The 72,089-nt window shown below is 44.3% G+C and overlaps 1 protein-coding gene across 1 annotated transcript; it reads right to left on the bottom strand.

The window, feature by feature from the left end:
• Positions 1–12,784: 12,784 nt before the first annotated feature.
• Positions 12,785–39,504, bottom strand: znf408 (zinc finger protein 408; the record flags this gene model as incomplete). The annotated part of the gene is made up of 9 exons (XM_084308265.1): positions 39,418–39,504; positions 37,677–37,983; positions 35,090–35,148; positions 34,659–34,861; positions 32,095–33,029; positions 25,761–25,970; positions 21,879–22,002; positions 16,594–16,827; positions 12,785–13,503 (listed from the first exon to the last, which is right to left on the bottom strand). The coding sequence occupies exons 2-9, from the start codon at positions 37,980–37,982 to the stop codon at positions 12,785–12,787; spliced, it is 2,790 nt and encodes a 929-aa protein (XP_084164391.1). The 5' UTR covers position 37,983; positions 39,418–39,504.
• Positions 39,505–72,089: the final 32,585 nt, after the last annotated feature.

Genomic DNA, 72,089 nt, shown 5'->3' with positions numbered 1-72,089 from the left:
TTGTGTGTTCCTTTCACCTTTGGTTCTCTGGGGAACATAATCATTAAGTTCCACACAACCTATCAATTCTAACAAATGGTAAACTTGGTTAGCCATCTGTTCCAATTTCTTTTTGCCTTGATGAAATTGTCACAATTTATACTTTAAATGACTGCTCCGCGTATTAACTATGTATAAATGTAATATTAACTTCCCTACTTGCTTTCTACTATGAAAATCAAAAACTATACTTCTTCCTACATTTCTCACCACATTTACATCTCACGCCTTCATCACATTCTTCATACAACACCATTCTACATTATTTTTCCACACATACCCCCTCACACCACCAAAAAAACCTTTTGGTGGCGTCACTGCTTCCAACCACTATCACGGGAAAAAATTTACCTTTAGCAACTTAGGTCACTAAACCCCTGACCGTTACACAGCCCAGTTGTCCACGTTATTAAATCCATGAACCCCAGTACTATACCCACCGCAACATTTCCCATGATCCCTGAATCCACAGAGACCCGTCATTTCACAGCCCAAAGCATCTTCCCTCAGTTTCGAACCTGAATGAAAACACCCCAAGCCCCCTTCCAAGGAATATCACAACTCGTCCAACCATCACCTGTACCGGCACCTATTTCACATACATAACAGCTACGTAGTTTAAAACAACCACCCAACCAATAACACACAACAAGACGCAAAGCCAACCCTGCCTCCAAGGACCCCAACCGAAGGGGGAAACTAGGGGACTGGCACCTTCCCTAAAATGAAAAACAAAAAAAAAAAACACGCCACAACCGTCTCTAACCAAAACCAACCTAATGTAAAACCCATCTCCCTTATAACAAATACCCCAACTCCTTGCCCCCAGCCCAAACACACACACCACACTCAAGAGGGCCAGTCTGGGGGTTGGAGGGACCCCAACTAGAAACGGTCCGTAACGTACCCACAATCCATTTGAAGGCAAGGCATCGAGGGGGGGCGCACGTGGAGAAATGAAGGGAGGGAGAGAAGGAGAGACACAGGGAGAAATACAAGGAGAGACAGAGGGGGGGAGAGACATACATACGGAAGAGGAGTTCCCAAACGACCATGAATATGACCTTATCCTTCCGTAAAGTAAACACTATTTTAATACAACCACTGCCTCAAGCCCACCATAAGGGCAACCTAACTCGAATACTCTAACTAACAGCATGTCACGTATGTCCTGATGAACCGAAAATGGGGGACCCTGATGTAAACAAGACGAAAGTCTTTCTCTGGTCTGCATCCCCCTAACAATCGTGTGTATTGAGCCGTACTGTATTGCACCCATTCTGATAAAGTTTTCAATCAACCAATCAATCAACAGAGTCCATCTGGGAGAGAGGGATAGACAGAGGGAAGGGGAGATACCGGGAGGGAGGGAGGGAGAGCGGGAGGAAGACAGGGAGGGAGAGAGGGAAGACAGATGGAGGGAGGGGGGGCACAGACAGATGAAGGGAGGGGGGGAGCTATGACGGGAGGGGGGGCACAGAGAGGGAAGGAGGGGGGGATGCTATGAAGGGAGATTTATTTATTTTCTTTCTATTCCCAGAATCAACCAGCAGACTTCACCGTACAGCCTGGTCCAGTTAACCCACAGCTTAATACAACTAATGGTCTTTGCATGGAGTTCCTAAAAGCCACCACTATACCCCAAGGGACGGAGGGAGGGAGAAGGGAATGGGGGAGGGAGGGATGCAGGGAGAGAGGGAGGGAGGGAGGGAGAGGGGGAAAGAGGGAAAGAAAAAGAGAGATGGCGAGACGAAGGGAGGAGGGGGGGACGGGGGGAGGGAGAAAGCAGGCCGAAACCCCACCTGTTCAAAAAGGCCTTCGACTGTCAGCCTCCTATTTTAACTTTATCGCCCCCGTTTTTTAAATCCTCCGTTTATTCTATGTTTCTAATTAACCATGTTCTATTTCTTCCCTATAACTGTTTCAAACCTGTAGCGTAGCACTCTGGGATCCCATCGAACAAAAAGCACATCACAAATCCAATCCATTATTATCACTATCATGTGTGGCTGCCGTCCTGGCGGTCATCTGTGCTCTACTGAGTGCACCCTTCTAGCCCAGCGAGAGCGCTGACGCTCCGTATTTGAGCAGGGTTGTCTGCCAACACAAGTTGGAACCCTGGAGGAAGCGATATAAGGAAACAAATCGCCAATAACTGTGAAGTTATCTTCGAACCCGTATCAGGAAATAAGCCTCCACACATCTGGTTAAATTAAATGCGAAACAAGACCTCCTGTGCGTCTCATTTTACAAACTTGTCCTCGTGAGCAGAGCGCATCACAACCACATCTAAAGGTGCATTGTTTGCAAACATTAGAACAGACACGTGACTCATACGCACACAGGAACGGGAGAGAGGGAGGGAGGGAGAGAGGGAGGGAGAGAGGGTGGCAGGGAGGGAGGGAGGGAGGGAGAGAGAGGAGAGGGAGGGAGGGAGGGAGGGAGGGAGGGAGGGAGGGAGGGAGGGAGGGAGGGAGGGAGTGGGAGGGAGGGAGGGAGGGAGGGAGGGAGGGACAAGAGTACTATATCTGCATGGGGGGGCACACACTATGGTATAGAGGGAGATGATATCTCATCTCTACAGTGGGGCGGGGGGGGGGGGGGGGGCACACACCATAGAAACTATGAAGGGAGAAAGGAAGCATTCCAGGGAAGGAGCTGTACCATAGGGAGCTCACACCATATAATAAATGGAAGGATGGAATGGACCCACTATGATAGTGCAGGATTGATGGAAGGGGGGAGGGGAAGGGGGCACACACTATGATAATGCAGGATGGCACCCATTATAATAGTGCAGGATGGCCCATTATAATAGTGCAGGATGGCACCCATTATAATAGTGCAGGATGGCACCCATTATAATAGTGCAGGATGGCACCCATTATAATAGTGCAGGAGGGGGCACACCCTATAGGGAAGGCTACAGTGGGGAGGGGGGGCCCTGATGAAACTCCTAGTATCCTCTCATATACTGTACCATTTTAGCCATAAAAGGGGGAAAAAGGAGGGAGGGAGTGGAAATGGGAGGGAGGGATGGAGGAAGAAAAGGAGGTGAGGGAGGGAGAGAGAGAGAGGAGAGGAGAGGAGAAGGAGGGAGGGAGAGAGAGAGAGAGAGGGAGAGAGGGAGGGAGGGAGGGAGGGAGGGAGGGATGGAGGAAGGGAGGGGGGCAACCTAGGGAGAGAGGGCGAAGCAACAGCAGAGGTGTATCCATTTCAAAGACAACACCGCCCCCTGCTGTCTCTATTCGACAAGTGCGTCATCACGCAGCCACTCCTCCCATGACGCCAGCCGACGTGCTCACACAACATGAACCCCAATTCCCAGAATTCCCTGTACCGAATCGTAGTCCGGCATTAAGGATGGCTTCCCGCGAGACGTCGCCACAGGCTTACGTCACGTTTACACACACAAGGTCCCGCTGTCAGCCAAAATAGCATCACGCGATATTCCCCGAGACTCCCAGCATGCAACATTGTTAGCACAGGTAGCTTTAGCATGTTAGCATAGTTAGCTTAGCATTTTTAGCATAGTTAGCTGTCCACTGCTAACACCATTAGCTTAATACTGTTAGCCCAATTAGCTTAGCTCAATGTTGCTATCGCTCGATTAGCCTAGCACGGCTAGTTAGCTTAGCCTAGCCCCTTACAATAGCGTTTCCTACACGGCCCATTATCCTGTTGATTTGAGCGGCACAACACATCGCGACGTTTACACAACCCCAGCTACACCCCGTAACATAACTTTAATCCTATTAAGCCCCCGTTTACAGAACCTATATTACTATCCTCATTCTAGCATGCTCGCCCGCTTGGCCCCGGCCGGCTCCGTATTTTAAATCTAACGCTCCCGATCTAGCCCCGCTATTCCAAATCTAACGCACCCCAAGCTCCGACGCTCCCTATGACGTCACCAGCTCTAAAATCCCCGTTTTCTTTGATCTTTACTACCTTACTTTTAAACTTCTACAGCCCCGATTTGAAAAATTTCAACGCACATTACACATCTCCTAGGTTCCATCTCACATGTCATTCATTCAATTCACTCGAAAACGCAACACAGCGTCCACACGCTATTCCCGTCGCGCCAGCTAATGCTGGCAGGACAGGGGTGTGGTTTCTCCGTTGCAGCCTTGGCCACCAGCTGGTTCATAATAATACAAAAAATACCGGCATCCACTCCATAACCTCTAGCAGACTCATTCACACACATCCTCTCTCATCCACACAGTTACACTCATACTTCCATTCAGCAACATAATCATTCTTAGCCCTGGTCAACCTTGCACATCATGTAGCATCATTTGGTAGCCTCTTTCAGCCACCATGGATGAAGCTATAAGTTCCGTCATCTCAACACAACAGTCGTACTAAACATTATTAGCCCCAAGCATTCCCCGTTAGCTTGCAACGTAGCTTAGAATGTATTAGCCCTGCTTTGTATAGCAGTAGTTTCCCGGGTATAAAACGGCTTTATTCCGTATTGGTTGTAATATAGTAATCCGCGACGTTTAGCGTTATGATGACGTACGTTTGATTATAGCCATGATACCATGCATGTGTCATCCTATTTCATCTAAACAACATATATACATTGTTACATACCAAAGTCCTTATATAATGCCTCATCGCTTCTAAGTGCAGTTTTTTAGTTCGAACATAAGCGCAGATCTTTATAACCCCCCAGTGCACAAGTGCTAATTTTTCCGAGGTTTAAGAGGACTACCTTACGCGCTCCAGATCTCTTGTTCCGTAAGAACTAAACGGATTCGTACGACGTCGATTTGTCTTTAGCAACGTACAAACCAGACGTCTCCAGTTATTGTCATTGCATTTGAACCTACGATTCTAAACAAGAGTATCTGTCGCCTAACCTGGCGCAATCCTCCCGCCCCTCAGCAGTGCGCGACCTGAACTATATTATTGTCCAACCCGATCGCGCCAATCCCCTTCATTTCATTAGTGCCGATACGGCTGTGCGCTCAATCGTTTAACTCGATCGCGCCATTAGTGCCGATACGGCTGTGCGCTCAATCGTTTAACTCGATCGCGCCATTAGTGCCGATACGGCTGTGCGCTCAATCGTTTAACTCGATCGCGCCAATGCAACCATTCCCTACCCCTGTTCGAAATCTGCCCAAACAAACCCCGACAACACAGACACATCTTCAACTCACCGTTTGGCCTCTGCTGGTTGTTGTTGCTCGAGGATGGTGTAGTCAGGCGTCGTTGCTCTGCTCTGAGAGTTTTTGAAGTTCTGTTGTGTCCTTGTCCTGGGTTCCGTTCGGATGTACAGACCGGCAGTCACGGCGCCAGATTAATGTATCTTCTCAATGATTCTATGTTATAGCTATATGATCGTTCTCTAATGTATAGTGGAATAGCTTACTCTGCTCGTTGTATTTCCCGTTTAAGTAACAGTTCATTCAAATGTGGTCCTTTGGAAATCACGTGGAGGCGGAGACAGCGCTGCGGGTGAAAACGGTTCTGACCGTTGTTTTATTGGAATATCCAACAGCTTAAATTATCTGGTTCACAGCATCAATTATTTTCTATCTCTAATCAGCTTTTCCCGGAGGGCTTCTTAGTGGCGTCTCTTATTCTCGAACTGGTGGGGTGGATTCTCCGTCTCTGCTTCTCCGTTCTCTCTGCGTCTCGGTGTCTCCCTGTCTCTGTCTCACCTCCATCATTCAACCTGTAGGTTTTATAGAGAAGAGAGAACCCCCCCCCGCCCTTGCGCCATCCAGTGCCGTCACCCCAGAGAGCCTGCTTTCCTATTGGCTAGAAGGTCTCCCCTCTCAGTGATTTGGGTCTTGCGAAACAGCGTTACAAGGTGACCTTACAGAGGGGACAGGAACTAGTCTTCTCTTAGAATGATCTACCCATGTGTCCCTGAATGCGACCCTCATACCGATTGAAATTATGGGCTGTTTGGACTGCTTAGCTAAAGTAAACAGAACTCGGGGGCTGGCCTTCAGGCCTGACTTAAAAGTTAGTTATTGGGCGCACCATCCCTGTTCATTGTGGAGGAAGATGTGTCATCTGTTTGCCATTTGATCTGTTCTTTTATCTTTATGGCACTCTGGGCTTTTCCTATAACTGCTAAGTGAAGGCTGAAGGGGTGCACTGTTAGCTTTTTGACTGAGTTCTCCTGTGGCTTTTTCCATCAACCGCTAGATGATTTTAATCCTTCCCGTAATGCTTATATGGGTCATTTTGATCCATTTCGACTGAGGCCAGTTAACAGCCTTCTTGTTGACTCAAATGTATGGTTAACCTAACAGGTGATTTGGCATGGCTGTGAGTCTCTATTTTTCTAAGAGAAAATAACCTAGTTCTTTGCTATTTCATATATGTGCATAATTTCTATTGTTTAATTTACAGGTTTTATTTAGATAAATATACGACATCAGCTTTAATTGCCTCACCCGTTCTCGTCTCTGCGTTGTGTTTTGTTTGTTTCCATGAGGAAATCGTCTTATGTGGGGGGAATTCCTTCATTCCACCCTAAGTCTGAAACACACTATCTCTCCCGGTGCATTGATGAACGGCGTACATGGAATTCATCCATTTTATATCAAAAGGACGTTTATTTACATAACATAGGTTTCTTCTAACAGAATGAAACATGAATTGAAAGTCTTAAAAGGTCTAGGAAAAGAAACAAAGATTAATAATACTCTTATTATCTGTCGCTGTTTGTTCTCTCTCTCTATCGGCTTGGGCCTTGCCTTTCCCCCTCTCTCTGCCTCGGGGGACTCAGCCCTCTCCCTCTGTGCGTCTGCTCCTGTATCATGAAACAACTGCCCCCCCCCCCCCCCCCAGCAAAATCACCCTGAGTATCGGGTCCCCTCAGGGCTGCGTTCTGAGCTCCCTGTGTACATAGGAACCAGTTTCTCAGGATCTTAGCATGTCTTTTTTTTTTATCATGCACACCTTGTGTCTTACCTATTTTCTTTTTTTTTCCTATGCCTATTTTTATTATTGTATTTTGCACAATCGATGCGGGCATGACCACCCTCATTTCACTGTATGCCCTGGTATGTATGTGACAAATAAACCTCTTGATTCTTGATTCTTCTCTCTGCTCCTAGCCTTTCTGGCATTTGTTATCTTAAGGAATGTTCTCCTCGTCCTTGGAGCGGGCAGCCGTTCTAACTCATATCTCTGGTTACCTAGCGACCTCACCCCTGGCCTAGGTAACAGGGCTCTAACCTTGTTTATACGTCACCAGGCCTGGTTGCTTATAGCAAAGCCTCAAAACCCAAACACGCACACACCTCAACCCCACCCCCCCCCCCCAACTAAACACTACTTTAAAGGCCATAATTAAAGGTGTTTACATACTTAATTATCCTGTTTATAATCACAATGAAAGCCAGCCATATCCTTCAATGGCTTCTAAGAGAGAATTTCAATGTTTCCTATGCTGGCTTTTCAAAACTTTGGGGTCAGCAATTTTGGAGAAATGTCTGTGAGCTTATTATGTCCAGATGAAATAGAGCTCTGCATCACTTTTAAAGCCAGGTGCCCAACAAATGTTTTCTACAGACTCCCGAAGGCACCAGCAGCTTCAAGCTGGACTTTTCAAAACATGATAACAGATATTTCCCAGCCCGATTGCACACCTTGTACCTTTCAATGATGAACACAGTGTTACTGCGATCCCCGGGAACACCACTTGGCAGGCCAACCAAATTGGATTGGTTCTTAAGATTCAGGCTACCCTGCGATTTTGGTATGTGATTACCCAAGAGCCTAAGACACTACACAGAGACTATTATTGGTAGTTGTTGGGAAGTAAAGAGAATTTCAATAAATAATACCAAAATTATAATATTTAGAGATGGCCTACTGCAGTAACCCATGACCTTTAAAGGAACACGGCAACTTTTGGGGAAATTAGCTTATTTGCCATCTACCCTGGAGTTAGACACGCAGATACATACCTCTTTCGTCTCTGTGCATGCATTAGGCTTAGGGAACAGCCACACCGTTAGCCTAGCTTAGCGTCATTCACTGGAAGTAGGTGTGCAGGTGTAGCCTAGTTCCCAACAGTCACGAAATACACTCCAAATACAACTCCAAAACTTTCCTGTAAACATGTTGTGACCTGTGAATTTACCACGTGGAGAAATACAAAAACATTTTCGTTTTATAAGCAGATATATACTCTGGGGCGGCTACGTGGTGCAGTGGGCAAGGCGCTCACCACGAATACTGGAGATGCTGGGTTCGCCTGTTCGAGCCCAGCGCTCCACATTGCTTTCAGTTTAGCTGGTCGTCCGTACTAATACACATTGGCAGTATTAGGGGGTGGGAAACTGATGGGTGGGGATCGGGCGTTGTGGACAGCGACTCCTACAGGTCGGTTGGTGCGCCTGCGCAGTAGAATCAGGAAGCGATGGGGGCGGCGCCCCTCCAAAGCGCAGACCCCTGACGCTGAAAGATCGTGCCGCGCAGGTGAAAAGATGCGACTGCTGTTACCTCGAGTATCGGAGGGGACTCGTGCTATGTATGACTTAGTCCACATTGCAGCCGGCTTGTGGGAGGCAAGAAACAGCGTTCGAGACAGGGGAGGGTTGAATTGGATGATACGAAATTGGGATGGGAGAAAAATCGAAAAATGGGAGAAAAAGTGGATAAAAAAAAAAAGCAGATATATACTCTGAACTATTTTTTGCCGAACCACTGCTGCCTGGGCGCAGTGATTTCATCACCTCAAAAGCCCTGTTGATTTTTGAAAAATAAGCTCAAATAAGCTAATTTCCCAAAAAGTTGGCGTGTTCCTTTAAGAGTGAAACATGCACAGCTTCATGGGGCTACCTTTACCTCTGAGCTCCACAGGTTAGTTTGCATATTCTACATAGAGGTCCTGATGTACACGTTTCACCTGGAAGTAGAAGGCACTATGTGACAGCAGGTCATGCCCACAGTCACCAGTTAGAAGGCAAGGCACTATGTGACAGCAGGTCACACGACTCACGCCCACAGTCACCGGTTAGAAGCCACTATGTGACAGCAGGTCACGCCCACAGTCACCGGTTAGAAGCCACTATGTGACAGCAGGTCACGCCCACAGTCACCGGTTAGAAGCCACTATGTGACAGCAGGTCACGCCCACAGTCACCGGTTAGAAGCCACTATGTGACAGCAGGTCACACCCACAGTCACCGGTTAGAAGGCACTATGTGACAGCAGGTCACGCCCACAGTCACCAATTAGAAGCCACTATGAAACAGGTCAGGCCCACAGTCACCAATTAGAAGCCACTATGGAACAGGTCACGCCCACAGTCACCGGTTAGAAGGCACTATGTGACAGCAGGTCACGCCCACAGTCACCAGTTAGAAGCCACTATGGAACAAGCCAAGCTTCCCCTCTTGCGTAATGGCACAGCACTGTTCTGAAAGCTTCTCTTTCCCATCATCAGGAGGTCAGGAAACGAAACACAGGTAGATTATGTCTGGTACGTTTGGTGCATTTGCCAAAGTGATAGATTGAAAGAGTTTGGTGAGGCTGACATGTGGCACACCACTCTACTGCATTTACAACTATTACCAGTAAATGCTGGCTGGCAATATGTAAGAATGCCCTCCATAACACCACAACGGAGAGATATAGCAGTCTATGTTTTTATTTGTCATGCATACAAGTACAATGGCAGTGAAATGTAAGATTCAAAAAGCTAGGTGGCTTTTTATACAGAAACAGGGAGAAAGGGGATTGTCAAAGCAGTCTTTCTTTTTTTAAAGATTTATTTTTTTGCATTTATTGCTTTTCATGGTCAGACATGACCGACAGATGAGGAGAGGATGAACGGGAGAAGAGGCGGGGAAGACATGCGACAAATGTCACCGGGAGCGGGAAGCGAACCCGGGACGGCCGCGTAGGTGTGAAATGCACTAACGTGGTACGCCACGAGGGCACCCCCCAAAGCAGTCTTTCTGTTTGTTTTGGACTATGGTGATGTCATTTATAGGCACGCTGCGACTTTTAATTCCAAAGTCTTTGGATTCAGTATATCATAGTTTATAGTTGCACCTCCCTCCTTCCTGATGCACTATTACATGCTGCACTTCTCATAGGTTTTGCTGGAGCATGGATTTCCCTTCTACTACTACCATGGTAAAAAAAACTATCTGTGAATGGGTGATATTGAGTGAATTTAAGGACATTTCAGTTATAACATTTAGTAGATGTTCAACCTTCCAGTTAACACTTTGAGTGCCAGGGACGTAATTTCTCGTTTTATTAGCCCCCCCATTGAGTGCCGACGACGACAATTATCGTTTAATTTTTTTATTAGCGATCTGAATTCATATTTCATCAACCGAGTCTCCAGTACAGCAGCTCCTCCAGGAGCTCAGATGGGAAAAAAGCGCCCCCTATCGTCTATCCCTGTGTAACTGCAGGTCAGTCGATTAGACTGACCTGGGATCTGTAGATCTGTAGAGGTCGAGCCAACTGGCTCCATTGTGCTGGCGAGACGTCTGATCAAGAGGGATCTGATCGCGAGACGGAAATCAGCCTGGAATATATATTTACAGCAGCCAATAATCAATCAATAAGCGTGATCGATATTTGGAATGGCGATCAGGAATTGAGAATAGATTTTTCAGATTGTCTCTATAGCGTGCATACGTACACATATACTATCGATAATCTAGTGTTTATTTGAAAACATAAATAGGCAGAAAAATTACCACGTTTTTGTGTATTCTAGAATATTCCAGTAAATGTCTTTTATCACGGAATCTTTATATTTTCCTTGAAAACGAGGGCTTTTCAAAATGCTATAAAACGAAAATGAACCGATAAAAAAACAATCCGTTTCGACAATGTTGACTGCAAACAAGTCATTGATAAGCGACGGGCAGATTAGACACATATCCATAATTTAAAACATAGATTAGGCGTTTTTAACGCTAACATTGAAGTGGATGATGGCATTCAACAGGGTAAAAAGGTAAACAAGGTAGGCACTGATAGTGTTAATGGAATAAAATATTGTAATAATTATTACATTATCTGGAATTTTTTTTATTCCCGTAATGGTAGGTTAATTTCATTATGTTAGTGGAAAATGTTTTACTTTGTGTCAGGATTATTACATTATAAACTGCCAAATGTTATTACTAAGGCTGTCAATCGATTAAAATATTTAATCTGATTAATCGCATGATTGTCCAGTTAACTCACAATTAATCGCATATTTTTTATGTTTTAAATCTATCTTAACACATCCTGCGCCAAAAACGTCGTACAACGTGTTTCAAGTTCATGCTAATTCTGCCAATCCACGGCGTACGACGTTATTGAGATCATATTTCATTTTTTCGCCATGTTATTCATATTTCCCTCACGGAGCCTGGTCTGATGCAGTGTGAGCCGGCACAACTCTGCAACGCTTCAATACTGCCCCCTGGTGGATGATCGGCGAGTTGCCAAACCGGAAATGGACGAGTCGATCTCCGTTCATCCGCGCATGATCAGTCATAACGTTTAGGATCATGTACAGTTGAAATTTTTAATATAGCGTGGATCGGCAACAAACGGCATTTGATAATCTATATATGCGTTTATGCCTATAACTCACGTACTAGGAATTACTGCAGAAAACGATAAAAACATATTTATATTCTAGACGGTATTTTCGTATAAATGAAAAAGTTAAACGTTCCTACATCCTGAACGATAGATAATCGACGTTGAATGGGCCATAGTAATGTCAATTTAGCAATACAATTAAAAAAGTTATAGCCCTGCAAAGAAGGTGAACATCTCCATAGGCAAACAGTGCTGGCAGAGAATGGTATAAGATGCTCAAATTGCGTGGCAGGGAATGTGTTAAACAGATATTTTTCAAGTTTTAATACTCTTATCAACATGAGTCAACAAATGCTTGCTTAATGCAGCCATTTAACACAAAAGGATGACCCTCATGCATTGCAAATGTGCATCAAATTCAAAACAGTGACGCACAAAATTACTTCAAAGAAAATAATAATTTAAAACAATGAATAAAGTGTGCATGAAATAATAGGGGAAAGAAAATGTTAACTTGTTACATTCACCCACACAAGGGCTGAGGACTCACCCCCCTCTCTCTCTCACACACACACTCTCCCAGCTTTCTCTCTTGCCCCCTCATCTCTCCCCCCCCCCCTCTCTCTCTCTCTCACACACACACACACACACACACACACACACACACACACACACACACACACACACACACACTTTGAGTCAGAAACAAACATAGTATTTGTGTGTTAACGCGTTACTATTGTTAACTTTGACAGCCTTAGTTATTACATGAATTGCTTTATTATGTTAATGTTTGCTTTTATTGTGTGCAAATAAGACAAATAATGCCAAATAATATCAACCCATACCAAGTCACATATAATATTGTGTAAGTAGGTTTTATTTCTAAAGCACATTTAAAACAATTGTAGTTGCACAAAAGTGCTGTACATATAAATGGCACTAGTATAATAAAACACAGTAGAAACATGGTAAAGAAAGCAATACAAATACGACAAATATAACGACAAGTAAAATAAATAAAAATTCAAAACACAACCTAAAACTGTTGTGAGATCAGACTATCCAGGTCCAGTTTAAAAGCTGAAAGGCCTGGGTAAACAGGTAGGTAAACAGGTGGATTAGAAGGCAGGCCGGGAGGGAGCGTACCTTATGTTGGGTGTGTGTGTGTGTGTGATTTCATGGTTGGGGAAACCTACCCAGTCTCTATCTCAACTGTCTGAGCTACAGAACAGAGAGCACCATCACTCTGTAAGATCACCACCTCTGAGCCGATGAGCAGAGGGGCGGAGGTGGCCATGGTCAGGTTGTTGGTTAGATTCCCTACAGTTTGGATGTAGATCACGGTGTGTTGTTCAGGTTGATCCGGGACCATGCCTACTTCCACCTCCTCCTCCTCCGCTCCTCCTCCTCTCCCCTCCACCCTAGTGCCAGCAACTCCTCCTCCCACTCTACTGTCCAGCTCCTCTCGTTCCACTAGAGGCCTCCTCTCTATCCTGACCCACCCCATCTCTCCTGCTTTCCTCTCCTCCACCCTAAACCCACCGCCATCTATATCCCTTCCCCTCTCCATTTCTCCTCCTCTTCGCCCTCTCCTCTTCACTCCGACTTCCTCTTTCTCTCCTCCTCCCTCCTCCTGCCCTCCTGACACCCGGGGCAGTGGATTTTTCCTGGGTCTGCCTCGAATCGGCCTGGGGTGGCTGGACTCTGAAGCTGCCGCCGCCAACGCCTCCTCGCTCCCACTATCCGCTCGCTCTCTGCTCTCCTTGCTCCCTTCTTCTCTCCGGTGTTGAGCTTGGTGCCTCAGCAGGCTCTGTCTCAGAGTGTACGAGGCTCCACAGTGGCAGCTGAAGGGTTTCTCCACCAGGTGAGTTGACTTCATGTGCCTCCTCAGCTTGGTGGCCAGGATGTAGCCTGAAAGGGGGGGGGGCAAGATGAGTTTCATAGGTATGAAGCACTACTGGTCTTACTTGAACTGGTCTCACCGGTACACAGAGTGCTGTGCCTGTGAGCTGTTACTAGGGCCAGATTGGCTACCTGACAGTGACTGAGTGAATATATTGTGAGAGTGACAAGATTTAGTGACACTGTCAGTCTATAGCTGTGTTTCCATTCAAGTATTTTTATGCACATTTTGAAGTATCGCATGACTGATCAGCTACCGGTATGAGATTTATTTCACGTCATGAATAGATAATTACAGTCCGTATTAATTAATGTTGCGTTTCTTTTTCAAATGTAGCCAAGAGGAAAGACCCTAACCCTATCAAAACAGCAGTTAAAGTGTATATTTTCAGCACTATGTTTGTTTACTAATGATTTTAAGTGTTATTAGCTAAATATGAGCTTATACAAATCTCTGCGCATTGCACCGGAAAACAGACATTTAGATGTGAGAAGAAGAAGCACTCGTGAAATCGTTGTAGTCCTTAGAAAGAGGAGACCCAGGGCGATGGATGTCTAAATTTCATAAAACTATACTACCCAGCTCACACCAGCCGCCGGCAACGGAATTCCAACCATATTTCACGTCATCTTTCTGACGTGATTTTTGTGTATCTCACAGGTTGAACAAATCTCAACGTTATTGCCATGAAATACAACGTATATTGTTTCTTTACCTTTCTGTGAATGTCTAGAATAAAAATAAAAAAAATGGCGGAGCTATGGACATTATACAAAAGTAACTGTACTTACAGTAGATTTCATTCACAGTATTTGCTGCCCTGTAACGGGCGCTTGGTGGTAATAAATCCAGATTTAACTCTGCCATTAGAAAGAGGAGATTTGGCCATCTATTTTGATTTAGATGTATGACTTGGCCATAATAAGTCATTTATAGGCCTGATATTCTATATTCATATTTCAAATTGCATGTGTCCGGATGGCAAGATTCTGTACTGTATCTACAAAACCCCCTGTAAATCATCTGCCCTTTATTAATCTGCTTAGATTTTTAGTACACTTGATCTCAAGAAGGCGCTGAATGGGGCGGCTACGTGGTGCAGTGGGCAAGACGCTCACCACGAATACTGGAGACGCTGGGTTCGCCTGTTCGAGCCCAGCGCTCCACATTGGTTTCAGTTTAGCTGGTCGTCCGTACTAATACACATTGGCAGTATTAGGGGGTGGGAAACTGATGGGTGGGGATCGGGCGGCCTGTAGCTGTTCCGCAACCGTTCCTACTTCCGGGGTAGGCCTGATTGGCCCCGACAGGCACGTGACCCGCCGCGGCCACGCCCCGCGGCAGCCCCAGGAGCAAGCACGCTACTGCTGGAGTTCGCTTCGCCTTTCACATCGCTGCCGTTGGCTGAGGCGAGAGCGTAGATTTCGCTGTGTATCATTTAATCATTTAACATTTGAAAGGCATACATTGTTGTCAATGTCATACAGAAGTACAGAATACTTTTATCCAAAATGCTTCTTACTGTTACACTGTTAGAGACTGTGCAGTGCACGGCTTTAGTCTCACTCGAGTGAGGAAGACCGCTGGTTCTCCAACATACAGCGGTGTGCTCTTCAGAATGTACCGGGAGAAACGTTTACTGTACCCCGCAGACATAAGCGTCTCACAGGGCTGAGCTGTGCACGGCTTTAGTCTCACTCGAGTGAGGAAGACCGCTGGTTCTCCAACATACAGCGGTGTGCTCTTCAGAATGTACCGGGAGAAACGCTTACTGTACCCCGCAGACATAATAAGCATATAAGCAGTGCTTACTAACGTTATTAGTTACGTTATTTCTGACCGAATTAGTCATTAATTTGTCTGCTTTCCGCAACGGCAGCGATGTGAAAGGCGAAGCGAACTCCAGCAGTAGCGCGCTTGCTCCTGGGGCTGCCGCGGGGCGTGGCCGCGGCGGGTCACGTGCCTGTCGGGGCCAATCAGGCCTACCCCGGAAGTAGGAACGGTTGCGGAACAGCTACAGGCGATCGGGCGTTGTGGACAGCGACTCCTGCAGGTCGGTTGGTGCGCCTGCGCAGTAGAATCAGGAAGCGATGGGGGCGGCGCCCCTCCAAAGCGCAGACCCCTGACGCTGAAAGATCGCGCCACGCAGGTGAAAAGATGCGACTGCTGTTACCTCGAGTATTGGAGGGGACTCGTGCTATGTATGACTTAGTCCACATTGCAGCCGGCTTGTGGGAGGCAAGAAACGGCGTTCGAGACAGGGGAGGGTTGAATTGGATGATACGAAATTGGGATGGGAGAAAAATAGAAAATGGGAGAAAAAGTGGATAAAGAATTAAAAAAAAAAGGCACTGAATGAGCTCAGTGGCAATATTTCATGTTCGGTCAATGTTAGCATGGTGTTATTCACCGTCAAAGATGAAAGAAATGTATAATAATCATTTATATTCTCCTTCATTCATTACAATTTACTCAAGCATAGTAACATACACAATATTTCTGACACCGGGAATACATTCCCTGAGGTCCATAATATAATAATAATAATAATAATAATAATAATAATAATAATAATAATAATAATAATAATAATAATAATAATAATAATAATAACAACAATAAACTTTATTTGTATAGCACCTTTCATACAGAGACTGCAGCTCAAAGTGCTTCACAACAGAAAAAAGACAGGCATAAAATGAGCACATAAAGTGCAGACATATAAAATCACAGTTTTTCACATTAGGATCCAACATCCCAACAGGCCACCTAGTTTATGGTTTGATTCAGTTTTAAATAGACAATAATAAAAGGAGCAAGATAAAATAGACAGAGTAAAATAGTGCAATAGTGCAGTGCAATACAATTGTAGAATAGAATAGATACACATTTTCTTTTACAGTGCAATAAAATAGTTCTGGATTACTGTTCAAAGTCGTACAATGGTAAAACTGTTCTGAATTACTGTTTCAACAGTCCATAGATGTCCCTAGATACCAAGAACATGCAAATGGACCATGTAGAAGTGGAACAATCTTCCATTTACTTGGGTATGTATTTCAGAAAATATGGCTAGGGCTTAAGAGGTTAAACAATACCTTTCCCACAAAGGTGGCAACGATGCGGTCTCTCTCCACTATGCAGTCTCTCATGGGCCCTCAGGGTGTGTGGGTCCCTCAGGGCTTTGCCACAGTAGCTGCAGAGGAACACCTCCCCAGTGTGGGACACGATGTGTCGGTGGAGCTCTGGCCTCTGAGAGAAACTCAGGTCGCAGTGAGAGCAACGGTATGGTTTCTCTCCGCTATGGATTCGCAGGTGGTCCAATAGGTTACCTGGTAAGATAAGACGGGTGGGTAGATAAATAGGTAGATCAGTGGTTCCCAAACCTTTCTTGACCAAGGTACCCCTGAAAGTATCTTTAAAACATGTCAGAACTCAAGCGAATAACAACACACCATAATTTACAGCCGCCTCCTACGCCATTGTTCACCAAACCGGAAGTCCCTGTGTGGTAAGATTTATGATGCGGAATTATAATGTGACAGACAGAGATAGATAGGGATAATTTGAGTTATTCATTAACACCTCCACCGTGACACCTGCTACCATAGACCGGTCCCATTAATGTGTATACATTTGAAAGCTTCCATTATTATGATGCTGCCCTGACTTCTCCTTCCTTTCTACTCATAATACATCACACTGACAATATGTATACACACAATATAATGGTGCTCCTACTACTACCACCATCACTACTGCTAGAAATGCTTCCAATAATCCAATTCACATTTGAATGCTTGAGATGTAAATATGAGGTAAACTCACTTTGAATAAAAGTAAATTAGTCCTATTAACGGATTCACCAATCTGAGTTTGAGCTTTTACACTAGTAAAAGATTCAGGGTCTTCCAGTGCAGGCTGAACTACCATTCAAATGAATGATTCAGGGTCTCCCAGTGCAGGCTGAACCACCATTCAAATGAATGATTCAGGGTCTCCCAGTGCAGGCTGAACCACCATTCAAATGAATGATTCAGGGTCTCCCAGTGCAGGCTGAACCACCATTCAAATGAATGATTCCGGGTCTCCCAGTGCAGGCTGAACTACCATTCAAATGAATGATTCAGGGTCTTCCAGTGCAGGCTGAACTACCATTCAAATGAATCGCTGCTGGCGAGACAAAACCTCATAACTCCAAAAACCCAACTTTTCAGCAGATGAAAAAAACGAACACAGATTTGAGGGTGAATAGAGTTAGGAGGTTTAGACAGATGATCTGTTTAATGCTTTCCCATTGTTTAAACTTTGTAAAACCCACACACACATATGGAGGATGATCTACGGATTTGATTTATATAATTTTTTTTTATAAATTTAAATGGAGTTATGAGGTTTTGTCCCGCCAGCAGCGGAATGATTCAGGGTCTTCCAGTGCAGGCTGAATCACCATTCAAATGAATGATTCAGGGTCTCCCAGTGCAGGCTGAACTACCATTCAAATGAATGATTCAGGGTCTTCCAGGGCAGGCTGAACCACCATTCAAATGAATGATTCAGGGTCTCCCAGTGCAGGCTGAACTACCATTCTCTACTAACATAATTCACAGTTGCAGAGCAGACAAACTTAGTATTTGAGTATATTCTTTTACTATGCCAGCCCCCGCCATAGCCATCGCTGAGGTGGAAGTGTGCAGAGAGTTCCTGCGCATCAACATCAGAAAAGCAGCCGGTCCAGATGGAATTCCAGGCAGAGTGCTCCGGGCATGTGCAGCAGAGCTAGCAGGCGCGTTCGCCAATATATTCAACCTCTCCTTCACCTCATGCAAAGTACGAGCCTGCTTCAAATCCTGCATCCCAGGGCGGCTACGTGGTGCAGTGGGCAAGGCGCTCACCACGAATACTGGAGACGCTGGGTTCGCCTGTTCGAGCCCAGCGCTCCACATTGCTTTCAGTTTAGCTGGTCGTCCGCACTAATACACATTGGCAGTATTAGGGGGTGGGAAACTGATGGGTGGGGATCGGGCGTTGTGGACAGCGACTCCTACAGGTCGGTTGGTGCGCCTGCGCAGTAGAATCAGGAAGCAATGGGGGCGGCGCCCCTCCAAAGCGCAGACCCCTGACGCTGAAAGATTGCGCCACGCAGGTGAAAAGATGCGACTGCTGTTACCTCGAGTACCGGAGGGGACTCGTGCTATGTATGACTTAGTCCACATTGCAGCCGGCTTGTGGGAGGCAAGAAACGGCGTTCGAGACAGGGGAGGGTTGAATTGGATGATACGAAATTGGGATGGGAGAAAAATAGAAAAATTGGAGAAAAAGTAGATGCAAAAGAAATCCTGCATCCCAGTGCCAAAGAAGAACAAGGTCTGTTGTTCGAACCTACCGGCAAAACAGATCCACAGACGCAATAGACACTGCCCTCCACAACACCCTCCTGCACCTGGACAAACCCAACACCTATGTGAGGAAGCTGTTCATAGACTTCAGCTCATCTTTCAACGCCATAGTCCCAGTCCATACTAGACACCAAACTCAGAGACCTGGGCCTCAACCTCAACGTGTGCAGCTGGATCATGTACTTTCTATCGGATCAGCGACAGATGGTAAGGATGGGCTGCAACTTCAAGTTCGCCGACCACACAACGGTGAGAGGACTACTCACCAACGGCGAGGAGTCAGCCTACAGGAGTGAGGTTGAGAACCTGGCAAAGTGGTGCCGGGGAAAAAACCTCACTCTCAACGTTGACCAAGGAGCTGATCATCGACTATAGGCAGGAAGGAGCGGAGCTTGACCCCATCCACATCAACAGGGGCACAGTGGAACGGGTCGACAGCTTCAAGTTCCTCGGAGTCACAGAGAAGCTGGACTGGGGAGTGCACACCGGCCACATAGTAAAAAAGGCCCAGCAACGCCTCTACCACCTCAGGAGACTGAAATAAATTTGGCATGGGGCCACATATCCTGAGGGCCACATATCCTGAGGTCCTTCAATAGAGGCACCACGGAGAGTATACTGACGCAATGCACCATTGCATGGTTTGGAAACACCAACCAGAACGACCGCTGAGCACTGGAGAGAGTGGTGCAAATGGCCGAAAAGATCTGCGGATGCAAACTACCCACCATAGACAGTACTGTATATTCACCGAGCGGTGCGTCAGCAAGGCACACTGAAAGATCCCAGCCACCCAAACCACAAACTGTTTGAGTTTATACCGTCTGGCAGACGGTACCACAGTCTCAGGTCCACATCCAAAAGAACACTGAACAGTTAGACTCACATGAGCATACATGTAACGGAGGTACCGCGTGTCTATCCACAGTCACAATGGACAGTGTAGTGAAGTGGCTGTGGACGTTAAGCGGTACTGCAAGTAAACTCACTCCCCAGAGGCGTCCAGGCAGACACATCACCACCTCTTGGTCTAGTGGTCTGTGATGCCGCCCGCGGCGCGGGAGACCGGGGTTCAACTCCCACTCAGAGCGATCCCTTAACACTTTCAGTGCCGGCCATTAACATGGTTAAGCATGGTTAAATGCCACCACCCACTTCAATGATAGCGTTGTGAACGCATAATCTCTTGTCTTAAATTATGGCTATGTGTCTAATCTGCCTGTCGCTTATCAATGACTTGTTTGCAGTCAACATTGTCGAAACGGATTGTTTTTTTTTAATCGGTTCATTTCCGTTTTATAGCATTTTGAAAAGCCCTCGTTTTCAAGGAAAATATATAGATTCCGTGATAAAAGGCATTTACTGGAATATTCTGGATACACAAAAACGTTGTAATTTTTCGGCCTATTTATGAATCGTTTTCAAATAAACGCTAGGTTATCGATAGTATATGTGTACTTATGCACGCTATAGAGGCGGGCTGAAAATCGATTCTCTCATTTCCTCATCAGCGATCACAGCCACACAGCCACACACACACACGCATAGGGCAAACGCTTATATATAGGTGGAAATAGCTCTGATTATCCTAAGACTGGTCAAATAAATTCCTTACCTGAGATCAGATGTTATCCAAAAAGATTATTCCAATTCCTGATCGCCATTCCAAATATTGATCACGCTTATTGATTACAGTGTTGGGTCCTGTAAATACATAATCCACACGTTTTCCGGGCCGGCGAGCACAATGGATTCTTCAGTTGGCTTGAGGGAAAAGTAAAATGAGCAAACTGGCCACCCCCCCTTCGTCAGTGTAAAGTAATGGGGTGCAGTTACACAGGGAGAGACGATAGGGGGCGGTATCTTCCCAATTGAGCTCAGAGAGACTCTGCAGCACTAACCCGAGGATCGATTGATGAAATATGAATTAAAATCGCCAATAAATAAAAAAAACGACAAACAAACGCTATATAGCGTCGGGGGCACTCAAAGGTCGGCATAAACTAACGACAAAACGCGTCCGTGGCACTCAATGTGTTAACAGGGGTCGAATCGAAACGCAACGCAGAGCGAAATCACACCGGTTACATACACACAAAAGCACCTTAAGTGACTTACACACCACACTATTACACGCACACACTGCTGCTAACATATACCTTGTATTGTATAGTTTGTATAGATAGAATATATATTGTGTATTATGTCTAGTTTATAGTTTAGTTTATAGTTTATTTATAGCTTATTTAGTTTATAGTTATAGTTTGTATAGATAGAATATACATTGTGTATTATGTTTACAAATCTACTACGGTTGAGAAGCCGGGAAAAACAAGCATTTTTCTGAATGCATGTACATTTAAAAAACCTGTGACAATAAAGTTATCAGAATCTGAATCCGAATTTCAGTTGTCTTCAGTCAGCTGAAAAATGGGGGACCCTGATGGAAACAAGACAAACGTCTTTCTCAGGTCTGCATCCCCTTAACAATTGTATGTATTGAGCCGTACTGTATTGTACCCATTCTGCAATCTGTTAAATAAAGTTTTCATTCATTCATTCATTCATTCAGCTTGTACAGACAAGAGCTTGACCCCATTGACTTTGCATTGGCTAACTAGCCAGTGCTAGTATGACAAACAGAATGTGCTGAGAAAGGACTCTACTGATCAACAACATCATTGGTAGATAGCAAATAGGGTCCAAGGTCCAAAAATCCCTTTAAGTCCCAACTTCTATTTAACATTTGATTATCATGTAAGCTGAAAACATTCAATAGAAAACATTTAAAACGTGTAAATCTTTAAAATTGTATTTAAAATATAAGGGAACACACGTCATATACTCAGTATACATTCAAGGCAATTCAAATAAAATGTTCTGGTGGCAAAGATTCCACCCCAAACATGTTACAAAGGGATTTCAAGATGCTCTTATTTGGGAGAATTTCTATGACACAAGTACAGGGTTGGGAAGTAACCTACCTCTCTGTCTGAAGGCCTTGCTACAGTGTTGACAGACATGGGGTTTCTCTCCTGTGTGAACCTTCAAGTGGTTCCGTAGAGAGCCCGAGTTAGCCAGCAGCTTAGAACACACTGGGCACTGGATCTAGAGGAGTAAAATAAATCAAACATGTATTTATTCCATTTAAAAGGTGTATCCTCAGAGGGACATTGGGTCCCTGTATGAAGCTGGAAAGTTACCTGAAATGTTACTGTTGCACTGTTGTTGCTGTTGTTATTTACAATGGCTGCGCCCATAGTTTTGTTTACAAACACATTTACTATTCAAAGAAGAGTCTTCTAGGCTTACGTTTGTTTCACATAAAAAAACTAAAACTAGGTGCAAGTTAACTGAAATTAAAATAAAAACTAGACTTTAGGAAAAATATATATTATAACTATAATTCAAATAACTAATTGAAACTATATTGTGTACCTACAAAACGAACTGAAATACACATAAAATGTCCTCTCTGGCTTCCCACCCGCGAACACTGACAATTGTGTTTGTTGGAATGTCTGACCAAGCCGCAAGTGCCACTACCGGGAATTGACCCCCACTATCAGGAATTGAACACGGGTCTCTGCAGTGGTAGGCGAGTGCTTAGACCTCTACACTACCCAGACACCCAAGCTTAAAATGTTCCAATTTTGACAGTCTAACTTGTGACAACACATTAGCTACGGTTTTAAGGACTTGTGATTGTTGGTAGTTGTTGTTGATATGTTGTTTAAATATGCAGAATGTTATGGTTTATTGTTGTTTGGACGATTAAACTAAAGCCAGCTCATTTATGGTAACGTCATTGTTGCCAGAGCAACAGTAAACATTCACATACAGGGAAAATAGTGCAAAATCAGGCTACATTGTATACTGATAAGATACATTGTATTTAGCACAGAATGCATGATAATCAGTAAACCTATAGAAAATAATTAGTTGAATTTGTAATACTTTTGTAATACTGAATTTATTGTAATCTTTGGGCTCATTCATTTAGTTTTCTATAAATAATATACTTGTTAATGATTGTAGATCCAACAAGTTGCAGTGCTAATACCTTTTGATATATTAGAATTATATAATTTTAGAATTTAAATTAGAATTAAGAATCTCTGGGGCGCTCCGGTGAACGGCTCTGCTGCACGGCCTGGGTTCGAATCCGGCCCAGGACATGTGTTGCATGTCCTCCCCCATCTCTTCTCCCGATTTCTCTCTCTGACTGTCCTATCAATAAAAGCATGAAATGCCCTGAAAAATCTCTTAATAATTTATAATTATGTAAGGGATAATGTATAGCTACGAGGTCATTGTCGCAAAATAATTGACCGACACAGAGTTTAAAATACCGAGCCGCCTCGGCGAGGTGTTTTAAACGTCAGTGAAGGTCAATTATTTTGCGACAATGATCGAGTATAGCTATACATTATCCCGCTTATTACATGGCTAACTTACTAACAATATACCTAATTCATTTTACATCGACTCGCAACACTGGTTCTGGCTGCGTTCTGGCTCCGCTCGTCGCTCCGCCCCCTGTCATCGCCGGCAGCAGAACACCGGCAGTGTCTAATTGCACTGAAACAGTGTGTGTCAGTGGGCTTGATTGCGAACAGCTGCGCACAGCGGTCATTATTGTCCCACAGCGGTCATTATTGTCTGATAACTGACCTCTGACGCGCGCTATTGACCAATCACAAGCAAGCATTTCGGCGAATGTGAAAACGCCATGTAATAAAGAGTTATTAAAGAACAGCTTATTTTATGTTAATTGGAATAGTGATAGTTAATTTATTTTAAATGTAATTAATCAGAGCGTGTATTATTATTTTGGGATAGTGTGATTTTGGCCATGGTATATGATAATTATATCACAGCTATGGGGCGTTGTTTGGCCTGACTCAATTTAGCTGTGATATAATCCCCACATATCATGCCTAAAGTGAGCTACTTCTTTTATAAAATGTAAAATGCAATATGAAAGTTATACACACTTCAATCTAAAGTTTTTATGAATAATTTTATAAATAATTTATACAAGGAAATAGGTCTTCCTGGCTGCCTGGAGATAGCTAGTGCAAGGCGGTTGCTGTACAACGTACACACAGCGTATTTATTTTTAGCAGCTGCTAACATAACCTAGCATTAGAAGCTCTTAATAAATACTATCGAGTATGAGCAGAGTGCATTCAGACCAAGCAGCCAATGACCCGGCGTTAAATGTTTAGACTTGCTAGCAAAGGCTAACGAAACACAGCAACAAACAGACAGCAAACGCTAAGTTAGCAGCTGCTACGCATAACGATAACATCCCTGCACCACATCTGTTATTATTCCAATTAATAAATCCCTCTGGTATTTTGTTCTAGTCGATCCCTCCTGTAAGCTCTTATCGACTACTAACATAATTTCTTCTAATGTAACAAGAAAAAGTTATTTCACTGTTGTGTAGCGACTAACGCTCGTTAGCTTGTTGGAATAGCTCCATGACCAGAATGCACTCTCTGAGCCACTGAGACTAAACCACTTCTCGTCAGCCACGTGAGCTACAGTACCACAGAGGTATAGGACTTGGTTCATGTTAACGCTATACCCCCCCTAGCTGGCTGGCTTGTTTTCAGATGCGGAGTGATACTGAATTATGCAAAGGAATTAGATGTCATAGCCGTAGTATATGGTTATTATACCACAGCTATGAACCAATCAGATTGCTTGATTTGAGCTACTCGTTTTATAATAATACATTGAATATCAGTAAGGCCACTGAAGACCAGCCAACCCACTGTTCGTTTTCATTTATTCTTTTAGAATAAAACAACCCCTTTTCTTAGAATATGTCCATCCTGAGTCCAGTGCGATTCTTGGACGCAACACCTTCACAAAGTGATGTTTGTATTACACAATACTTTCTCAACTTCTTAAATCTTGCCCCTGACAAATACCCCCATATTACAATAAAAAATACTGACACTAATAAAAACTAAACTAAATCTAAACACTTTTAAAACAATGAAAACTAAGCAAACCTACTTTGGAAACTAATAAACTAAACTGACTTGATTTTTATTTGCAGTTGCTGAACTAAAGATGCCAGTTACTGTGAATGATCCCAAACCGAATAAACAATGTATATATGTTTAGAAAACTCATCATCCTTGTAGCAAAATATACCGTGATTGTAAAGAAAAAGAAGAGCTGGCTTGGTGTTTTTAATTCAAAATGGACAGATCTCCAGGCCAATACATTTCTTTCTAGATACCATGTCACATTACAAAAGCAGCAGGCTGGCAGCCTCCCTGTTGTCTACAATCATAAGGTGAATAATGAACATGTTATTTTACTTTGGCACTGACTTGTCATAAAGTGGGGGAAAGGTTTATAAAATGGCACTTCAGTTAAGCAGCAAATGGTCACTGAATGGCAACCAAATGGTAGCAGTTAAGTACAAGTCCAACATAAACATGATGAACACCTCTGTAGGAGCCAAAGTCCTCATTTCAGAATATAGCCTAGTGCAAACTATACCTTTATTGCTCCATCACATATTAGAATGTGATAGAATGGTAGCTTACTGTTCATGACCACAGCTAGAATTGTCAGCTTATCAGTTTTATTACAGAGTAATTTTTGGTTCTAGTTAGAGCATGCTATTTGGGGCTGTTGTGAGAAAACGGTCTTCCAAAAAAAAGAAAAAAAGTACTTTCATAAAAGGTCCCTAGAATCATTGTTTAGAGTTCAACTGGTAGTGTGCGCCTGACTGTGCCGGTCATCCTGGAGCCCTAACCCTAACCTGGAGCCCTAACCCTAACCCTAAATAAGACACTATAGGGTGAGGGGGTGAGGGTAAGGACACACAACCCCACCTTGGAAGGTAGTCGCTCTGATTTCTTGACACAGTGATTGAGGCGGTGGATGCGTAGGGAGGGCCGTCGTGCGAACGCCTTGCTACAGAGGGGACAGATGTAGGGTTTCTCTCCACTGTGCAGCACCATGTGTTCTCTGAGGTCCCTCTTCACACCGTAGCTCTTGTCACAGTGGGGGCAAGGAAATGGCCGCACCCCACGATGACTCAGCTGGGAATAGAATTATCAGAAATATTCATAGTAGTAGTCGTTTTTATCATTATCAATGTAAAGGATAGGCAAAAAATAAGCATGTGCTTCAGAATATGTACATTTGTGATTTTTTTTCTTTTTGTAAGTCCACACAAGTGTGTTTTTGATTTGTTGTAAAGAAAGACAGAAAATAAACTATTCATTCATTCATTATATGGTAGAGCCTGGAAAATAGGATCATACATGACCATAACCAGAGGTCATTAAATGTGTAAAACAGAATTGTTTGAATTGTGCCATATCATAATATCAATACATGTGTGCATATACAAATATTTGCTTTGTAACAATATCATCTTGATCCATTATCTTAAAGGTGACATGCGTTATAAATGTCATTTTTCAGTCTCTAGCATTGTATTATAGTAATAGGAGTTAGTATCAATGTGTTTTAGTGTCTAAATACCATATTGGCGGATTGCTCCGATTCAGCTCAGATCATTTCCTTCTCCAGTAAATTAGGCCATCCTGATTTGAAGGCCTGAATGACGTTACTCAGGCTCTGGGTAGCAGACAGTGATGTGATTGGCTCTGTGGTTGTAGCTAGGGCTGGGCGATATGGCCTAAATATGATATCACGATATTTTCTGACCTTTCGGCGATACACGATACACATCACAATGTTTTTCTTTTTTACCCCAAACAATTCATTATGAGGCTTACCAAGACAGTATTTGAGTTTGCAAGCTAACATTAAAGACAAAATAAAATACCCATGCATTTAGCATTTTTATATTATATATTAGATTTAGATTATTGGATTATTAGATTATATATTGCATATATTTAGCAATGAGATATTATATGATTTAGATATGAAATATGATGAATTGAAAATGGGGGACCCTGATGTAAACAAGACTAAAGTCTTTCTCTGGTCTGCATCCCCTTAACAATTGTATGTATTGAGCTGTACTGTACCCATTCTGCAATATGTTAATAAAGTTTTAAATCAATCAATCAATCAATCAATCAATCAATCAATCAATCAATAGCATTTTAATGAAACTACTGTATATATGTATGTCTCTAAATGTTTTGATGAATTGAAAATGGAGGACCCTTATGTAAAAAAGCCGAAAGTCTTTTTCTGGTCTTCATCCTCCTGTACTGTATTGTACCCATTCTGCAACCTTTTAATAAAGTTTTCATTCATTCATTCTGACGGAAAACATAATAATTTTGATTGACAGTCGAGTCTGCCAATTACGTCACACCGCTTGCACCCGCCCTGCTGTTCTTAGCACCAATCGGCAAGCGCTATTCGTTTTTGACTTCCTGAATGTCCTGTGTGCTGACAACAAAGCTACTAACATTAGCTCCCCGCGGCCGTCGAGTAGGAGACCAGGGCCCTGTTTCATGTACGTGGTTCAACTAAGTCGATCAACATGTCCATTATCCAGCTTCAGTTAACCCGATGTTCAAAGCCGGGATTTTCCTGTTTCACAAAGGAGGATTCAGTCTCGTTAACTCAAGCCAGACTTGAGAGTCAGGCTCAAGTCAGGCTAGATGCGCGCTCCCGTTTTAGGTGGAAAGCCAGCACGTATCGATGGCAGAGACCCTGATTCTCAACGGCATTGATTGATTAATTGATTTAAGACTTTATTGACAGATTGCAATAGGCTCAATCGCCTCGCCGACAAGTTAAATGCGTTATCTATAGGCTAATTCTAAGTCCCTCATTACCTCAATCAATCAGATTATATTTCTTTAAACTTGCCTGCTGGATTGAATAATCAAATGAGATCTTGCTAGCGAAAATTATTAGTTAACTGTTATACAGAATTACGATACGGCTCTCTTACCCATTGATTGATGTATAGTCAATCTTTTACTTATCTTCTCTGTGGTGTAACGGGTTCTTCTTTTGACTTTCACACGGACGACCGGGGTTCAAGGCCCTAGTCTTTTCCTTCTTTTTGCAATATAGGAATAATTCAATTTGGTGCACGTTGAGAGCTATATAAAGAATGACATCCTCAATGCATGTAGATTTATAATATTTTAACTTAAAACCAGGCTACTTTGGCGTATAATCATTAATATTATATTCAAAAAAATCATATTGGAAACACGGGGATTTGAACCCTGGTCGCTGAATTGGCAGGCATGAGCACTACCGCTGGGCCACTGGGCCAGATGGGATAAATTCATTGTTTATACATTAATGAACGAGAGACCCGTGTTTAGAATATCCGTTGTTTTGAATGAAGTTTATCTCTTTATCCTCATTCATTAATGTGACGTCAACGGCTCATTCAATTTCTCAAATCCGTCAAACAGCGCATCTCATCAGACATCTTAATCCCAGTTACAATTAAAATAACCACATCATGTGTACATCGCACGAGCGAGCGCCACCGTCGCCACGGTATATATAACGTGCATTATTTAGGACAAAGTGAATTTAATATCAGCATTTTGGGTCTATTTTACATTTCAAAAGCCCCCTCTGGAAGAATGGAGCACAAAAACGTAATTCAGAATGGTATAATGCAGATCGTAGACTGTGGGAATAGTTTCAGGAAACGGGCTGTCACTTCTTTGCGGGGGCGTGGCGATAGTTCAGGCTAACTTGAACTTGAACTCTGCTTTCGAGCAGGCTCAAACTTTTGGATATGTTGTCATGGTGATTTGGGAAATCCAGGTACATGAAATCGGAAAGTCAGGCTAACCCAGTTATCCAGCTAAAGTTATCCGGCTAACTCGGTTATCCCGGTACATGGAACGGGGCCCAGTGCTCCGCAGGATGACTAAATGAGGCATAATGATTTTACTACAACGAATGTTATAATAAAAGCCTTTCCATACATATGTCTGATTGAAAACTTTATTAACAGAATGGAATGGGCGGAATGGGCATATCTCAGCACGGGCTGAGATATGAACGAGTAACGTGTGGACAGATTGACGGGACACAATCCTCTTGGGCAAAACATCACGATATCCACGATACGTTGAAAAAGTGTATTGTTAATGAACTGTACCCGATATTTATATAATATCGTCATATCGCCCAGCCCTAGTTGTAGCTAATGCCCGCCCACAATCTACATAGACTGACTGTACACAGCGAGTGGAAACTACTTCCTCATACTCTTCATGCACTAGTCTGGAGGGAGAGAGAGAGAGAGAGCATTCAGGAGCACTTGGGGGGGGGGGGGGGGGGGGGGGGGGGGGCGACACACACCTCCGAACGGGAGTGATAGAAAGAAAAAAAGGAAGAGAGAGGGAGGAAGGGAGGCCCCCCCCCCCACAGCACACCCGAGAGGCAGAGAAAAAAATAACGGCCTGTCTTTTTTGTCTCTCTCTCTCTCTCCCACTCTCTCCCACCCCCTCCCTCTCTCTCTCTCTCTCTCTCTATCTCTCTCTGTCTACCAGTCGCAGACTGTGTGGACTGACTGTCACTCAAAGTGCTTATGGGCGGAGCCAGGCCATAACAGCCTGAAATCTTGAAGCTGAAAAATGATGGTTTTGAGTACTTGATTAGAAATATAAAACAATGCATTTTTTTGAAAAAAAACGTACAGATGTCTTCAATACACTCACAGGAATTGTGTAAAGTTGCCCAAATAGTGCTAGGAATAGCAACGCATGTCCCCTTTAATATTGGGCAAATGGAAAGACAGAACACAACACACAGTCACACTGAGTCATGCTGCCAAAAGGATGGAGGCACACTTATAGCAGGGGGCCTGGGGGAACATTTTAAATAACTACACAATTTCCTGCAGTTTAACATGTAGATCTAAAGGGGAGTAATTATTTTAAAACTCCACTAAGTCCTACGTTTTTGTAACTCAGTAACCTTCCACTTTACATTACATTATTGTAAAGTGGCAAAGAATGTCACTTTACAATAATGTAGGGCAAATAATGTAGTTTTTGTATATTGTAGATTTTCATGTCAAGATCAAAAATCCCCCCAGAAGATGACATTGAGGAACACTTGATCTGGGGATTCCTGCAGAAATGGGCTATTTCGGTAATTCAATAGCGAGCATAACAGCCAGATTTACTGCCATACCCAATGCATGCAAATTCTAATATTGTGTAGGGACCACAATATACAGAAACTAGAAAGGTGCGCTCAGTAGAGCAAATCTCCACCAGGCAGCAGCCACCAATTTATTTTCTAGTAGCCTACATGTTAGGCGGGGCTTATGTGTAGGGGGCGGGGCAAGCATAAACCAATGAAAGCAGATCTCCACGCATTATTCCTATTACACTATTACAACTATCTACTACATACACTGAGTACTACTATGTTCTATACACACTAAAGGCGCTTTCACATATAGTTTTGGTGGACTCTGTGCGGTTCGGGGGGTGAAGTTGCAACATTGTTGCATTCTTCATTTGGTTCGTCTGCATTCACATGTGTGTGTTTTTGCGAGTCCTAACGTGTGTGTGTGTGTGTGACTGCGAGCCCCCGCGTCCCGCATATTGAGAGGATGTCCCTCTTTTCGAAGCAAAAAAAATACATGGGTCTAAAAGCCCCTCCCTACAGTAAACGTAGCAACCCGCCTCTTGTCCACACACTCTGCTTGTGACGCTACCTCATATCGCAGATCTGATTGGTTAGGTAGTAATTTAGCGCTCTGCTCGTGAGAGGTGACTCACTTCCTATATTTGGTCCGATGAAGCGAACCGAGACCTACGTTTTCAGGCGGACCAGAGTTTGTGTGTTTAGTCCGCACCAGAGTTCGACTGAGCATTCACACCAGCCCAAAAAAAGCGGACTATCCGAGAAAACGAACTCTGGTCCGATAGTCCGGACCAAACAGCTCTGGTGTGAAAGCACTAGGGCTGACCTTCGTTTTTTTTTTGGAAGTCGAAGCTTCGGGGCCGAGATTCGATTTTAATTCGAAGCTTCGAAATAAAAAAAAATTAAATAAAAAGATTTATTATTATTTTGTTGTGGGACTTGTACAGCACTTTGTTCAACTTTGTCAGTGCTGTAAAGTTTAAACCTTTTTAAATCTTAGACAAACGAAACACTTTGCTTTCATGAAATATTGTAAGCCGTCATTTGAGGCTTTATAAAAGCAGCACAATGAACACAAATCTGTCAGTGCCGAGTCCGACCTCATCTTAAATAACAAACAGCATTGCTTGTTGTAGTTAACAAAGAGAGGCAGAGTTGATTTTGCAAAAAAAATTAAAAAAATTAAAAAAAATCGTTTTTTTTTTTTATAATCGCATTTTATTTTCATATTCGAATCCCATGCCCATCGAACAAAGCTTTGAAGCTTCGAAGTATTTAAGACAGCCCTAGAAAGCACCCTAAGTGTACTACTATATACTAATCACAATGAGTACTACTACTACTATATACTATTACACACTATTACACCATTGGATGGAATAAACCTTTAAAATGTAAGGTCATTGATACCGCCCATAAGTCTCTATGACAAAGGGTTCACAAGATATCAAAGGGGGCGGGGCTTATTTAAATGGATAATGATGGAAATGAATTAATAATGTGTTTAATGCATAGGTATAGCAACAACAATACGTTCACTACGGCATGTTGTAAACAGGTGCCAGGGAGCTGATTACCAGCCTGGACCCTGTACTTTGCAAGATTAGCTGCGGACAAATAGACTTATGGATGGGTGGGCGTCTGGTGGAGATAATAATCAAAAACATAATAATAATAATAATAATAATAATAATAATAATAATAATAATAATAATAATAATAATAATAATAATAATAATAATAATAATAATAATAATAGAAAAACTAAAATCACATTTCTGCATGGTTTAGATTTAGAACTAGGCATGGCTGTATGGCCTTGTTCCATTGAGCCCATTTTTATTCAGATATCTTTATATAAAAGGACAAGGGACCCCTTTGAAAATGGCCATACACATTTTTCCCATCACACTTTGAGGCAATATTTAGCTATAAAGAATGAGCCTGTGAAAGAATGTAATGTGTGCGCCAGCACATCATGACAAATCTGGGAGGGGCATGTTTGAATGGTGCCACTGCAGTCACAGACACACAGAGAGATTCATGGTCTTTGTTTAGTTTTAAAGGCCTCATATAAATGCATCCCACTCCTACCTGATGGGCTTTGAAGTTCTCAGCAGAGGTGTAGTTTTTCCCACAGTCCTGACAGCAGTAAGGTTTACTGTCTGTGTGGGTGAACTGGTGTTTTTTCAAATGACACAGCTGGTAAAAACGTTTACCGCAGTCGGAACACTGGTACCTCCTTTCCCTGGGAACCATCTCAAAAGTTGTATCATTCGCTGGTAGCCTAACAGTCGTCTCCCCGGCAACACTGCACCATGTTGCCTGAATGGCGCCTGACGTCTCCATGGAAACCGGCTCATTGGCCGCAGACTCAACGGCAACCTTGCTGGGGGCGAGGCTCTGCCCTTCTCTACCCTCTGTCCGTCTTTCTGCTTGTCCGTTTGCCCGTTCTGTGTGTTGGAGGGCGGAGGCGAGAGTGGCATGTGCCCTCTGCTGTTTGGTCGGGGTGGTGTGCTGGGTAATCAAACAGTGAACTCTACGGGGTTTTGCCGCCAAGCGAGAACTACACCTGGCGGGAGGAGGGGTTGGCGTGTCTGTCCGATTGTCTGCGGGTCTCTCTATAGAATCCAACCGCATCTCCTGTAGCTTCTTGTCGTTCCGTGGTGGGCTTGGAGCTGGACAACAGTCTTTCATGCCTGGAACTTTCTGTGCTTCTGTCCGTGGCTTTGCAGCTTTCAAACAAGTTCTGTCGGTTGCTCCATCGGTGGTTTGCGGGTCTGTTGCCATGTCAGTGATTATGTCTCTGCTGTGCTGCTGCTGTGGGCTTGGTCTCGTGTCCTTGTCTGTATTTCTGTCCTGCTGCTGTGTCTCTGCAGCGTGACTGAGTGTGTCTGAGTGGTGTTTTATCCTCCCCGGTCTCCTCCTTCTGTGCATGGCCGTCTGACTTCTCTTGATGTCTTGATCCATGTTGTTGGTCCATGGTATTTCCGTGTCTTTCATCTCTTCTGAGCTTTTCTCCTTGAAATCTGTAAGGGTAAATACGATTACAATAATAAAGTATTATCTCAGTGTAATAGTTATATTAATTTAGAGTTTACAAACTTCACTACTTTAAAGGTGGAATCTGTGGTGCATGAATTTCTCTCTCCTATACTACCCACTCAACTCCAACCCACACATCAGACCCTATGACGTTCTCATTCCCTATGACGACAGTCAGTGTGTTTTCTCATAGTCGTGATGTGAACTTATGCCGGCTATTATAAATGGGATATTAATGTTCATATGCACCAACTCATAGAATACGCAAGTATCCTGGATAATGTTGGAACATTAATGTGCATGAAAGAAATAGGAAATTCATAAGAGTGACACAAGAAGAAAAAAATGATGGAGTGCCTGAATGCTTGTTTGAGGCAGTTGGACATTGAACCAATGAGATCCTCAGTATCTTTAATGTAAGGATATGCTTTGTTTAAAACATGGAGTGTGTGGAATCTATTTGTCTGCTCAGCAGGATGAACTAATAACCAAGCTGTTATGTGTAATATCATTTTTATAACTTAAATTGATATTTCACTTTAGGAGGACTTAATTCTGCAATCTTACTTCTATCTATGGTCATCTACAGTAAGCTAGCGACCACTGCTGTCCCTGCTGTCCGCTGTCTGTCAACACCATCATTCCTCCCAGGTGTCAGCCTCCTCATTCACTTCCATTAATTTTGGGGACCATACTTCTTAAGTAAAAGCAAACTATACAGCAATATTATGACATTTTAAAATGGTCAGTAAAGGAACTATTTCTCTCTTGAGGTGTAGTTTGATCAACTTCTCACAGAATGTTTGGAATCTTTCTTCCAAGGCAGCAACGCAGCACATAACCATGGGTAACCACTCCCCAAATCTTTGCAAGGCAAAGACACAATCACACTCAAACTTGCAACACATTTACCAGATCTACTTTTCATTTTGCGAAGGTAATACATCTGTAAAGACACATCAAATGCCCAAACAAACACGTACCTTTGACTCAGAATGGTCTGTTTTATTGAAATATGCACAGCAGCAGTTTGTTTATACTTCAGACATATGATATTTAGACTAGGTCCTCAAAAAGAATGGAAGTGATTGAGGAGCCCGACACCTGGGAGGAATGGTGGTGTTGACAGCAGACAATGAGGACAATAGTGGTTGCTCGTTTACTTGTAAATTACTTTAGATGGACGTAAGACTGCAGCATTTTTTTTGTTTGACTAAAGTGAAATATCACTTTGATCAATTAAAGGAACACGCAGACATTTTGGGAAATAAGCTTACTATCTTCTCCAGAGAGAGACAAGAAGATAGATACCAGTTTCCTCTCTGTGCGTTCAGTGGAAAGCTATCTGGCTGCATGTTAGCCTATCTTAGCACAATGAATGGAAGCGGACATGACCGGGTAGCCTTCGGGAGAGGTGTTAGTTGGACAATGCCCAGGCTAACCGGTCATGTCCGCTTCCATTCATTGTGCTAAGCTAGGCTAACATGCAGCCAGATAGCTTTCTACTGAACACAGAGAGGAAACTGTTATCTATCTTCTTGTCTCTCTCTGGAGAAGACGGTAAGCTAATTTCCCAAAATGTTGGCGTGTTCCTTTAATCCCCCTGTTCTTACCTGTGTGTTGTCCAACAGAGATGATCGGTGGGACAGGTTTAGCCGTCAATACGAGGCCTCCGCACAACAGCAGCTCCGCCCCGGGCCGGATGTCCCGACACACACGCAGACACACATCCGAACACACCCCCACACACGCCACGCCACACACACACTGCACCGCCACATTCTGCTGGGCTCTGATCTCTGTGTGGCAAGCAAACCTGGAGGAAATCAACACACAACGTGTTATAGGTAACAATTTTGGAACGGAAACTCTAGTGGACGTGTGCTTGGCCACTGGCCACTATAACGACAGCACCAGAGCGGCAGCCTCACTGTGACCTTTAGAAAAATAAATAAATAAACTGAATTGTGTGTGTGTGTGTGATTGTATAGCAAGGTTTAAGATGTGTAATCGTGTGAATGTGTAGCAGTGCGTGTGAACCCACCTAATCCAGGAGGCTTTGTCCGTTAGAGCTCCTTCACCCTCCTCTATCCCCATCAGCGCCTACACAGCAGAACACAGACATTCCTCCAGGGATATACTCAACTACATTCACAGGTGAGCCACTTAGTACACAAGGCAATTGAAATGTGTCTTTTTTTTGCCTAGGCTATACATACCAGTTACACCTCCACACAGTCCCTCATACACATGTATTTCATCACAGAGGTCAGAGGTCAGGGTCATCCGCAGAAGCACCGGAGCAGTCTAGGCGTTCAGTCAAGTTCGCTCAATCACTTCTATGCAAGGTTTGATGATAATATCATTCATAGCACACACCCCTGCCCCCTCCTCCCCCCCCCCCCCCCCCCCCCTTTCACCATCCCGGAGGATAAAGAGAGGGCGGTCTTCAAAAAAGCAATAAAAGGAAAGCAGCTGGGCCTGACCATCTTTCCCCTGCAGTACTTAGCTACTGTGCTGACCAGCTAGCCCCTGTATTCACAGACATCTACAACTACATCCCTAAGCCAATGTTCAGTCCCACAGTGTTTTAAACAGTCCACCATCATCCCAGTCCCAAAATCCACCAAAATAACCTGCATCAACGACTACAGACCCATAGCCCTCACATCTACAGACCCATTACTAACAGATCCGTATTACAACCAGATTACTGCCACAACCTTATTACTAACAAACATATCCCTCACATCTACAGACCCATAGCCCTCACATCTACGGCAATGAAGTCATTTGGTCCTAGACTCAAGTCCTCCATATCATCCCAACTAGACCCACAGCAATTTGCTTACCGTGCCAACAGGTCAGTAGAGGATGACATTAGTTTGGTACTCCACCACACACTCCTACACCTGGAAACCCCTAACACCTACACACGCATCCTGTTTATCGACTTCAGCTCAGCCTTTAATACCATCTCTCCCAATAAACTATTCTCCAAGCTACAGGACATAACATCAACCTGGCCATAAACTACTGGATCCTTGACTTCCTCAGCAACAGAACCCAAACAGTCAAGGTGAACAATCTCACATCCCGCTCCCTGACACTCAGCACCGGTGCCCCTCAGGGCTGCGTCCTCTCCTCTTGGCTCTTCGCCCTGGACAGCTCAGTCAACGTTTTTAAATATGCAGACAACACCACCATCCTCGGCCTGATCAAAGACAATAATGAGTCCTCATACCGGCGAGAGGTGGACAGAGCAGTGAGATGGTGCTCCATCAACAATCCTGCTCAACACCTCCAACACCACAGAAATAGCCATAGATTTCAGGACTGCCAAAAAAACACCCAAACTCCCACTCTCAATCTCTGACCAATCCATAACCCTGACAGACACACATCAACAATAACCTAAAATGGGACACCAACACCACCTCCATCACAAAAAAGGCCCAGCAGCGTCTGTACTTCAGGCAACTGAGGAAGTACATGGTCAAACGCCACCTGCTGGTCCGATTTTATACTGCCATCATTCAAAGCATAATCACCTCATCAATCACAGCCTGGTACAGTTCTGCACAAAAACACTCCATTCACAAACTTCAGTGCATCATCAACAAGGCCTCCAAAATCATAGGTTGTGACCTTCCCCTCCCTGGACTCCATCTTCACCTCCCGCACAATCACTGTGCCAGAAAAATCGCAAAGGACCCCTCATACCCAGCACACCCCCTGTTTCAGCCCCTGCCCTCAGGTAGGCGCTTCAAGTTGATCCTCGCAAAAACCACCCGCTTCAAGGACAGCTTATTTTCAACAGCCATTCGGACCCTGAACTCCCTTGGCCCCCCTCTCTCCCCTTCCCCCTTACACTAACCAAGCTCCTGACCAGATGGACTAGTCTCTTCCGTGTGTTATGTTGTGTTGTGTCGTGTTGTGCTGTATTTATGTATTTATTGCTGGGAAGGGGGGATAAATGTATCCATGTTCCTGTTGTATGTATATCCAGAGCTTCAACGACTCTGTACCGAACACAAATACCACAAACCTGGTTGTGTGGCAATAAAGGTATCTTGTATTTTGTAGTGCCTTGCTCAAGGACACGTAGGATAAGATGGTGGGCACTGTAGATGTATTACCAGCTACCCTCCACTCACCAGCTCAATCCTGGTGTGTGAGATTATGCGCAAAATAGTTTTTTGCTGAAGTGCCTCTCTAATAGATTTAGTCAATGCAATTTTGTCAACTTTTATTTAACTTTTATTTTTTAACTTTTCCATAAAATAAACTATGGTTTCCTCTCCACAATCCTAACATCAGGCTTTCTTGAACTGTTAAATAATATGCTCCAGCAAGTCTCTGCTTTAGCCTTATAGCATCGTCTTTATACATAGAGGCTTCCAATCTTCTTGGAAGAGGTCTCGCTGTTTTTATGATAATTATAGCTTTTAAAATGACTGACTTATTTATGTTCAAATCCCAACAGATAGCCTATTAAGTATTATGGTTTTATTGGTATTATCATGGCTAAGATATCTATGAATATAGCATATGTCTGATTAGTAACAAGGTAAAACTAGTTTATTGGTATAATTGTGTTGTGTATATTGGTATAATTTCATTTAGCTTACCTGTTCGGACTCCATGCTGTCTGTCTGACCCTCTCTAGACTCTGGGGAGTCAGGGGTCATCATGTGGTCACCTTCTGGACCATGAGTCACAGGGTCACAGTTGGGGTCAAGGTGATCCCCCCAGGACCCCCCAGGGTGATCCCTCTCTCTCCCCAACAGGCTGCCAGCCCTCAGGGATCGACCGACCCACCAGAGCCCCAACCTGTCCTCACAGAGTCTGGAGGGCCCAACAGCAAAACCCCTAGGCAGCAGGGAGGAGAGCCAGGAGATGAGAACAGGTGTGCTGGGGTCAGGGACACTGGCCATCCTGTATAGAAATACACAGAACAAATAAATAAAAAAAATACATTAGTCATTAGATATTTTTTTATATAGACCGTTTTAACAGGTGAAGAGTCTGGAGGAGAGGAAGGCTGGGGTGGTAATGCTCATGCATATAGTTTACAGAAATAAGATGAGACTACACATACTGTAGTTGAGAGGTTTATTCTGATTGTAAGGCTGCAAGACTTTTGGGGGGAGAGACAGACTGGAGTGATTTATTGATTGAACATTTTATTAACAGATTGCAGAATGGGTACAGACAGTACAGTACAGCTCAATACACACAATTGTTAAGGGGATGCAGACCAGAGAAAGACTTTCATCTTGTTTACATCAGGGTCCCCCATTTTCAATTCATTATAACACATATGACATACATGACATACAGATAGACAGTACTGTTACATCTAGACATTTATGACATACCAGATCTACAAATATACAGTACTGTTTGTGATACAAATAATAGTCTAAAAAAGAGAGTATATACATTTGAGGGGGGAATACACTGTGGGGGGGGGGGGGGGGGGCTGTACATTGGAGGTGCAATGTACAGTTTTGCTTGTACAGTTGTACAGTGTCCCCCCCACCCCTCCTACCCCCCCCCCCCAACCACCTCCAATGTACAGTTTCTACGTCAAATGTATATACTCTCTTTTCTGGACTCTTTTTGTATCACAAACAGTACATGCAAATCTGGTATGTCATAAATGTATAGATGTAGCAGTACTGTCTATCTGTATGTCGTGTGTGTCATATATGTTATGATGAATTGAAAATGGGGGACCCTGATGTAAACAAGACGAAAGTCTTTCTCTGGTCTGCATCCCCTTAACAATTGTATGTATTGAGCTGTACTGTACTGTCTGTACCCATTCTGCAATCTGTTAGAAAAATGTTTTCAATCAATCAATCAAGCTAAATAATATTAATAAATATGTAATAAATAAATAAATACTGAGTTTTTGTGTCTCGCCAGGTGTGGCGCGGTTTTGAGAAACCTTTTTTTAGAAGGACTGCCCACATCTGCATTTTAAACACAGGGCAAACCCACATCTGCCCAACTTGAGAACTACTTCAGCAGCAGCTGAGCGCGCTAGGTACTGTAGCTGTAGGTAGCATTCCACATTAACTTGGGTGGGCTAAACTAGATGTTTCAGTCAGCGAAACATTTCATATTCAATGTAAACAGTTGAATGAATATACTACATTGTAGGTATTGGCTCATCGTACAAAATAAGGCTGGCACGAATATCTAACGCGTAGCTTGCTTCCCACCCGGGATTTATCTGGATATCAATGAAGATTAATGTTAGGCGTTGTGAGCTAGCTAACCCAGTAGCAAATGTTGATCTTAAAAATAAATCAGCTGCCGCTACGTACATTTACTATTGCAATTTTTAATGAAAGTACCAACTTGGAAAGTAACGTTCCTCTGTGTATTCAGTAGTTTATAAAGCAACCATGTCCACTATAAACTCCGGGAAAGCAGTTCTTCTCCAGCGAAAATTTACACGACAGGAAGTTGTCGGTATTTGCGGTCCGATGGGAAACGATGTTTGGCAATGCGATGTATGGTTCCTGCTGCATTATTTTTACGTTTTTAGAATAATCCCAGTGAAATGTATCAAATGCCACAGATAATAACTGATTGGAGTATAGACCTTTAGTTTGATATGTGAAAGAAAATATTTTATTAATACCAAAGGATTCTATTATACAAGTTGGGAGCTTGAAAAGAAAAGCCAATTTCTATAACAGCTAGCTTCGTACTATTACCAAAAATCAAGTATTTTCTCTCATTCAAAGATCTTGAGAAAGTTATCCATGCCTTCATATCCCCCCACTTAAGACTATTGCAATTCCATGTATACTGTGTTAGGCAGTCATTCATGTCCCGTCTGTAACTGGCCCAGAACGCTGCAGCCAGGCTCCTGGCGGTTACCGGAAGAGATACCATCTTTGCTGTATTCTGGCCTCTCTCCACTGGCTACCAGTATGGTTTAGAATAATTTTGTATTTTTTTCATCAAATCTTTATATATATATATATTTTTTTTTTATTTTTTTTTTTTACATGACATATAGAATACATTTGAAGGTTCTCCTGTTTGTGTCTAAGCCTCTGAATGTTCAGGCTCCCTCTTATATCACAGACCTCTTAACCCCTTGTTGTTCCACCTCCAGGTCCCTCAGGTTGTCTGACTTGGGGCTCCGGGTTGTTCCGCCTCCAGGTCCCTCAGGTTGTCTGACTTGGGGCTCCGGGCTGTTCCGCCTCCAGGTCCCTCAGGTTGTCTGACTTGGGGCTCCGGGCTGTTCCGCCTCCAGGTCCCTCAGGTTGTCTGACTTGGGGCTCCGGGTTGTTCCACCTCCAGGTCCCTCAGGTTGTCTGACTTGGGGCTCCGGGCTGTTCCGCCTCCAGGTCCCTCAGGTTGTCTGACTTGGGGCTCCGGGCTGTTCCACCTCCAGGTCCCTCAGGTTGTCTGACTTGGGGCTCCGGGCTGTTCCGCCTCCAGGTCCCTCAGGTTGTCTGACTTGGGGCTCCGGGTTGTTCCACCTCCAGGTCCCTCAGGTTGTCTGACTTGGGGCTCCGGGCTGTTCCGCCTCCAGGTCCCTCAGGTTGTCTGACTTGGGGCTCCGGGCTGTTCCGCCATCTAAACTTAAGCTCAGGTGTGACCTTTTCTGTTGCAGCCCCTAGACTGTGGAACAGTATCCCCATGTCTATCAGATCTGCCCTTTCCATTGATTCTTTCAAGTCCAGGTTCAAAACATACTTTTTATTGCTTAGCATTTGGATCCCTCCGATGTAGTTTAATGTGTGCATATGCCTATGATTTGTTGATTTGTTCATATGCACTGCTGTGTGCATTGATGCTTATATGGGTGTCTTTCTGTTTAGTCTAATTATTTTTTCTTTTTTGTGTGTCATTTTACTCTCCTTGGTCAATGTGGGTTGTTTTGTAAATGTGCTTTATAAATCTATTTTACTTGACTTGACTATAGGCTATTGTTCTCACTTAAGCATAGTGGATAATAGATACAGTATGTAACTCTATCTTCAGACTGGGTCGACCTATAGCTGGAAACTGATGAGCGGATACTAGGCCCCCCAGGGGAGTGCTGGCTGGAGAGCAGGGCCTTATTCTCCCTACCAAGAAACAAGACAACAGGTAATTCCTAATTCCATAATTCCAATGAAAAACAATCAAGAATAAGCACACTATTCAATTTGTTTCCCTAGGCTACTTCCATTAAAGATGACCATATAGGACATTACTGTATTACAGACCAGGGTGCTGAATATCCTTCTATCTAATCTTATTCTATTTCTTCTTTAGGGTGCACATAGGTCCAATTCCGTATGAGGCAGAATACATGAGTACAACCTTCATTTAGACCAAAAGAAAAACTCATAGTACTGGCCATAGATGGCTTCAGTAAAACGATAGTGTCATATACAACCATTTCTGTCATGATGTTTACTGCTATGCAAACGGTCTCCAAATAAAACATCATTTTTTTCTCTCTCTTTGTTATGAATGACATTTATTTCGATCTGCATTCATTATAATATTGACGTGTATAAATATACAAATTCATATATACACAACATACATACAGTACATACACATACCTATAAACATAAAAAAGAGGAACATACTCAAGTACCTCAATTGAAAACAACACAATATCACAACATGAGGATTCTGCGGTCCAAAACAGGTGTAGGCTGAAGCTCAGCTTATAATGCCTACCATTTTAATGTCATAATTTTGACTTTGAATAGGTAACACTAAATATCAAAGACAAACCCATACAAAACAAAAACAATCCTGTACTTCTATGCCAATATTTCTTTCTGATTATCCTTTTTCACATTTGTTCACTACGTTATTTAAATGTTTTTAGTTTTTTTGTGTTCTACCTGTTTTCAGATCCTCATTACAACTGTTCCATAGATGCACTGAAATTAAACTGAAATACAATTATTCCTCACTAATTGTTTATTGAACATGCTATTTCCTCTTAAATCATATGGACTTTCTCTCTTTTTAAACTGCTGTTGGATATTTTCAGCTAATCATTGTTTTTACATTTAATTTGACTTACATTAAAAGTTAGTTTATTAGAATCAAACCAACTTGTATCTAAAAAACAACTAAATAAATGTATCATCTGCAAATAATATAATCTTTAATATTTTGGAAACCTCACATATGTACAGAACTAACAATTATGGGCCTAACACTGAGCCTTGGGGAACTTATTTATTATTTATTTAGACATATTGATACCTATTATCAAAGTAACTACTTAACCAAGAGTGTGCTACCCCTCTAATTCCACATCTTATCAATAGTAAGTCATGGTCAACAGTATCAATTTTTTTTGAGATGTAGAAATACATATATTCTTTGTCAGGAAATGGGTTGGGTAACCTGCTTTTCCAGTACTATTTTTAATGTCATTCAGTATTTTCCATGTATTTATGTCCAATTGTCCATTATGTGTTATTGTATGGCAAAAATGTCAATACAATTATGTTGTAAGTGTAAGGAACAAAACAACATATTTCTGAAAACCAGAAAACAGAGTTAGACTTTTTGTGTGTAATAGCACACCTACCATGAACCAACTGGCTTAGAAAACAAAATAAAGCTGTGCCCTTATTCTAACCAAAAGGGGCAGGGAATAAAGGAAGGAAATTAATCTGAATAGTCTAGATTAAATTTTTTTACCCATGCGTAAAAGCACACACTCACAGACTAACATTATCAACCCGTAGAGCAAAATGTATTAGGTAGAGAAAAGTTTGAAAGCCTGAAAGATCAGTAAAGGAGTTACAAATTGTAACATGCACAAGACATTTTAGCGTGTAATTACACATAGAGATTCCCCACTGGGAAAAATTAGGAGCCTAAAAAAGCTCACCGCTAGCACAAGCTAGGTAGATGAGATAAAGACTCCAAGAGATAAGGACCAAATGAGAGGAGGACTCACAGACATGTCCTAATATGTCCCACAAGATTGACTGACAAGCCTAAGCAACCTCACAGCTGACCGCTGACCCCAACTGGTGGAGTCTGACCTGTCTGTGTGTAGCAGAAGGCAACTACAGCAGTGAACAGTTGCATTGTAGCTGTCTGCTGGAGTTGGTGTCAGGACATCAGATGTTAAGTGTGAGTCAGACCCTTGTCTTACAGGTGTGTGTCAATGAACATGGTATGCTCCTTCCTCGTTGAGCTGAAGGCCTTGATGGCATCCACAAACTCATCTTCCTCCACATACTGAAAGAGAGCAACAACGGGAGATGATTAGACTCACACTAGAGATTCATAGAGTACGTACGCTGCAAGACACAGTTTCAAGGAGCATATTTGCAGTATCAATGGCAGTATGAAAGGTAGGCTGAGATCTACCAAAACATACACTTTATACACCTATGCACACAAACTGTGTTAACCTGTTAAGCTGTAGCCCTATTTTCAGACATTTCGCCTAAAAGTATATGCCCAAGTAAATGGAAGATTGCTCCACTGCTACAAGGTCAATTAGCATGTTCTTGGTATCTAGGGACATCTATGGACCTTGGCGAATGTAATCCCAGTGTCAGAAATATTGTGTCTGTTACTATAGGCTTGAGTAAATTGTGATGAAACAAAGGAGAATATAAATTATGATTTTTATTTGCATTTTGCCAGTGAATAACACCATGTTATAATTGAGGTATTTCTGATTTCGGAGCTCATTCAGCACCTTCTTGAGATCAAGCGTACAAAAAATCTAAGCAAATCAATAAAGGGAAGATGATTAAACAGAAGGATTTGTAGATACAGTAATAAATTATAATCCATTTGAATTATACATTCAAAATTGACCTTGACCTTGACCTTATTATGGCCAAATCATACATCTATGGATAGGGAAAAGGCTCCTCTTTCCAATGGCAGTGTTAAATCTGGATTTGGTCATTTCCTCTCGGTTTTACGGTAAAAGAGAGATAGAATTTGCATTTCTCTGATAAATTATTATTTTCGGTAAATCAGTAAACAAATGTAGTGCTGACCGATGCACTCATTCATTTATTTGTATTTATCTTAAATTTGTTGGACCTTATGGTGTTCTTGTTTTGTTCTTGACTTATTGTTATGTTTCTTCTTGACTTGTTTAAAGAAGACGTGTCCGGCCCATGGGGACATTAACGTGTGTTGTCGGGCCTTACAAATAAATTTGATTTGATTTGATCTGACAATATACACTTTGACTGCTGTTTTGACAGGGTTAAGGTCTTTACTCTTGGCTACATTTAAAAAAGAAACACAACATTAATTAATACGGTCTGTATTGATCGATTTATGATAAAAACAGCAGGGTCCCCCAATTGGGGGACCGTACAGCTTAACAGACAGGGACAATCTCTGGTAACGGTGAGAAGTCAACATTAGACTGGTATGGTCCTTTAACTATCAGCCCCTTTTATGGAAAGAAACAAAGCATTGGCTCTGACTAGAAGCTCTCATTGGCTCACTTTAAGACAATAAATGCTCATGTTAAAATGAATACAATTATTCTTATCTAGGCCATATGTCTAAATTAACACATACACATATACAACAAATGCAAACCATGGCCCCCGATCTGCAGGACTCGTGTTCAAATGTCATCCTAGATCCTACAGGGAACAGATATATAGATAGTGACAGGCCAATGGTTTTAAGCAAATCAGTCACAAATATAAAACCTGTGATGATAGATGTGTCACATTGTGCAATAGTGACATTGTGAAGACTACAATGTTTTTACAATGTTTTGATGTCAAAGGGGCAGTTATTTCTAATCTGATGCATGGCAAATTAAACATTATTATTCAAAAAAGAGACTCAGATTTGTGACCAAAGACTTGACTCGGACTTGTGTCCTAAAGACTTGAGACTTGACTTGGACACTAGCTCAAAGACTTGAGACTTGAGATAAAAATGACTTGTAAGCATCTCCAGGCACTTAACTGCCAACACAAGGCAACAGGGAGAACCCTCAGTCCCCTTGCAACAAGTACAGTACAGTATAGTACATGTATTATCCTGGTCCTCACCAGTCCAGAGTCCTGCCCCAAACGGTTGTCCCAACTTCCCTCCTCCATCAGTGACTTCCTGTCAATCAGCTGGCTGATGCTGCGGTGCAGTGGATAAGCATGGCTGAGGTCTGATTGGCTGGGAACACGGAGGACAGACAGTGGGCTGAAGTGTAAGTAAGTAAGTAAGTAAACTTTATTTGTATAGCACCTTTCTCAGATAAAATCACAAAGTGCTTCACAGAAGTAAAACATAGCAACATAGAGATGAACGCACTACACATAAAACAATTCTGACACATCGTAAGCATAGTTACAATTAAATAACTAAATATGAGTGCAACTAAAAACAAAACAACAATTATAAATAAATAAACAACGTATACAACCAGGAATTATTTAAAAGCCTGTCTGAATAAAAACGTTTTCAACTGTTCCTTAAAAGTGGATAGGGAGTCAAGTGAACGCATAGAAAGGGGGAGGGTGTTCCAAAGGGTAGGGGCCATAAATTGGAAGGACCGGTCACCTTTTGTTATTAACCGGGTCCGTGGGACAACCAGGAGATTTTGGTGGGAGGACCTAAGTGCACGACTGGGGGAGTAGGGGCGCAGTAAATTAAAAATGTACACAGGGGATCTACCTTGGAGGGCTTTAAAAGTTAAAACAAGAATTTTAAAATGGACACGATAATTAATGGGGAGCCAATGTAGAGTGGATAAAATGGGGGTGATGTGGGCACGCCTACTTGTCCCAGTTAAAAGCCTTGCCGCTGCATTTTGAATGATTTGCAAGCGGTTTAGCACAGATTTATCCAGACAGGTAAAAATTGAATTGCAATAGTCCAGGCGTGATGAAATAAAAGCATGGATGATCATTTCCATTTCAGCTCTAGAAACAACAAATCTTAATTTGGCAATGTTTCTGAGCTGATAAAAACATGACCGTGTGAGCTGGTTGACATGGCTGTTAAAAGACAGAGAGTCATCAAAAATTACACCTAAGTTCCTCACATGAGGTTTGACACACTGACCTAAGGGTCCAATAGAATTTTTTATAATGGGGATGATGTGGTCGGGAGCAATAATGAGGGCTTCTGTCTTACTTGCATTAAGCTGAAGGAAATTATCAGCCATCCAGCTCTTGATGGCATCGATGCATTCATTAATAATGCAAAAACGATTACACTCACTGGGCTTAAAAGAACAATACAATTGGATGTCATCCGCATAAAATTGATAAAATATTCCATTAAAACGTTTAATAATCTGGCTTAGGGGAAACATATATAGGGAGAACAGCATTGGCCCTAGCACAGAACCCTGCGGAACCCCACAGGACAGTGGGGTAGAGTCCGACATGAACTGACCCACTGACACAGAAAAGCTTCTATCAGCTAGGTAAGATGAGAACCATCTCAGTGCTGACCCAGAGATCCCAAACACATCATTGAGCCTACGCACCATAACCACATGATCAACCGTGTCAAAGGCTGCGCTGAGGTCCAATAAAACTAATAGTGAGTGTTTACCATCATCTGCAGCCATTACAATGTCATTGGTAACCTTAAGAAGGGCTGTTTCGGTGGAATGAAATTTCCGAAAGCCTGATTGGAATGGGTCATGCAGATTATGGGTTTCTAGAACCATGAGAAGCTGCTCAGCCACAATTTTCTCCAGCACCTTGGACAGCAGAGGTAGTTTGGAGATTGGTCTGTAATTCTCAGGAAGAGAGGGGTCTAGGTTAGCCTTTTTTAAAAGAGGTTGAACTATGGCATGTTTAAAAAGGCTAGGGACAGAACCTGATGCCAGAGAGCGGTTAATTATTGACAGAATTGTGGGACCAATTGAGTCAAGGACCTCTAAAATCAGGGATGAGGGAACAGCATCAAGAGGATTAAAAGAGGGTTTCGTTTTGTGCAGCACTATAGAAACCTGCTCTAAGGTGACTGGAGAGAACGAGTCTAGCAGCGTGAGAGGAGGAGAGACAGTGGTAGGAAGGCTGTCAGAAAGGGATGAGGGGCAGATGCCTGCTCTAACACCACTGACCTTATCCACAAAATAATTCAAAAAGTTATTACAGTCAGTATAAGAATATACAGGTACACATGGAGGCATAGGAGCAACAATAGTATTGATTGTTTCAAACAAAACCCTTGAGTTTCCCTTGTTGGATGATATTAGATTAGCAAAATATGCAGTTCTTGCATCCCTTATCATGTCATTAAACTGGACCAATAGCTCCTTGAGATGTAACCTGTGGACTTCAAGCTTGGAGGCTTTCCATAAACGCTCTGTCTTTCTACACTGACGTCTAAAACTGCGGATAGACTCATTGAACCAGGGAGTAGAATTGGTACGGGAGGCAGGTCTGGATTTAAAAGGAGCAACTATGTCCAAAATAGTGGAACATTGGTCATGAAAAGACTGCACAAGGGACTCTAACTCGTTGCAATTGGACAGAACATCAGAGTCAAATAATGTTGAAAATGTATCTGCAGAGTTTTGCTTAATTATACGTCTGTGCGTCATCTGGTTATGAGGGAGCACATCAGAGTTAAAACAAACATCAAAAAGTATACACTTATGGTCACTCAGATGGAAATCCTGGAGGTTGACATTCTTAATGTTTAACCCATGTGAGAAAACTAAATCTAAAGTATGCCCGGCTACATGAGTAGGACCCGAAATATGCTGAACAAAATTAAAAGAGTCAGTAATCGCGAGAAAATCTGATGCAGCCTTTGATGTGACGTCATCAACATGAAAATTAAAATCACCGGTGACCAGCACGTTGTCCAGCTTAATCACTGATGTAAGTAACTCAGTAAACTCGGTTAAAAAAAGACTAGTGGAGCCAGGAGGGCGATAAATTAAAATACAATAAAATGGATGCGCTCTGCCAACTATGGTGATTTGTAGTTCAAAGGATTGAAAGGACTCAGAGTTCACTGTCCGACATGCAATAGAAGTTTTATGGACCAACGCAAGGCCACCTCCACGACCAGATAGCCGTGGAGTGCTAATGGAGCTACAGTTCGGCGGACAGAGTTCATTGAGATGGGTCTGTTCCAGATCTCTTTGCCAAGTCTCTACAAGAAATAGACAGCTTAACTCTTCCCGGACAAAAAGGTCATTTATAATAAAAGACTTGTTGGTTATGGATCGAGGATTGAGGAGGGCCATTTTAATAGTGGAGCTATTCTCTGGGTTAGCTGGAGTACCTATGGATAGTGCGTGCAGGTGACCCCCTCTACATCGCCTGCCCACCGGCAGTTTACTTGGCCTGTAGCCCACAATTGTTGGAATGGGAGCGGGAGGCGGGGAGGAGAGGGCACAATGATAATTAATGTACATCAAATTGTCTCTTTGTAATGTATGTAGGCCTACAGGTAGCTGCGTAATAGGCTCTTCGTAAGTTACAGCTTGGAGGGGCTGCACTTGTGACATGTCATGTGTGAGCCACTGCCCACTATCTTGGTGTCTGTGAGGCCCTGTGGGAGACACGTGGTTCCCTGTCACTCTTGTCTTGATAGGAATGTTAGATTGTTTATAGATTCATCATTGCTAAATTAACTGTGGCCATCTGTGCTACAGTACATTCTATTGATCGACTCTTATTTCCTGTCTTCGCTTCTTCTGATGTGCAATTTAACTGGTAGGGGTTTTGCAATCCCAAAATGGATCACACACCATCCCAAAATGGATCACACACAATCCCAAAATGGATCACACAATCCCAAAATGGACCAGATTCAGGGGAGCAGCAAATCTTTTTTTTGCGAGCAATAGAATGTGTCATCAAAACTATTTTTACAGAAAATCCCACATATAGCATATTTAAGGCAATATTTTACTTTGGTTAAACAGTTAATTTATCTTTTACATTATCATGAAACATCACTGATATACTGTAAACCCACAGTCATTACAAGCATTTAGCATTGGCCCATATAATTGGTAGTTGGTTGTTCATAAACACATATAAGATAAGATAAGATATTCCTTTATTGATCCCCTTGGGGAAATTTAGGCATCATAGCAGCATGGGGGAGAGGGGAGGGGAGGTACAGGTATAGAAGACATACAGGGTATAAACTGTGGCCATCTGTGAAGAAGACATTTGCTGTGGTATGGGTATATGTGTGCTGTTACATAAATAATGCCCTACCAAAGTGAAATATTGCTTAAAAAAATCGATATAACAACAAGTCCTCAATAGAGTATCTCTTATGTCATGAGCTCACATTTCTTAGATCAATCCACACAAACAAAGCAGATACATTACCCCGTTCCTTCACTCCCCCCACAAAATGCATCAAACCAATTGGATGTGAATGTGATTAGCAGCAGAGGTGGAAAGAGCACTTAAATGTATTACTTTTAGATTTTTTGTATAGTATAGTACTACTGTTACATGGACATTTTATTTAAAGGTGCCATTAGTAACTTGGAAGAGTCATGGATATACACGATTCGTATTACATTTGGAACTGAAGTTTTCATGGCAGTTCAGCACATTTAACATAAACTACATGACCCAAGATAGCTAACCACTAGAAACGCTACTGAGATTTTAAACTACTGCAAAATGTTGTTTTTTAACTACATAGTTAAAACCTCCCCAATACTGCCAATAGCTTTATTTATTTTCTTTCTAAATATTCACTTATACGGGCGGCTGGGTGGCGCAGCGGACTAAGCGCTCATCACCAACGCGAGAGACACTGGTATCGAATCCGGCTGTCAGCGTTACCTCCGGCTTGGCCGGCCGTCATACTGGCTCAATTGGCAGAGTCAGCGGGAGGGAAGCCGGTGGGGTGGTATTCTGGTCGTTGTAAACAGCGACTCCTACAGGTCGGTCAGGGCGCCTGCACAGCGAGGGAGGGAGATGATGAGGGTAGTGTGACCTCCCACACGTTACACCTCACCAATGAGAGTCCACGCTGGCAGGTGAAAAGATGCTGCTGGCTGTCTCCTATGTCTCGGAGGAAGCATCTGATAGACTTCAGGGCTCCCTAGACCGACCAGTGGGGGGAACATGCGAGCAACAACCAGGAAGGGGAGGGGGAATTGGCATAACGACTAAATTGGGATGGGAGAAAAACAGAGAAAAACAGGAGGAGAAAAAGTGGATACAAAAAAATATTCACTTATTATTTCTAATTGCATAAGACAAATTACTGATGGCAATTTTAAGTTGGAGTACTTATCTTCAAAATTACTTGAGTAAAATGAAGGAATAGCACAATAAAATGTATTAATGTTCCAAAATGAAAAACACAGGCCTTTAAAAGTACTCAAAAATATGTGAAATTAACTGGAGTAATTTTAAGTATAGTTAGTTTCCACCTCTGATGTTAGCCGAATTAGCCCCTGATAAAACCACAGCCATGCATGGAGAGAGTTTGGCCATTGCCGTTTTCAGTGGGCAGCCACGCCAGCCATGTTAACTCCACAATCCTGCTCCATTGCCACATTTGATCTTGACGACTGTCAGACAAACTCATCGTCCCATGTTTGTTGTGGTGAATACAGACATGCAACCTATGGAGTATATTTGCTGTCCCACCTGTATAAACTCTGCACCCCACACACACAAACACACACACACAAACACACACACAAACACACACAAGCTCCCCTACCTCAGTGTACATAATGTAGCTTTTGAGAGTCACATTGTTAACGTCGACACAGTCAGCCACCGTGTCAAACTGCCATGGGACAACAACAGTTTAGGGTTTTGGCAAGATCTAAAAATTATTTAGGTTGAGACAATGACAACAAAATATCCAAGCTTCCCTGACCACAATGAACTACACTTATGTAATAAGAATGCAGGCTGGGCCTATAGAACACTGATGTCATGTCAGCTTATGAGTCTGAAATGCTAGTTTGGTTTATAGCAGGGTTATTACTTATTGGCCAAGCTGCAAAGCCAGAACTTGTCATCTTATTCACCTACAAATGTGCTTATAAACCTAACCGCTACCTTATTAGGGTTTCAAGCACGAAGTGCAGAATTGTTTTTGTGTGAATAATTTATTTTTATTTTTTATTAATCTTCAGAAATGCATTTGCAAATTCCTGTCAGATGGTAGATGGTAGAAACATGAACTTTGACCCATTGGTTGGAAGTTAGGCGTAAATGCTTTCCAACCAATATGACCCCAATTAGCCAAAAGGGAGCACTATAATTAAAGGTCAAACTTTTGAACTTTGAAAGGTCAGAACTCCTACACTGTGAGGCGTGATTTTTTTCCGTAGCCAATGTTTGCGAAGACGCTCTCTGATTGGCTAGCCGCGTACAGCGAAAAACCCTCTCTGATTGGTTTAGCGCCGAAGGGTCTCTTCCGCCTTGTACATATATATTCTCTGCTTCAAAGTGGTTATGCTTTGGCCCTCTTTCGAAGTGGGTTATGCTTAGAGTGAGGGTTAGGGTTAAGGTTAGGGTTAGGGTTAGGGTTAGGGTTAGGGTTAAGGTTAAGGTTAGGGTTAGGGAACAACATATCAATTGTTGTTGAATATGCGGAAGAGACCCTTCGGCGCTAAACCAATCAGAACCAACGACTATGCGTGCACCTCATGGTACCAAAGCACCTCAAAGGCGCTAAAAACAAAATTACAAACATCTCAAAACAAACTGGTCAGACTACTGCTTGACCTTACTCCTAGAACCCACCTCACCCCTGCCCACTTTGACAACCTAGGATGGCTTAGAGTAGACGACAGAGTACAGCAACTTGCAATGGGCCTGGTCTACAAGATACACTACACGACCAAGGTACCCATGTACATGTCAAAATACTTCCCAAAGGTCAGTGAATACCACGACCACAACACCAGAGGGAGCTCCACAAATCATGTTAAACCCAGATTCGGCTCAAACAAGGGACTAAACACGTTTTGCAATTATGCCACATCAATGTGGAACGACCTACCCAAAGCTGTAAAGGAATGTGAATCACTACCCACTTTCAAAACCACTCTCAAAGAACACCTACGGGAGGCTGCAATTCGAAACTGACCCCTGTAAATGTCCTAACCCAACCCCCTCCAATGTACAGTAAATTACCAAGTATGGTTTTGTCAATATTCCAATGTACAGTTTTGCTTGTACAGTTGTACAGTGTGTGTCCCCCACCCACCCACCCCTCCTACCCAACCCCCCCCCCCCACCCCACCCACCCAACCACCTCCAATGTACAGCCCCCCCCCCCCACCTACCCAACCTCCTCCAATGTACAGTTTCTACGTCAAATGTATATACTCTCTTTTCTGGACTCTTTGTATCACAAACAGTACTGTATTTGCAAATCTGGTATGTCATAAATGTATAGATGTAGCAGTACTGTCTATCTGTATGTCGTGTATGTCATATGTCATGATGAATTGAAAATGGGGGACCCTGATGTAAACAAGACGAAAGTCTTTCTCTGGTCTGCATCCCCTTAACAATTGTATGTATTGAGCTGTACTGTACTGTACCCATTCTGCAATCTGTTAATAAAGTTTTCAATCAATCAATCAATCAGAGAGGGTCTTCGCTGTACGCGGCTAGCCAATCAGAGAGCGTCTTCGCAAACATAGGCTACGGAAAAAAATCACGCCACTGTGAGTCCGATTTACCACCATATTGGATTTTCCGCCATCTTGAATTTGATGTAAAACACATTTTTGACATCTCCTCCTAAAAGTCCGATTACTACCAAATTGGCTGTGGATCCTTATTGGATCAAGCTTATCAACTGTTGTATGCGGCTTCTTTATATATTTTTTTGTTTTGAAGATAATAACTGTTACAAAGGATCAGATTAAACCGAATATATATATTTATTGATTGATATATATTGCATAGTATTTGTATATCGTTTGATATCTCTTGTATATTCCTTGTACATATACACGGAATATCCCTTTAGCCTAGTATAGACCATAATATTTCGTTCTCCTATTGGACAGCGGTCCACAGGCGCCAGAGCCATGCCTCCAGAGTCAGGTTCAAGGCCACCGTCAAGACATGTCTGTACATGCCCGGCCTTGCCCAGGGATACGAGACAGAAATGAGGTTGGCACTAGATTGTTCGCCGTGCATATAAATATGGCGCAGGTGAATACAGAAGTAGAGTTACCCAATAAGTTGAAGCCTCACCCACGATACTCCGTGCAGTGAAGTATGGCCTGTTTGGCCCCAAATAGAGCATTGAGACCGCGTGCGAATTGATAACTGAATTGTCAGAGTTTGGCGCTATACCGTCGAGTGCGACATATTTCTATTAAGTCAGTAATAGTCTATTTGTGTATAGTGTATCGTGCGGCTAAAGTTCTACAGTGACCAGCATCACCAACGCTTCCTCGTACCAGCTAGAGTGCTTATCCAGGCTGGGCTGCTTTCATGGCGCTTTCACCCGAGGAGACCTAGACGAGAACCGTGTGGACATGTACACTGGATTAATCTACCCGACGACTACATAGCCCTTTGAGGCTGGATTATATTTGTTTTGGTCCTGTGATTTATGGAGCGGAGAATCGCAGACGCCTACACGTGTTGGATTTACCCTGTGAGGAGACCAGTCGAGTCTGCGCCTCAGAGAGCCTGAGGCCGGCTAGCTTTCTTCACTGTGGAGCTACAGTCTACGGAGAACAGCTGTATTCGTCTGTGGATCAAGAGACTATTGCACCGTCTCCTGTACTTGGAGTCTCCTTAGTCATCGTTGACCAGACTCTCTACTACCGACAGATCCTCTACCCCTGCTGGCTTACAACCGGGGGGACCCTTCCAGTATCTCCCGCTATATATTACTAGTGTACCATAGATATAATTCCCTAAGATTCAGGTTGTATAATTACCTCCTGCGTAACCAGAGAATGGACATTCATTATTGATTTGCCTACGCACATTCCTTTGCCTTATAAGCGCATCCAAAGTAAAATACAGAGAAGTATATTATGTACCTTTTGCTGCAATAAATACTTGATTACACCTTTGTGTGGAACCGATTCATTGTGGGAAGTGTTCATCATATTTATATATCATGTACTGTATGGCCAGTAATTAAAGTACATAAAGCGGTAGTGGTTTAATGATACCATACTTATCAATACAGTCAGGGAATTGTACCCCTCAGTTACAATTGGTCCTTCGAGCCGGATGGTAACTAGCGTAATATTAATATAGTGGTATTAATATTGACATGGCCTATGATGAACACTCCACAAAACGGTTCTCCTAAAGTAGATCGCCCGCAGCGTAGACGGCAGACACCTCAGTACTTAGAGGATTACGTTGCCAATATACTACCTAGCTTTCTACAGACGGTAAACGCGGAAAAAGTAGATAGTAAAATTATGTCCGACCCTATCAACCAGGCTACCCCGCCAATAGAGGCCCTAGTGGGTTCTAACGTAACTGACCAAGCTCACGGTAGGGACCAGGAGGGACCCGACATGACTTTACCCCCCGCCAAGACCGAAGAAGTAGTCCCCGGAGAGCTCCAGGATAAAGACAGCCCTCCAGGGATGGAACTCTACCCGCTACAAGAAGAGGAGAGCACCCCGGAGATGGATCTCCAGGACTCGCCACAGGAGAACAGATCTCCAACGAGTACTGCCAGGAGCGGATCACCTCAACCAGCGTCTTCCCCCAGCGAGGCGGACAAGATGCTGGCACAGGCATTCCTCGCCAGCCTAGCAGCCTCAACAGAGCGCGATCGACTCCAAGCACAGACGCTTAGTGAGCGCGAACATTCTTCCATGGAAAGAGAACGCCTTCAGGCGCAGCAACGGAGCGACGAAGATCGTATACGTCTAGAGATTAGACGCCTTCAGACGGAAGAGAATATGGTAAGGGACCGGGCCGAAGCCCAGCGCGCCGCCGCCGAAGCCCAGCGCGCCGCTGCCGGTGCCCAAAGAGAAGCAGAGCGCGACCTCGCTCTCACCAAGCGCGAAGCCGAGCACGACCAATTACAAGCGCAGATAATGGAGCAGCTGATCACCAGGGCAACACCCCCTCCCTCCGCACGGGGTTCCAGGGCCTCGTCAAGACAAGGGTCAAGGGCACCCTCCCCTACCCGATCAAGCGACCCTGAGCCCGACCACCAGAGAGAGCCTATACCCCCCTCCGAACCCCTTCCCCGACCGGTCCAAGTGAGACCCAGCTACAAGGAAGCGGTCTACACCGCGGAGAGGCTAAATAGACGACTACAGGATCTAGAGGACCTGCCAGAGGAAGAAGAAGAGGGAGAGAAGGAGAGTCAAGCCCGACAGCAGCACAGTACTCCACAGGACCAGGAGGTCCAGTACAGCCCAGGCTCTACCCCCGCGGCTCTGCGCTACAGACCCCCGACTCAATTCACGGGTGAGCTTGACGCACGACCAGCCCAGAGGAACAGCACCTGGATACGCGGGCCATGGTACCCAGCAGGTACCAGCCCACCAAGAGGCGTAAGAGGAGACTCGCCTAGGAGGCCTCTCTTCCAACGCATACCGATGTGCCAGCCATCCATGGCATCATACATTGGCACACCGACGTTTCCGGACTTCACCCACGAGAACAGAGCACAGTACACGGAGCTACAAATGTGCTTAGAGACAATGATGTCCGATGTAGCTGATGAACCGTACAAGTATGCTATCCTACTGAAGCACCTCAAGGTGCCCCGAGCGCACAATATAGCGCTGGCCTATGCCACCTCTACTACCCCATACACAGCGGCTCTAGCAGCACTCGACCAAAGATATGGACGCATATGGGACTACGTAATACAAGAGATAAGGCATATTGACCGCCTACCCCCAGCCACAGACAATCGCTCACTAGATGACCTGTCTATCAAGGTACAATCCCTGGTAGGGATGCTGGGGGCGCAAAGAGAAAAGGGTATGCACGAACTGTACGCAAACTCTAATGTCGAGAGGATTTTAGAGAAGCTTCCGCCCGCCCGACAAGAGCGCTTCAGGCGGCAAAGAGACCACCGTGATCCTAACGGTCCCGAGCCATCCCTCCTAGACCTAGCCGACTTCCTGGCGAGAGAAGTCAACAGCCTACGGTTGGATACGTTCATGCGGAGCACCCCAAGCTCCAGAGAGGGACCTAGGAGAGCAAACGATGGCCGAAGATTGGTGACCGTCATGCACCAATCAGAATCAGTACCGAGCAGCAAGAACCACAGTACCCCCTCGATGAAAGAGAAGTGGAAGATGGTGTGCCCGTACTGCGAAAAGGAACACTGGTTGTCACAATGTGACACATTCAAGAAGATGACCGCCGACGAGGTGAGTCAATGGATAAAGTCCAACCGACGCTGTTACCGATGTGCGCGCAGTCACATGGCAGCCGATTGCCGCTTAAAGAAGAGGTGTAGTCGGTGTGACGGAGCCCACCTAGATGTCCTACACAACAGTAACAGAAGAAAGCCTGCACCCTCAAGCAGCACAAAGGCAAGTGTTATGTACATTGACCCCGCCAGCAGCGGGGGCGCCCGGGTGCTCTTAAAGGTGGTCCGCGTAACACTGAGTTACCAAGATAAGGTCATGGACACTTACGCCGTCCTTGACGACGGGTCAGAGAAGACCCTTCTCCTCGCGTCCGCTGCGGCCCAGCTGGGGCTGCGGGGGAGCGAAAACCAGATGACGATTCGGACAATAAGAAGAGATCTAAAGACGATAAAGGGCGAGAATGTCTCCTTCACTATCGCAGCAAGCGGGCAGCCAGAGAGACGGTATAGGATTACTAACGCTTTCACCAGCCAAGAAATAGGCCTGTCGCAGTACACCTACCCCATCGCCAAGCTGATGGATAAATATGTGCACCTGCGTCAACTACCTATACCGCTCATAGACGGTGCCACCCCGACCCTGCTGATAGGCTCCGACCATGCAGACCTCATCGTCCCGATTGACCGGGTCCACACAGGGCCCAGAGGCTGTCCTGCAGCAGACGAGACCCGCCTAGGATGGACATTACAAGGCCCCCTCGCTAAGTCTCTTAACCGAACAGCAGCCACTAACTGCCTCCACTCCAGAGTGACAGAAGAAGACACCACCCTCCTACAGCATGTCGAGAGGCTATGGACACTAGAGACAATGCCCTTTAAGAACGAAAAGAAAGACATTCGTTCCAAGGAAGACATTTACGCTATAGCCCTCCTCGAGCAGGGGACAAAGAGAGTCAAAGTCAACGGAGTGATGAGATACGCAACTCCACTCCTGAGGCGAGAGGGTATGCCTACCTTCCACGCCCCAAAAGAAGCGACGGAGCGGTATCTATTGAACACAGAGCGGCGCCTAGCCAGAGACCCCGCTCAAGAGACTGTGTACCGCGCTGAGATTAACAAGCTAATCACAGCGGGACACATAAAGAAAATTGACATTAAAGAGGCCGATCAGACGACCGAATCATGGTACGTGCCGCACCACAAAGTCCACCACAACGGCAAGGATCGTATTGTGTTCAACTGCAGCTACCAGATCGGATCACAAAATCTGAATAAAGAGCTCTTGCCCGGCCCAACACTCGGCCCCTCTCTACTAGGCGTGTTACTACGTTTCCGCCAAGACAAGGTGGCCATCAGCGGCGACATCAAAGGGATGTTCCTGCAGGTGAGACTAGTGGAGGAGGACAAGCCCCTGCTGCGGTTCCTATGGAGAGAGAGGATCGGGGATGAGCAACCAGCCATCTATCAATGGGAAGTCCTCCCTTTCGGAACCACATGCAGCCCATGCTGTGCTACGTTTGCACTGCAAAAGCACGTCGCAGAGGACCCAGCAGCTGATGAAGAGGTCCGACAAAGTGTAGGAAATAGTTTCTACGTGGACAACTGTCTGCAAAGCGTCTCGACGCCAGAAGAAGCCGAGGCCCTTCTACTCAAGCTCCGCGCCTCCCTGATCAAAGGCGGCTTTGATCTCAGGCAGTGGGCCAGCAGCGACCCGCAAGTATTGCGCAGCCTCTCCCCCGAGGACAAGGCAGCAAGCAGCGAGACCTGGATGGCGACCATCCCAGGAGAAGCCCAAGAAATGACATTAGGACTAGTCTGGCGCTTCAAAACAGACTCGCTCCATTATAAACACACACACCTGACCAAGGAGCAGGGAAGGTCGACTGCACTACCGACCACCAGACGGAGTGTATACAGAACACTCGCCAGACAATATGACCCGTTGGGATGTATTCTACCTTACACCACCAGGGCAAAGATGATTGTAAGAGCGTTATGGGACAAGGACCAGGGCTGGGATGACCCCATACCCGAACACCTTGCATCCACATGGAGAGAGTGGGAGACGGAACTCAGCTCACTCCCAGGTGTCAACATACGCCGCAGCTACTTCCCACCCACAGTGAGGCCGGAGACGTGCCAGATGGACCTGCACGTCTTCAGCGACGCCTCCGAAGTAGCCTACGGTTCGGTGGCCTACTTGCGTGCCCGAGAGGAGGGAGGAGAAATACATACTGCTTTCATCCTGGCTCGCTCAAGAATAGCCCCACGAAAGCAACAATCTATCCTGCGTCTAGAGCTCTGCGCAGCCCTAGCAGGAGCGCAACTCGCCACGTTAATCCAACGTGAACTCACCATTCCGGTGCAAAGAACAATCTTGTGGTCAGACTCCACGACAGTACTCACATGGATCCGGTCTGATTCGTGCAGATACAAGGTCTTCGTAGGAGTCAGAGTCACAGAGATTCAAGATTTAACAGAAGTAGCAAGCTGGAGGTATGTGGACACAAAACACAACCCAGCTGACGTCATCACCCGGGGAATGTCCCTGGATGACCTCACCCGTCACAACCTATACAGTGACGGGCCAGAGTTCCTCAAGCTCCCGGAAGAAGAGTGGCCTACACCCACCCCACGGGAAGCGAGTAAAGAGGAGGCCGAAAACAAGAAATCTATGTTCTGTGGATTGAACACACTCGTCTCCACAGACCCCGACATAGACGATTGCCTCACCCTAGAGAGTGCGCAGCTAAAGACATTCCTGTGGCACCACCCAGAGGTTCAGCTCACTACTGACATTACAGCAGCTGACTACGAAGAAGCAGAACTTCTTCTACTACAACGAGCCCAGAGAGACTCGTTCCCCGATGAGCTAGACTGTCTACAGGGAGCAAAGCCCGTCCCATCAGACAGCAGACTGCTCCACCTAGCCCCCGAGAGCGACGCCCATGGTCTCATCAGAGTGGGTGGTCGTCTGCGGAGAGCTCCAGACTTACCGGATGACGTCAAGTACCCGATAGTCTTAAACAGCCGACACAAGGTCACAGAGCTGATCATAAAGAAATACGACGAGGATGTGCATCACGCCGGGGCAGAGAGAGTCTTCGCGGAGATCAGACGTCGTTATTGGATACTGCAAGGGAGAGAAGCAGTGCGGCGCTTCCAGCGAACCTGTCTAGACTGTCGTAAGTGGCGAGCGCAGCCCAGTATACCCCGGATGGCTGACCTACCTCCCTGTCGCCTCCGACTTGGCGACAAGCCTTTTCACTCCACCGGTATGGACTGTTTCGGCCCGCTGTATATAAAGAAAGGAAGAGGAACCGAGAAGCGGTGGGGTATTGTATTCAAATGCATGACCACCCGAGCGATGCATATAGAACTCCTTCCAACCATGAGCACAGACTCATTCCTTATGGCCTTCCGAAGATTCACATCGCGGAAAGGCAAACCGTCTATATTATTGTCTGATCACGGGACAAACTTCAAAGGCGGAGAAAGAGAGCTGAGAGAGAGCTTCCAAGCTATGGGCCCAGAACTTAAGACCCACCTCGCTCCATCCCAGATTGACTTCCAGTTTAATCCCCCAAACGCACCTCACTTCGGTGGAACTTGGGAATGAGAAGTACGTTCAATAAAGACAGCCCTGTACGCCGTGCTTGGGGCCCAGACCGTGGCGGAAGAAGTCCTAATGACAGTCCTCACGGAGATCGAGGGAGTATTGAACTCAAAGCCCCTCGGTTACGTCTCAAGTGATGTAGCAGATGTCGACCCAGTCACCCCCAACACACTCTTGATGGGGCGGCTGGACCCCGCGCTACCACAGACAATGTACAGGCCTGAAGAAGCGAACGGCCGAAGAATGTGGAGGTACAGTCAAGTATTGGCTGACAAGTTTTGGAACAGCTTCCTACTCCACTATCTACCGTCTCTACAGACCCGCCAGAAATGGGTGAAAGAGAGAGACAATTTGACAGAAGGAACAGTCGTCATGATTATCGACCAGTCACTACCCCGAGCTATGTGACCGGCTGGCCGCGTAAGCAAAGTGATCACCGGTGCCGACGGAAAGGTCCGAGCAGCCGAAGTGCTCGTCCAAGGACGGATCTACACCCGACCCGTGGCGAGGCTAATAGAACTGCCAAGGCTCCCCGATACTATCGATGACGACCATGACCCCATGACTTTGTGAACTGCCCGACCCCTCACAACAGACATTGAGTAGTGGACAGTGCGGTTAATCTGTCTCTGCTTAGCTAATTAGGTGGGACTAATTAGGAGGCGGCTGTTACAAAGGATCAGATTAAACCGAATATATATATTTATTGATTGATATATATTGCATAGTATTTGTATATCGTTTGATATCTCTTGTATATTCCTTGTACATATACACGGAATATCCCTTTAGCCTAGTATAGACCATAATATTTCGTTCTCCTATTGGACAGCGGTCCACAGGCGCCAGAGCCATGCCTCCAGAGTCAGGTTCAAGGCCACCGTCAAGACATGTCTGTACATGCCCGGCCTTGCCCAGGGATACGAGACAGAAATGAGGTTGGCACTAGATTGTTCGCCGTGCATATAAATATGGCGCAGGTGAATACAGAAGTAGAGTTACCCAATAAGTTGAAGCCTCACCCACGGTACTCCGTGCGGTGAAGTATGGCCTGTTTGGCCCCAAATAGAGCATTGAGACCGCGTGCGAATTGATAACTGAATTGTCAGAGTTTGGCGCTATACCGTCGAGTGCGACATATTTCTATTAAGTCAGTAATAGTCTATTTGTGTATAGTGTATCGTGCGGCTAAAGTTCTACAGTGACCAGCATCACCAACGCTTCCTCGTACCAGCTAGAGTGCTTATCCAGGCTGGGCTGCTTTCATGGCGCTTTCACCCGAGGAGACCTAGACGAGAACCGTGTGGACATGTACACTGGATTAATCTACCCGACGACTACATAGCCCTTTGAGGCTGGATTATATTTGTTTTGGTCCTGTGATTTATGGAGCGGAGAAACGCTGACGCCTACACGTGTTGGATTTACCCTGTGAGGAGACCAGTCGAGTCTGCGCCTCAGAGAGCCTGAGGCCGGCTAGCTTTCTTCACTGTGGAGCTACAGTCTACGGAGAACAGCTGTATTCGTCTGTGGATCAAGAGACTATTGCACCGTCTCCTGTACTTGGAGTCTCCTTAGTCATCGTTGACCAGACTCTCTACTACCGACAGATCCTCTACCCCTGCTGGCTTACAACCGGGGGGACCCTTCCAGTATCTCCCGCTATATATTACTAGTGTACCATAGATATAATTCCCTAAGATTCAGGTTGTATAATTACCTCCTGCGTAACCAGAGAATGGACATTCATTATTGATTTGCCTACGCACATTCCTTTGCCTTATAAGCGCATCCAAAGTAAAATACAGAGAAGTATATTATGTACCTTTTGCTGCAATAAATACTTGATTACACCTTTGTGTGGAACCGATTCATTGTGGGAAGTGTTCATCATATTTATATATCATGTACTGTATGGCCAGTAATTAAAGTACATAAAGCGGTAGTGGTTTAATGATACCATACTTATCAATACAGTCAGGGAATTGTACCCCTCAGTTACAATAACCATCAACCACCAATCAACTTCAAAAGGCGTGGCTCAGCACATAGATAGATGCAAATCAACAACTGTTAGGCCAATAATCATGACATTTGCAGGATATGTCCACATAACTACCGGAAACATACCCTGAAAGTCTGATTAAAATTGACCACTAGGGGGCTCTACAAATGTACAAAATGTGCGTGGAATATTTCAACAATGTTTTATTCAAACATTACAAAACTTGCATGTCATGTTCCATAACACTGCTGAATGTGTGTGTGAACTTATTTTGCGATCCTAATGATCAATATTGGCTTGAAACCCTGTTCATTGGCGCTTGCGGCTGAGTGTGCTTGGCTTTTGAGTCCGTTGCATGTGCGCATTGTGAACATCAAGTGCTCCCAGTTCATTAGTAGGGGCTCGCTGTTGGAAGCTGTGTATTGATGAAATTAAACCGCAAGTTGGGTAATGTTCTCTGTAAATATCTTGTGGTATAATTATTGCATAACAGCCTACATGTGTGTTCAGCAGAGCCGTATTCGATGACAAAAAACACTATTTTCATACAACACTGTAGGCTACTAGAGATAAATAATGGTCTGCAGCAACTGTCTTATTAGCTGTCAAATGAGCTTTTAATTTGTTTGTCAGTCATGTCAGGACAGGTTCATTTCCCAGGGGAAGAGTAAAATGTACCTGGAAAACTAGATTAACTTTTTTACTAAAGATGTGTTTACAACATGTAAGATGATCATAACAATACAGATATGTCATAGACTTTTGGCATGGTTATTTGGTTGATAGTGATCATCTCACCTTGTATGCCTCTGCCCCTGTGTGGCTCCTCTTCTGCAGTGTGTCCAGAGGGTGGGACTCTCTGACTGAGGGATTCTTCTTCAGCACTCTGGAGATGTGGGAAAACACAAACAAGGTGTCACATTTCTATTCTATTTATCATACCAGCTAGAAAAGAAAGACAGTTTGAAGCCACACTTTATTTGGATATTTTTGTTGTTACCTTGCTGCAAAACCAATTGACCCGTTTCAAACAAATAAACGTAAGTTGAACCCTGTACCCTCCCTCCATTTGTCTGTTAATTTGTCGGCTTGTCCATTCATTCTATTCATAGTTATTATTATTATCATTATTATTTGTGTCCGTTCTTTTCTCCGCCCCAGGGGAGTACAGGTATACTGTATTGACATTTTGCCGTTTGGTTGAAATGATGTTTGACAGATATGATGCTCGGTTGACTTAACATCCTACGACCGATAAATAATCACACCCCTAAGCAGAAGGTTGGACGATGTTCCACTGTCAAACATGCCCAAGGACAAAGTAAACTATGCGGTGCTATATACATCAGACCGGCAATATGTCACCCACACTGAATTCTGATCTTTTGGGGGGAAACAACTTAGTAAATCATACCAAAGTCTATCAAGGCCCAGATATAGCCATTACCTCTTAGTTTTAGGTCACTTGGAGATTCATAAGTGCAATATTAAATGTCCAGGTAGGGAAATGAGGAAATATCCTGCAGCTGACTGGGGAGATACAATAGGGGAAGACTGAAGAGGCAGGCCTGAAAACAGATCAATTGTAACTTTTCACAATGGTGCAAATGCTCAATGGTGGCCAGTGTTGGAAATTACATCATTGTAACATGATGCACTAACAAAATGGGGGCGACAGTGGCTCGGGAGGTAGAGCAGTCGTCTGGTAATCCAGAGGGTTGCTGTATCGGCAAATCCCAAACGTCGTCAGCCGCGATCAGAACGGGGTAGAACTTTTCCAGCTCACAATTAATTCAGTTGAGTCATAGATTACGTTCAGATGTTATTTATTGTGATCCCATCGATCTCCAAGCATAGGATGCACAATACCAAAACGAAAGCGAGCGAACAAACTACAAAACAAACTGCGAATATTAACTGTGGTTGCTGTGTGTGTGGTGAAAAACTGTATGATTGCCCCGTCTTTTCCAAATCAAAACTGCCCCTGTTCCCGGTAGACATCCACTTTAAACACCTGATAATTACCACCTGATAATTATCATTAATCAGCGAACCATTAGGCCTACCATTTCCTGATAGGGGGAGCAATCATTCAAAATAACCAAAAAGATTCTGTTTCATTATAAATATATATATACACAATATAGAATATAGAATAAGTTTAAATCTAAATATCAACACATGATGGTCAAAAAGAAAATATTGAAATAATAAGCAATATGGCTCCAACACATCGGCCCCTAATTGTTAACCCGGAAAACAATTACCTATAAACAAAATGGAGCCTATATAATAATCATGTAATAACTAAGGTTTTACTCATAATTCATAGACAAAACTTCAGTGCAGATCTGCCTAGTTGGCTCTGGATATCAGCCATTGATTATTAACCTCATGGAGGTAGATTAAGGTGCATTCTTTAAAATCATAGCTGTAATTATGCAACCCATTCTCATGCCCCCTGTGTCAGTCACATTGTCATGCCAGTCCCATAACCTCTGCGTGTGCCCTTAGGTGTGTGTTCTTCACGCACTGTGTTTGGACCTTGCCACTATCTCCTCCACGGTTAACCGTATAAGTCCACTAGGAGGCGAACTCGAATAATACAATATTAACACGTCCTAAGTTGAAGGTACAATAGGGAGGTGTAGTCTGACGTCACTTTAGTTTCCCGCACGGTCCACCCGTACAGGGATTTATCATTGGGAAAATGTATTATCGGCTATTGTAATAATTCTGCCTCATGAACATTGGCAAGCTTTCCATTTTTGCATAAAATGAGTTCCCTTCTATCACTAACATTATTGTTTAAGTATTTTTGGTTGAAATAAAATTATACATAATTATTTTACGATTAATTGCTAATTGTTTCATGTCAAGCTATATATTGTGGATAAATACACACAGAAAGGTACACCATGCCCATGTTCATGCTTTATTTGTTTTAAATGAGACGATTTAGAAATGTGTCCATTGGAAATACATTGCAATTTCAAGCGAGGTGGACCGGCCGGAAACAACAATGACGTAACCACTACACCTCCCTATAGAAGGCTAAATACTGGGTCCTCTTCCAATGGCTCACGAAAGCAGAGTTGACTAACACTCATGATGCAGGTGCAGATAGCATTCTGTGCATTTGCTTGAAAAGTCGAGACATTAGCATTGGCGCGCGCAGTGAGACAGAGGTGCCATGCCAGTTGAATTGCAGCTACGAGGAACAGGCCAAAATGAGTCGAGGAGCAAATTCAGTCTACAGGCAGAGTTTGACACGTTGAGCTCTACTCCATTTGACTTTTCTTCTCCACTATATTCTACTCTACTCCACTCTAATTCCATTACCTGTGTAGTATAAGGCCCAGCAGTATAGCCAGTAGAAAGAGGCCGAGCAGAGTTACCAGCAGGATGAACCACAGTTCAGAGTAGGCTGCTGCTCCGGAAGCACCGACTGACTGTTTAGCACCTTCTGTAGGGGCAGCCGGACCTTCTGTAGGGGCAGCCGGACCTTGTGAGGGAGAACACAGCTTTAATGTTCACGTTGTCTTGTGTGAAAAGTGAAAACAAACAAACACATTTGGCTCAGTCAGGATGTGTACACATGCACATAATGTGTGTCATTACGTGTCTGCGGCCGTAGGTGTGTGTGTACGTGTGTGCAAGTCAAATGTCTAAATCCTGTAACTGAAAGATCGACAAGTTGCATTATGTCCGTCTTGAGTTGTAAATGTCTACCAGTATAGTGCTTACATGCACAGTATTAGCAAACACACAAGTGGTATTTTGTAATTATTTAAAACTTTAACAACTTCAAAATTGTTTTACGTGGGTACAGAAATCTCAACATGGATACAATTCCTGCAATATGTATTGCATTTGTGGACAGATTTATTTGAACTTTTGACAGTGACAGTGATTGAAAGGTCAGCTATCACCCCTCTGGTTAGCTATCACCCCTCTGGTCAGCTATCACCCCCTTGGTAAACTAAAACCCCCTGGTCAGCTAGCATCCTAGATCATGGGCTGGGCTCGCCTGTTCGAGCCCAGCGCTCCACATTGCTTTCAGTTTAGCTGGTCGTTCATACTAATACACATTGGCCGTATTAGGGGGTGGGAAACTGATGGGTGGGGATCGGGCGTTGTGGACAGCGACTCCTACAGGTCGGTTGGTGTGCCTGCGCAGTAGAATCAGGAAGTGTCTGGGGCAGCGTGAGCCTCCCACGCGTTACTCCTCGCCACTGAGAGATCGAGCTGCGCAGGTGAAAAGATGCGACTGCTGTTACCTCAAGTACCGGAGGGGACTCGTGCTATGTATGACTTAGTCCACATTGCAGCCGGCTTGTGGGAGGCAAGAAACAGCGTTCGTGACAGGGGAGGGTTGAATTGGATGATACGAAATTGGGATGGGAGAAAATATAGAAAATGGGAGAAAAAGTGGATAAAAAAAATATATTTGGCCATGGCATCTACTTTGCCCATTTCCAAAGCTAGAGCCATCTGCCATCGCTTGCCTAGCAGAGTGAAAATCACCACCGCTAGCCAATTAGAATAATGCAAACACAGAATAAGCCTATATTTTATTTCAATTAATAAAAAAGCATATGCATGCTGATATTATGAAATAATAAAAAGAAACATAATGGGACCTTAAAAAGCTACTTAATGATGGTAGCATTGCAAAATATTCTACAAATCAAATTGTGGTTACTTGGTTCATTCAAGATTAAGGAAACAAGACAAATTCTCAGTGAACAAGATGTGTATTTGACAGAGCCCGACCGATTTTTGGGCCCGATGCTGATCTTTCGGAGTAAAAAAAAATGCAGATATTGATCTCAAAATGTGCACACATTTTTTGTAAGAATCCTTCAAACTCTTCTCCAGCATTGTGCACTATACTGACACCCTTCCACACAGGTGGAAGGTAGCAACTTATCAACTTCTCAGACCCACACAATGGCCACAGGTCAAACAGCCCCTATCGTATGCTGGTTCATAGCAACATACAAATGCAATTTGGTAATTTTTCAGTTGGATCTTTTTAAGAGACTATTTTTAGGGCGTTTGTTTTATTAGAAAACATACAGTAGGAGAGTGACAGGAAAGAGATACCCATGACATCACAGTGCAACAGAGCTACCAGGACAGGTTTAGTCCCCATTAGGTGTCTCACCTAAGCCTGTGGCAGGGCTGTATCTGATGCTGGGAGTACTGGCACTGCCACTGTCTGTGGTGCATGTCACCTGAAATACCAGAGCTGAGAGAGAGATGGAGGGGAAGAGAGGGAGGGAGGGAGATAGGGGGAGACACTTTTTCAGCAAGCACATTTTTACAAGGCCTCATAAAATTGGATTGAACATTGAATTCACTACAATTGTACTTAATTAATAATTAATAAGAATAATAAAGTAATTAATAACTACTTGTACATTTGATATCAGAATGTGATCAGAATGAGTTCCCATGCACTTCAATTGTTTTGGAGAAGGTTGTGACATTTTAAAGTGAACTGTTATGGCAAAAGGCACTGGAAATGTTATGCCTTTATTCCTTCTCCCCACAAGCAGGGCCGGCCCGAGGCAATATCCTTTATTAGACAAAAAGCAATACAAAGACAAGAGGATACAAGCAAAACAAGGCACACAAAAACATGAAACACAGTAGCTGGAGCTGTAAGTGCTGCTTCCTATGCATTGTGTTTGGACCACGAAGCTGCAGCGCAAATGTCCTCCATGAGACCCCTCTAAGCAGGGCAGTAGAGGCTGCCACACTACGAGTGGAATGCGCTCGGATACCTGCGGGGGGGGGGGCTGTCCAGCCAAGGTGTAACAAAGGGTGATGCCCTAGCACAACCAATGCGACAGGCGTTGTTTTGACAGTGCCTTACTTTTGTTAGGGCCACGTGACAAACACACAGTTGACTGGTAGCCCTGAGGTCCCGCGTGTGCTTAAGAAATATTGCAAGCGCACGAATAGGACACAACAGGTCAAGGCTCTTTCCCACCTCACCTGTGTGAGGGGGATGGTGGAAAGCCTTTAGCACAATGTCCCTGGAGCAATTAGAGCTCCGGATATTCTTTGGCACAAAGGCTGGATTGGGCCTCAGAGTAACACTGCTATTATCCCCCATATGGTTGAACTGAAAGAGCCACTAAGAGTTGAATTAGAACAGGAAACCAACGGCGGTGTGTGGACCGTCCTGCGAGCCCCAGGCCACCGTCCCGCGAGCCCCAGACCATCGTCCCGCGAGCCCCAGACCACCGTCCCGCAAGCCCCAGACCACCGCCCCGCGAGCCCCAGGCCACCGTCCCGCGAGCCCCAGACCACCGTCCCGCGAGCCCCAGACCACCGCCCCGCGAGCCCCAGACCACCGCCCCGCGAGCCCCAGGCCACCGTCCCGCGAGCCCCAGGCCACCGTCCCGCAAGCCCCAGACCACCGCCCCGCGAGCCCCAGACCACCGTCCCGCGAGCCCCAGACCACCGCCCCGCGAGCCCCAGGCCACCGTCCCGCGAGCCCCAGACCACCGCCCCGCGAGCCCCAGACCACCGCCCCGCGAGCCCCAGGCCACCGTCCCGCGAGCCCCAGACCATCGTCCCGCGAGCCCCAGACCACCGTCCCGCGAGCCCCAGACCACCGCCCCGCGAGCCCCAGGCCACCGTCCCGCGAGCCCCAGACCACCGCCCCGCGAGCCCCAGACCACCGCCCCGCGAGCCCCAGGCCACCGTCCCGCGAGCCCCAGACCATCGTCCCGCGAGCCCCAGACCACCGCCCCGCGAGCCCCAGGCCACCGTCCCGCGAGCCCCAGACCACCGCCCCGCGAGCCCCAGACCACCGCCCCGCGAGCCCCAGGCCACCGTCCCGCGAGACTTGTTTCACATGCGCCTAAAATTCTACTTGGTCTCGTCCCGTGGGGCTCGCGGGACGGTGGTCTGGGGCTCGCGGGGTGGTGGTCTGGGGCTCGCGGGACGGTGGCCTGGGGCTCGCAGGAAGATGGTCTGGGGCTCGCAGGACGGTCCACACACCGCTATCAGTGTTCTTCTTCCCCACCAATGAAGTATTCACCCAAAGACCCAATACCGTGGCAACAACTACCGCACTACCGGTAGAATAAGTGGAGAACCGTGGGAAGTGATGCAAACTTTCTTGTCGTGTTTTGAACATTTATGTTGTGTTGATGGAATCACGTTAATATAGAGAGATGAAAACAATACGTTATTTCGATTGATATGAATTGGATAATGCTAGCAGGCTGCCTGCAGGCTGTTAGCAGAACTAGCGTAACGCACTGTTTGGGCGTAGAGAGAGCGTACGTCAGTGGCCAATCAGATCGCACAAACCGAACGCGGAAGTGCAACTCCGTTAGGGAAAATATACACGCGTCCTGACCAGGATGTGCTTGTCCCTCCTGGGGACCAAATGCACCGCCTTCAGTTCCAGTCAACATTCTGAGCGGTTTCACCGCACTCAACCGATTGAACGGAGATAGGTCCAGTATGGGTCTGATTCCCCCCGTTTTCTTGGGTACCAGAAAATATCGGGAGTAGACACCTCTCATCACATCCTCGAGTGGGACAGTGGAAATGACCTGCTTCGCCAACAGAGATTGAATCTCGTCAGCCAGGGCTGTCGTCGCCGCGGCATCTTACAACAGAACAGGGTTCAAGCCCATGAATGGAGGGTGGGGCTGGGTGAATTGCAACACAAGCCCCAATCAATACAGAGAACATCATGGCTAGGGTCATCGTCTTGCCAGAGGCTGCAGCCTACACTGTGTTAAGTGCAGTATATCCCCGGAGGCCCCGGGCATTGCTCACCAGTCACCACCACCTTTGATAAATACGATGTATCACCTCTTCTCTCGAATAAATACGTCCAATGATACGCGCAGCGGCGGTGTAGGCTTTATCCGCCAACCCGCCACTTTACACGCCCGTTTACCCCTAGGTAAAAGCTTCTGATCAGAGCGCACATCATCTCGGGCAAAAGACAGAGGCGAGCGGCTTATCAAAGCACGCCCACCGGTCTAAAGCGTCCAGACCCGAGATGCTTCCAGCTGCAGACCTTCAGACCAGCGCTTACAAGCCCCGCACATACAAGCACCGCACATAGCAACCCCTCGCTTCCATTGGCTGATTTTGGTGACGTGATTTTGGGTCACGTTGCACGTTGCACTGCGGGATTGATTGATTGATTGATTGAAAACTTTATGGTGACGTGATTTTGGGTCACGTTGCACGTTGCACTGCGGGATTGATTGATTGATTGATTGAAAACTTTATTAACAGATTGCCGTATGATTTGGGTCACGTTGCACTGCGGGATTGATTGATTCATTGATTCATTGATTCATTGATTGATTGATTGATTGATTGAAAACTTTATTAACAGATTGATTGATTGATTGAAAACTTTATTAACAGATTGCCGAATGGGTACACGTGACCACAGGCCCTGATTGATTGATTGAAAACTTTATTAACAGATTGTAGAATGGGTACACGTGACCTGACCGATTGATTGATTGGTTGATTGATTGATTGATTGAAAACTTTATTAACAGATTGCAGAATGGGTACAGTGACCGATTGATTGATTGATTGATTGATTGATTGATTTATTGATTTATTGATTGATTGATTGAAAACTTTATTAACAGATTGCAGAATGCAGTACAGCTCAATACACACAATTGTTAAGGGGATGCAGACCATGCAGTACTGTTACATTTGTGACATACAGTAAATATATACAAGGGGGAGGGAACTGTACATTTATGATGAATTGAAAATGGGGGACCCTGATGTAAACAAGACGGAAGTCTTTCTCTGGTCTGCATCCCCTTAACAATTGTGTGTATTGAGCTGTACTGCAGATATATTTCAATTGCCTTACTTATTTACATAAGTATTATAGGCCTACAGCAGTATTGTACAGACAGTCTGTGTGAAGTCTGTGTGGTTATCCAGCTGCACAAAGGCAGAGCAAGAGGCTCTACAGAGGGTGGTGAAGGCGGCAGGCAGGATTGTCGGGACTCCTCTATCAAACATCACCTCCGTCTTCACCTCCCGCTGCCTCCACCGCTCCAAGTGTATCATCAAGGACCAGTCTCACCCAGCACATCACCTCTTTCAGCTCCTTCCCTCAGGGAGGAGATACCGGTCCATACATGCCAAGAGTTAAAGATTTAAGAACAGCTTTTTCCCCCAAGCAGTCAGACTGTTAAACGCTCATTGACTGTCCCCTCACGTGCACCATGCACTTACCTGGACTTGATAATCACTGTTACCACTCATCATGCACTTTATTTAAAATATTCTGTTATGTACAGTGTTATATGTGTTTCATGTATGTATATATTGTACTACGGTCTGTGGGAGCTCCCCTGAAATTTCACTCACGGTCATATAAGAGTTTTAATGTAGAAGGTTTTATTAATGAAATGTTGGGTATAAACTGGGAGGAGGTATGTTGTGAGGATGACCCAGAGGTTGCACTGGACTTATTTATGTCAGAAACAAATCAGCCCCATGGATAGATAGTAGCTTTTAATGAATTTTAATGAATGAGAGAGACATACTGTAGCCAAAAAAGCATCAGTGTGTTCCAGTTCTGCAGATGACAGACAAAAGTACCGTTCCTTACGTAATCAAGTCACAAAGTTAAATAAGGTGAGAAAAAGGGAATATTTTAAACCATGGTTATATGATGTGAGAAATGATGGTAAAAATCTATGGAATGTTTTAAATCAAATTATGGGTAGAAAATCCAATGTCTGTACACCTTTTGTTGAGTCATATGGAATTGTCCTAACCAAACCATGTGATATTGCCAACCATTTTAATGATTTTTATGCAAGTAAGATATCTCAGCTCAGGCAGGGAATGCACATCTCAAACAATACAAAATCAAATGACATAATTAAGAATATCATAATGAAAGATAAAGGGTGTACATTTGATTTTCAACAGGTTGAGGTTAGTGATATTGAAAGGTTACTCCAGGCTCTACCTGACAGCAAGTTAGCTGGCACAGACAACTTGGATAGTAAATTATTGAGAATTACTGCTACGATCATAGCAAGTCCAGTGTCATATTATTAATAGATGTATACAAGTGGGACTATGTCCAAAGATATGGAAGGAGGCTAAGGTTACTCCTTTACCCAAAGACTCCAAATCAGTTTT

The sequence above is a fragment of the Notolepis coatsorum genome (assembly GCF_963971535.1).
Source record: "Notolepis coatsorum genome assembly, chromosome: 2".
Classification (NCBI taxonomy): Eukaryota; Metazoa; Chordata; class Actinopteri; order Aulopiformes; family Paralepididae; genus Notolepis; species Notolepis coatsorum.
Note: the sequence above shows the minus strand (reverse complement) of the source record. Positions and strands in the feature narration are given on the sequence as shown.